A 56,640-nucleotide genomic window follows, 5' to 3' on the forward strand; every position below is an offset into this window, starting at 1 on the left:
TTGAGTTCCCAGAACAGACCACCACCAGCCTCATTAAAGCTTATTTATGTTACTTTCATGCATGAATAAAAAAGCTCCCATTCACTGCTGATTTTATTTAGTTAGATTCTGTGCCTTGTGGTAGACATTGAATTGGAGTGACATTTTTGGCACCAAAAAAGAAAAAATTGTGAGACTGCAAGGAATAGTTTGACACCTGCATCTTTTGCAGTACAAAAAGGAAGGGGTTAACCTGTTCTTGGCTATATGATATTGATTGAGGACGCAAAGAAAATACAGCTGTAAATATTTAGGAAGATTCCCTAGTAGCTGGGGTGCTTTTTAGGGGGTAGATCATAGAACAGGGACTCTGGAGGTGTAGTCTGTTTTCCCAGGGATGCCACCCGCTCCCTGCGTGATAGGAAGAGAAAGGTCACTCGTTGTTCTAGGTCTCAACTCCCAGCTGAGAATGATGCTGTCTCCCTCCTCTCCTTTTCCAGCTTGCTTGTTTATCTCACTAGCTTTTCATCAGAGTAACATCCACTCTGCCTCTGCTGAGCACAGTGGGTCCTGCTCTTGGCTGGGGCTTCTAGACACCACCACAAGTTACAGGCATGATTCTCTCTGTACGCTTGTCTCCACCTTCTCCGTCCATGCTCCAGTGCTGGTGAGGTAAGATTAACAGCTAAAAAACCCCAAACTAACAATAAAATCAGTGTAAATGAAGAAGGAGGAAGGAAAGATCCAGTATCTGTGATAAGTTGTGCAATAGTTTGGAGTAGTGTTTTTCTCCAGCCCTGCTGACTGATGATCTCTCTCATGTAAAGGTACTGCATTTTGGGACAAGGATCTGAGCCTGTTCTTTAAGTCAGAGGGGTGAACAAAAAGCAGCTTTGCCTCTTTCCTTTGCACTAAGCACATTGTGAATATTCTTAAGCATTGCCACAAGGATTAACATCCCTGAATTTTAATGTGCCTGGTGCTGGAATGTAGCTGGAAAGCAGAGCAGGCAGGAATGGTCTCTCTGGGCTGTGGGCTCTGCTAGGTGACTCTTTGAAGTTCTATTCAATAGCTTTCTGTTAGTCTTTACATTTTTTTTCCCCTTTTCTGCTTTTTTTCCTCCTCCTTCATCCACTTCTTGAACAAGTACTGATACATTTCATGTTTCTCAAATTTACTGGACTCTATTGTTTTATCTCCACATACTTTTGCATGGAAGTAGTATTAAAATAAAAAATAATATAGAAAAAAAAAAAGCATGGGGACAGAAGTACAGAGTTTGGTGTTTACTTTGGATCATTAACCTGGTCTGTAAATTTGATTTGATCGCTCCTTTTTTTTTTTTTTTTTTCTTTTTTGTGCCTCCCCTGCTCTCTCTGTGTAATTTCAGAGCCTGCAACGAGACGCTGTCTTCTGTGGCTTCAGGATCCCAGCAAGAATGGGAGTCTGATGGATTGTAAATGCACCTGCTTTGTTTAAAACCCAGCCAAACAGATAAGTGCACTTTTAATTCTCTCTGGATGGTGCTTTAGACAGCTCTGCACAACATCTCTCTTCAGTTTGGTGAGGCTCTGTGTTTCACTCCTGCAAATGAATGCTGTGTGGGTCTCACTTCAGCTGAGAAATACCAGACAATATTGGTATTTCACACTAAGGTAATTAATTGGTGTCTGAGGAAACTGCAGCTGAGAGGCTGGGAGGCTCCCAGGGGTCTATCCCGGCTCTTCCAGAGCCACTGTCTCCAGCAGCCCTGTGAGGTTTTGGGACTCTGAGGAGCAGCTCTCTGGGACCAGATGAGGCTGATGTGACCCATCTGAGCCTTAAAGAGTCCTATGGGACTCATTAGATGTTTAATAACTAAACTTGGCTGGTTTGAGAGGATGCTTGTGCAGGCTTGGCGCAATCTCAGAGAAACCAGCTCATGCTGCTGGCTTCTCTGAGATTCTCTGCACATTCTTCTGCATGTGCTTGTCATATGTGTGCAGAGAAAGTGATAACCCTGCTTCCTCCCACCAGCTTGCAGGTGGGGAAAGAGCTGGGGAGGGGGGAGAAAAGACCTTGGTTACACTGAGTTTACCCAGGGCATGCAGAGAAGTATAGTGGGTGAGTGGTAACAAGAATTGTCCCCTCAAAGTTAGGGGAACATTTTTATCTCTCTACCAAGAAAGCAATTTCTGGCTGCTTAGGTCTGCTTCTAGAGGTGACAACTGTCTCCTTATGGACACCCCACTGCAATTATTAAATTATTCACGAAACCCATAAAATAGGGTCTCATGTAAAGTGGAACTTTGCAATAATATACAGCCATGGGGCTGGGGCAAATGTTCACCATAATACAATTTACTGTGTTAGAATAATGAAAAGAAAAGCACTGAAGCTGAGTGTGTGAGCATTGTTGGGGATGTGTGGCAGGAGGCTGGACAAGAGCCAAATTATCTACTCCAGTCTTGTCTTGCCTGCTCTTCCAGGGATAATTACTAATATAAAATATCTACCTTGCTATTAGGAAAACTACAACTAGGTTTGCAACAGCAAATTAGGCAGTAGTAACTGACCTGAATTCATCTCACCTCCCTAAGCAGAAGGTGGGTTTCCTGGTGAAGTTGCCAATTTAGGGGTGATAGAGAGAGACAGTAGAGACGAGGAGGGGAAGTGGGAGGTTGCTGCAGTTTGTGAGAACTAAATCTGGATCAACTCGTGATCCCTGAAGTGTCTGAAGTTCCTTCTTTTCCAGGAAAAACTTCACTGCTCTGTTATTACCAAGGAATTTTTTATATTAATAGAAGAAATGGCACGTCTGTTAGCAATGACTAAGCTCTGTCTTACAACTGTAAACAGTATTTATTCCTGACTCTGCAGTACTTTGAAAGCAAAAAAGCCTGACACTGTATTAAGAAACGCTGATTAAATGGAGCTCTAGTGAGAAATCAGGGCTAGTTCATTCAGCAAGGGTGGATAGGAAGTTTAAAAAGCTTAAATCCTCTCTGTGCACCAACTAAAGCAGCTTAATGTTTTTCTCATCTCATATATTCTTTCTCAAGGTGTTGATTGTTAGGTTTGCAACTTTAAATCTCTTTTCTGCCAGTGAGCTGAAATCAATGTATTCCCTATTAGATCCCATTAAATTAACCCCAAACTGGCCAGTTCCAGTCTGGGCAATCTGACATTACTCAAAGTCAAATCTGGGAATCATCCTGAGGTGTGGCTGGCATACAACATGTAACACTCAGTGCTGCCAGAAGAAGCAGAAAACACTTGAAGTGTCTCTTGGGAGCTGTACTGATGAGATATATGATACCAAGGGTGTTCTACTCACCTGTGGTTTGGCTGGTACTTCCTGCAGCTGAGGAGAACAGATTCAACAGCTCTTGTCCAGTTACTGAAAAAAATTTTGTCCCGAAAAGAAGATCCTTGAATCCCTAACTCCTTGTCTTACAGGTGAACCTTGAGGACACTTGGGAGACTGTAGCTCCTGAATGTGTGACCTTCCCCTGTGATTAGAAGAAAGCCATGGGGAAAGACAAGAAAGAAGAGGCCATCTTCCTGAGGAAAAAGATCACTTTGCTGTGGGCTTTCTCGCTGCTCATCGGCAGCATGGTTGGCAGCGGCATCTTCATCTCCCCCAAAGGAGTCCTGAAAAACTCCGGCAGTGTGGGATTCTCCCTGCTTGTCTGGTTTTCCTGTGGGCTCCTCTCCATGTTTGGTGAGTGCTGAGCTTTGGCAGCCCTTGCTGAAGCACCTGGGAGGTGAGGGGAGCCGGTACATTTTTATGTTTAGAAAGCTGGGAGATGAATAAACCCAAAATTTCTGATTCCTGCTGCAACAAAGGTTTAAGAAGTCAGGGGACGGTCACTAGGAGTTTTTAGTTAAAATTATTTCCCTGGGGTAATGGACATAGTTCCAGCACTTATGGTCTGCAATATCAATTCACGTACAAGTCCAGGGCAGGGGAGGGACAGTGACTGTGAATGGGGACAGCATAGTTTCTGCCAGGAAAGCTGGGAGAGAATGAGGGGACTCCTTCTGTAAGGTAGAAAGGAGATGTGGGCACCTAAAAGGGAATCTGAGGGCTGTGCTGTGCTTTTCCCAGACACTGTGAAGAGAGTAGGAAGGGAGAGTCCCAATAAGTCCCATGGGACCCCCTTTCTGTAAGGGAGAATGGCTGGAGCAGAATGCCTGGGGAGCTGCAGGGGATGCACCAGCCAGGGTGGGTGTAAGAAATGGTGTGGGGATGTCTGATGCTGCCTGCTTTCTGTGTGTTACTATTGGCTTGATTTCTGTCATTTAGTACCAGTCTTTTCTCACAAAGGTTGTCTTTTTGATGACAGCTTCATTATAGTTCTTTTGAAATAATGTAGCTCTTCTAAATTACAGTGGATAAAACCCATGGCTTTTAGTTTCTTTCATTAACTGTAAAAAATCACCATCTCAGAAACTCTCCAAAGGTGCTATTAGAACACCTGAAAGTTCTCCCCCAGCCCAGGAGAGAAATCTGATCCTTATTATGGTGGGTGACTTTAATATTCTTCTTCTGTTGTAACTAAAAAAAAAAAAAAAAAAAAAAAAAAAAAATCCACCAAAAGAAAAAAAACAAGACAAGGAAATACTCCATGTGAGAAAAAAAAAAAAAAAGCAAAGTGAGTGTCACAGTGTCACTCACTTTGACACTCTGGCATGTACATGCAAGTTTAGAAATTGAGACATTCAATTGTTAATAGGGCAAAAGTTGTTCTTGCTCTTAGCATATGTGTACCAATATTTCACATTGCAACCTGTGAGTGGTTGTTTGGTGAATTATACCCTTTTGCTTAAAGAAAAGCTGACAATATAATATGGGCATGGTGTTTCTTTTAACCAAGCAGAGCAGTAAATGGTAATGTGTGTGTAATGTATGTGTAATCACATAGCCAAGCTCTGCACTTGTAAAGGCTTTTCTCTGTACAGCATCCTTTGATACACTCTCCTGGAAGGGCCTTGGAAGCCTCTTTACCAAAGTGATTGCATTTTGTAGCTGGATTTGTCAGTTTGTTCTTCTCTTTTATCAGATTGATGACCTCCCCTGATAATTTCTCTGACATATTTTGGCAGTATATTTAAAAGGCCTGCTTTCTTTTGTGCAATTTTTTTCTTTCAAGTAGGGTACATATACAAGTCCCATTCCATGAGTTCAGCAACATACTTAAATGCGTGCTTGAAGCATTTAAAGGGACCCACTGGAACAAACGAGATGAGCTGTCTGCCTATATTTGATGCTTTGGACAGGAGTTCTGCACAAAATTTCCAACAGGGAGGCAGGAAATGTTGAGGTTGTCACCATCCTACATGACCTGAATATGGCATGATTGCCTTGGGACTTGGAGGCATGGCCATGTCACCACTGGATTCAAAGGAGGGAAGGGGAAGATGCAAGATAAGGACACAAGAATGTGGCCTGGGATCAAAAACATGATTGAAATGACCAGTTCAGCCATGGCTTGTGGCTGAGCTGCTGTAGTTGCTTTGTAAGCACCATTTCATCAGCCTAACAGTGAGTAGAAGCAAGAATCCAGGGTATCTTTCAAAGGAAACCTCTTGTAGCTCTGTGCAGCATTTCTAACCCACACCCTTCTTCAGAGCTTCCATGGAGATGTTGTAGCATTAACCACAAAACAGAGAATTTCTTTCCACCTGACAGGTAAGCCAATTCAAAACTTACTTCAAACCACAGTAGTGCACAAAAAATAGGGAAATGTGGTTCTGTTAAACCTCTTTTTCTTCCTATCATTCACTACTTATTTTAAATGGATTTGTTCAATCCCTGAAAAATCACAGAGAAAAGGGAAAACCCCTGGGATTATTTACTTGGTACATTTTTACTGGAACTTTTCCAGGTGCATTGTGTTATGCAGAGCTTGGAACAAGAATCACCAAGTCTGGAGGACACTATATCTACATTTTGGAGACACTAGGGCCTCTGCCAAGTTTCTTATTCCTGTGGGCAGAGTTTTTTGCTATCAGGTAAGAGATTTTATTTACTTGCCTCTTCCTGGATGCAGTGATAATTTAAAATACCAAAAGTTATGGCGCCAGGTAATAGTCCAGGCAGTTTGTAAAGGAAAGAGTTGAATGATTTTTAAAGATTTTTCAGTGATAAAAGGAAGAAGACACAATGTGGAAATAGTTACAAATGTTGAATGTGTTCTGTACTTGAAGAATATCTCTCTTCTCCCCTGGCAGCTTGTATCCCCAAGAGCTGTGGTATATTTCAGAAACTGACAATAGATGCCAGATTTATTTCAGATCTTCTGTTTTCAGTGTGAAACTTTTTTGGTTTCTTCAGACTCAAAGAGTGGAGACAATTTCCTGGCTTAGCCCCAAGTTAAATAATTTATAAAATTGTGAACTGCTTCTTTTTTTAACATTAAAAAGGAAGTCCTCACCTCTCAATAACCTGTATCCTTCATGTAAGCTTAGATGAGGCAGAACATATGAACTACACTTGCATTGCTCAGTATGATTAATCTCAACTTCTGCTTTGAAGTTGGAAATTAATCATTTTGCAGCATGTGATTTTTAACCCATTTACTGAGAAAAACCTATGAGAAAAACTCGATGGGAATTCACCATCTGCATGGGTGAGAGGATTAAGCCAGGTGGGGAAACTTGCTCCCCTTCCCAGGTTTTGTGCAGTTTTACCTCATGCCATTTTTCAAGCATCCTCAGAGCAGTTTGTGCTTGGTCCCCCCCACACTCCCCACTGCAGGCCTGCCAACAGTGCTGTGGTTTCCCTGGCATTTGGGCGCTACATGCTGGAGCCATTCTTCGCCCCCTGTGCTGCCCCTGTCCCCGCGGTGAAGCTCGTGTCTCTCCTGGGCTACTGTAAGTACTGACATTTATGGCATTGTCCATCCTGGCCCCTCTGCCCCGGACTAGGAGCACTTAGGGCTGTTATTTCCTGGACAGCTGTGGGATGAGACAGCTGTCTTACTGCCTCAGCTAACCAAAATGTTCTGATTCAAGGTGATGGTGTTGGGCCACTGTATTCTCTAGGAAGTGGAATGGGCCTCCCTGTTGACCAGCTGGAGCCCTAGGTAGGGGGATTTTGACAGGTGCAGGAGAAGAAACTCTCCATGTGTAATTGTGCAAAAGCCATATGAACTGTGGGTGTAAGGCTTGAGGTTTTGGACTCCTCTCCTGGTGCATCCAGCCCATGAAGCTGTCCTGCCTGCTCCAGACTGGTGTGGACTGGCACAGGGAATGCTGTGAAGTGGGCTGCTGAGATGTCCCACACCTTTCCCCCATGCAGGTGTGGATCACCTAGCAGGAACCAGGTTCCTGCTCTCTTTTAGGAGTGTAAGTCAGCTCCCTCTTTAAACACTGTATGCTGGATCAATGTTTCCTGACATCTCTCATCCCAGGCGTCCTCTCTAATGCATAAAGATGCAGCCTTCCCCCAGCATCCCTAGGGCAGGGAGAGCTGCTGTATTTTTCCTGTGTGTGTTGAGCCCAGGCTGCAGCTGTAGCAGTGGTGTTTCCTCTCCAGACACGGTCCTGACCCTCAATTCCTGGAGTGTCACCTGGAGCGCGCGGCTGCAGACGGCTCTCTCCGTCGTCAAACTCCTGGCCCTTGCACTCATCATTGTGCCAGGGATGATGCTGCTGGCCCAGGGTAGGTGTTGCTGCATGGCTGAGGAGGGTGCTTGATGTCCCCCCTGTCATGGCTTTTATCAGTGCCAAGTGACAAGTGTGGTGCTAACTCAGCTGGCAGGAGCTTTCTCTGTCCATGTGCCAGATGTGAGTTAGCTGGGAGCTGCGACCGGCATAGGTGGCACAAGCTGCATCATTGCACTGGGCTGATGCACCTGGCTGGGTGATGCTTTCTCCAAAATTTAGTGGGTCTTAGTGCCAGAGGATGTGTGAGCCTACCCAGGGTCACCCTAACCTTCCTCTGCAGATGGTCTTTCTTTGGAGTCAGACTTGCCTATTTCCAGTGTAGCTCAAAATCTTTCCAAAGCAGCACATATTCGATGGACATTTAGGATATGTGACAGCACCTCCTGTTCCAGTCACAGCTGTGTAATGAGTTACCAGCCCTCAGTTGAGCCCTGGTAATGGTATCTCAAACCCTTCTGTGGCATAAGCAAATGTTTTTTACCTCCAGATCGAGATGGATGGTAATTCAGTGAATTTACAATGAACTTGGTACAGGATTTCATGCTTGTATGCAGAGTGGGGGAGAAAAACCCTACCAGTAGGATCTTCTGCGAACCATACAAGAGTATTGGCTTTAATCCAAGCCTCAGTTTATAGAAAAGCCCAAGGCATTCCCACTCAAGGGATGAAGTCTGCTCCCTCTTCATGCTATTACCTTCTTCTGCAGAGAAAACACCACAGGCAATGGGCTCTGTGTTCATGTTTCTTTCTGATGTCTGGAGCTGGCTCCTTTGAACATGCAAAGCTCCCCTTGGGCTGGCAGTGCTTCTGAACCAAAGGACTGCCCTGCAGCTAGGAATCCCCAGCCATTATTGTTAGGAACGCCTTCAAATGACAATCTGTAGCCCTGGCACCTGTCCTCTGGTGGGGGGGATAAATGCAGGTGACATCTGGAGGGAGAATTCACCAAGAGACTCCAGTATGACCGATTGTATTTAATGTGACTCACAGGGGACTGTAAATTGCTCATTAATGCATTGCAGGCAATAAATCCTTTTCATGCACCATCACTTACCAGCCATCATTTTGGAAATAAAAAAAGTACCCCAATAGACCCACTCCTATATTTTAGATTAGTTTTCTTCAAACCTACTTTCAAATTGACTTCTTTTTTATTTTTTTGGTGCTTAAAAATTAGTTTTGTGTTTTAAAATAATTTTGCCTGATTCCTCTGCCTTGTGCTGCCTTTTTTTTTTTATTGAAGTTCTGTCCTTTCCTTTGCCATTACCTTCTCTTTGGCTCAGGCTTATATTACAGACTTGTGGGCCAGCGTTTCAAGCCCATGTGCCCAAATCTCATCACTGAACTTCTTGCAGAAGCACCTCCATAGAAGTGGCCTGACTTTCTCCATGTGCTCTGTGCCATGTCACACCTTGCCTGGTAAAGCCCAACTAGGAAAGCTTCTCACCTCTTAAAGAGAGTTTGTTATGGAAAATTGAACATAGATGTGGTACCAAACCTTGGGTTACCCGGATTTGAAAATGTTGGGAATGCAATTCTTTTTGACTGCGTTTGAATGAGAGGCCATTCAGAACTGCTCTCTTCCCTAAATCTTTTTGTTTTGATTTAGAGAAAATCTTGACTTTGTTTTTTTTTTTTGTTAAGTTTTGTTTTGCTGTTTCAAGAAGAGAATTTGAAGGAAAATTAGGGGAGTTGGTAAATATCTGAGACACCTCTACTTTGAACATGTTATTTGCTTTGCACTCTGTGTCCTTTCCTGTGGGTGGGTGGTGGTGGGTCAGACTGGCAGGCCTTGCTCCCATCCCCTCCTCCAGCCTGGTTCCCATGCTCTGGCCAGCACAGGGCCGGGGTCAGTGCTCCAGCAGCAGGAACAGGAGAGAGCACAGTGAGAGCTGAGTTAGCTGCCTCACTGGCTGCACCACATCAAAGGGCAGTGTGTCTCCAGCTGCTGAGGGGGCTGGGGACCGAACATGGGGGTCAATCCAACAACTTTATTTTGGACCTAAAGGAAGAAAAGGACAGCATGGATCCACTTGTCTCCACGATCTCCTGCTCCCACATCAGGGTCTGTTGAAAACAACTAGCTATTGTTGTTGCCCTTCCTGAAATGTCTACCCTAGCTAGATAAGGGATAGATTTTTTTTGGTTTTTAATGTCACTGTAGGAAAGTAAACATATCAGCAACAGCACTGAAGTTAAAGCAATGAAATGAATTTGAATACTCTTCTCCAAGGAAATCACAAACACTCTTCCCAGGTCTGGGCAAGAGGTACAAGGGATGCTGTCCTACAGGGAAGGAAGCCTGTCTCTGACGTTTTCCTGCTCTGTGTCCATTGTTTTATCTCCTCTGCAGGCCACACCGAGAACTTCCAGGATGCTTTTGACAGACAGTCGCTGGTTCTGGATAAGCTCCCCCTGGCTTTCTATGCAGGCATGTTCGCATACTCCGGCTGGTAGGTGCGATGGGAGGGCACTTCCCGGGCAGCAGACAGGTGCCCTCAGCATGACTCAGACTCTCACCCTGTCTCTTCCCATCGTGCAGGTTTCAGACTGGCTTTGTGCGTGAAGAGTTGGTCAAACCTGAACGGTAAGGCTGGGAGGAAACCACACTGGGTTACCAGCCTTGGTGATCCCACGGCTTTCCCAAGTGCAGTACAGGAGGAATAAGTTTGTGGGTTCACCTGACTGCAATCGTGCTGACAGATAAAATCTGCTGTAATACTGTGCATAACAAGGGACAGCAGCTTGTTCTTTGTGAGTGTGTGTGTGTGTTCCCTTTCCTTGCAGAAATATCCCCCTGGCTGTCATCGTGTCTGTGATCACGGTAATTGTGGGATACATGCTCACCAACGTCTCCTATTACACAGTCCTGGGAACAGAAGATGTTCTGGCTTCTCCTGCTGTGGCTGTGGTGAGTTGTCATTGCTATTGTTATCTCCTCAGTGTGGCCAGCTTGTGCTGTGGTCATGGCAAGTCCTTCAGAGATGGTTTTCCTATAAAATGCTTTATTGCTTTGTAATTTTTCTGGAATACTGGGCAACAGTAAATTCTTCTTGTTGTGGTGCCTAAAAGATAATGAAAAGTAACCTGCAAATGACAATAGAAAAGGTGAGATTTATGACTTCTATATTACTCCTCCAATGGAAGAAGTTTTCTTTTTTTGACCCTGACGTCACCTAGAGATCACCACATGCTCCCTAAAGTCATGTTTGCTCTTCCTCCAGAGCTTTGTGCAGCGAGCCTTCAAAAGCTTGATCTCCGTGGTCCCTGTCCTTGTCGCACTGTCCTGCTTTGGAACCATGAATGGAGGAATCTTCACGTTTTCAAGGTCACATCCCTAAGGGTCTATTATGCTTTTGGCTCACTGAATCAGAGGGAAGCGTCACCAACCTCTGCAACTACCCAACCACACAGTGGCATTTTAGCCACTCTTTTGGAAAAAATAAGGATTTTGACTCCCAGGTTGTCAGCTACAGGATGGTCCCGTTTGGCTAAGAGTCTACTTTTTCTGTTTCTGACCAGATCCAGACTTTGGTACCCAGGACTGGTCACAAAGATTTTTATCTTCTCCCCTACCCTTCAGTTTAAATCCCCAGTTAAAGTGAAATGTCAATGTTTCTGGTGAACTAAAGGCTTTGTTGATGTTGGCAGCTGCTCAGTGAGACTGAGTCTTCTTCCACTGGGTTCACCCAGCTGTGCTGCTGGAGGGCATGGGGTCCCTCTGTTGTGAGGCTCTCTAGGCAAACTCTCCCTTGAGAACTTTGCTTTGAAGTCAGTTAAATGTCATTGGGATGGGCTATTCCTAAAGCAAAAGTCAAGGTTCAAGAAGTCTTGTTACAGCAATAAGAACAGCTTTGTCCCATGGAAAATAAACTTGCCAGCTTCACTGTCTGCCACACTCCGTGTCCTTATGGGAGCCTTGAAATTGGAGAGGAGGGCAGGCCTTATGAACAACATACTTATGTTGTGCTGGTCCTGTGGAGCTGAGCAAACTCTGCGGTGGGTTTTGCTTCACAGCTTTGATTGCAAAGAGAAAAATCGGTTGATCTGAAAGGAATGTCTCACAGCCTGAAAGTGAATGAGTTATCTGATCCACTACTCTGAAGTCCTGTATTAAATACAGGTGTGGATGATCCTTCCCATTAGCTGCTCCAGATAATGGTTTTCTTTGAGGATGAGAAGTCTCTGGACAGCACAGAGGTCCTTAGTGTCCCCTACTGACCTTCTCTCCGCATCCTGGCATCATTAACATAATCACTGTAGAAAGTCCATATAAACACTGATGGGGCCTCCCTGGCTGCCTGCCAGCCACACCCCTGCAAAGCCACAGAGACAGCAATAAAACCAGTTGTACACTTGTGCCCCAGCTGCTTGGGGCCCTGCTTCAAACCAGCTGATGCTCTGGCATGGTTTGTTTGAGGATATTAAATTTCTAAAATTGGATGTGATTGTCTTCTCCCTAATTGTTCTTTCACGAGTCAAAGGAGGGATGCAAGCAAGGAACTCTCTGCTCTCATTTTGTAGCTGTTTTTGTGTGTAGCTGGTCTCTTGGCAGTATGACAAACTGTATTTTCCAACAGCTGACAAGAGAATTGGAAATCATCTGTCATTTGAGGTGATTGCTCTTTATTTTTTCTATATATGTACATACAAGAATATAGGCTTCAAAGCTGACAATCCCCTTTCATAAACGTACCAGTTTCTCTTACAAAGGATTGAAGTTTGTGATCCCTCAACTTCCTTTGCACTGGAAAGATTAATTCCTTTTTTGATGGCAAGAGACTTTCTTACTCCTGTTTCCAGTTTGAGTTCATTCTTGGTCACTTTGGACTTGCCCAAAGATCTTTGCTAATGAGGCACCCAAGGAGACACTGCCAGTGGTTCTGATGGTGGGCTCTGAACTGCACTGAACTGGTGCAGAGCTGTGGGAACTCAGCCTTGGTTTTCTTCCAGATATCCCCAAAGTGGAGCTCTGAGCAACTTGGTCTAGTGGAAACTGTCCCTGCCCATGGCAGGGGGGGTGAGTTCCAACCCAAACAAAACTTTCTATGAAAGTGCAGCTAAAGGCAAAACTGTGGCCTAGAACAGCAGCAGACTTGTGCTGGGGAAGGGAGTGGGTGCCTTGATGTCTCAAGTCAGTCCAGTGACTCATCTCATTTCTAATGTGGCTGTAGAATGTTAATGTACAGGGCTCCCTGTCTTTTCCTAGGACTCTGTTTGTGGCTTCCAGGGAAGGGCAGTGGCCTCCTCTCTTCTCCATGATCCACATTCGAAGGCATACACCCCTTCCTGCTGTCATGTTAATGGTAAGGAGATCTGACTGTGTGTGACATGCTCTGTTCTTTTGCTGTCTTGGCTTTCTTGCAAGGACTGGATAAACTGAGGAGTTTTAGAGGGTGTTGGAACATTAAATTTCTCCCTGAAAAACAAAGAAGGCAGGATACAGGAAATGGCTGCAAAGTATTAAATCCCCTTGAGCCAGCAGTGGTATCCAAATGTACAGTCTTGAAGTCCCTGCCTTATAACATTAGACACCTTTTTAAAAGTACAGTTCCTACCATCTGCCACAGGTGCTGCTTGATATTGCCTTATGAAAATAGCTCTGCCAGGCTTTGGCTATCTGGAAATTTAAAATTCCCAGGTGTGGTGGAAATGCAGGGAATGAGCATTTGTAGAGATGGTCTGGTCTCATGTTTTGGTTTGTTCAGGGTTTTTTTTGTGGCAATGGTCCAGCTCCATTCCAACTGTGCTGCAGTGCCTGTTGCAGCTTGGCTGACCTGCTAAAAACTTTGCAGATGTCATTGAAGATAGCCTGTGTGCCAGCAGTGCAGGCTTTTGGATCATGCATGTTTTAATTGTCCTGGCTTGGACATGAAGCATCGAAGATGCTGCTGATCTTGGAATGATCACTCTTTTCTGTAGCACTACAGATGTGTATCTTTAGTCTTTTGCCTTCAGTCTGTGACACTATTTTGTAAAGCTCTCTGACCTCCAAAATGCCGGGGGTGTGAAGTGGTTGCAGGGGGGTTGGAGGAAGTGATCCATGGCTGTAATGACTGTATTTCATGTTCAAAATGCTCAGTTCCCTTTGGTCACTGCCATGGTGTGCATTGGAGACATCTACCATCTACTGAACTTCTTCAGCTTTTCCCGATGGCTCTTCATAGGACTGGCCACCCTGGGGCTCATTGTCCATCGCCACCGTCACCCGGAGCTGCAAAGCCCCTTCAAGGTGAATGCACAGCACATACCTGGCAGCCAGGAACCTGCAGGCCTGCCATCCCTCTCTTTGATTTGCTCACAATTACAGCATCGCATGGCCATGGTTGCCTTTAGGCTCTAAGGGGTTTCAATCTCTGATGCTTAGTAATGTCTGTGGGGAGCTCCTGAAACTGGTTGGTGTGCCCAAACAGCCAGATGTGATAAATCCTATAAAGCCAGTTTTTCATGGGCTCACCAGACGCATCTGTTAGAAGACTGCTTGGTACAAGGGACAAAGTTTCAGGCTTGGAACTGGGAGATGTACAGAGAGAAGTTCTCTGGCTCATCTCTTGTGGCCTACAAGAAGGGACTCTTGCCTGGATGTTATTTCAGTGGCAGGTAAGTCTCAGCTCTAGCTGAGAAGCAGGAAGGCGTCAGGCTTGGGGGGAAAGGAGCATGGGTGGAGGGGTCCTGGAAGCAAACCTGACTTGGGAGGAATCATCTGCTGGTATGGAAATATTGTCTCATGTAAAGCAGTGGGCGCTCTTGTGGCCTTTCTCACCCGCTGGATGCTGGGATCCCTCCTCATGTCAGCAGGGGATGCTGGAGCAGCTTTCCTGTGCGTGGGCACCTTTCCCACTGCCAGATAATATACAGAAGGCATTAATTAGGTTGGGGCGGTGCTTGAGGCAGGTGCAGTTTGCTCCTGTCGCCCCTCCGTGGTGCCCCCAGGAAGCAGCTCCCGGGAAGAGAGAGGCCCTCCCGGGCTGTGGGCACTGGACAACCAGGAGCTCGGGGGACAGAAACGCTTCCTGCAGCTCACAGGTGTCCTCTATGAGCTGGGTGCATCCTCCTGCAAAGTTTGGAGTAATTTTTCTTCTCGGTCTTTGCATTTAGCAGAGACCTTGAGGCTTCCCAGTTTGGTGGTTGGCTGCACTTGCATACTCTCCCAGAACCAAACTGAATAAGTTTAGTTTAGTTTTTCTTTCAAACCAATCTTCTCAGGGGAGATGTATTAGTGGGTGGCACTGCTGATGGTTTCAGATGCTGAGATTTTGCCCTGGTTTTCAGACTTCCAGCAGCTCCTAAATGTTGATTAAACGAGGGAGGGAAACACTGACCCTTTGGTCAGTTCGTCTGATTTCCCCCCGCCTTTTCCCTGTTTTTTTTTCAGTTGTGTGCAAGAGGCAAGGGCCGCGCGCAGGTGGCGCGGGCCCGTGCTGCGCTCTAGTGGCCGCACGGGGCCGTCGCCTGCCGCTGCCCGGGGGAGAGCAAAGCGTGGCACACGTGTGACAGCGCTGGTACTTTCTCTCTAGCATTCTGAGTTAAAAACGGTGAGAAAACACCCGAAAGAGGAGGGAGCAGTCTGCTCGCACACCTCTCAAGCAGATGTGCAGCGTGAGTGTGTGCATGTAGGAGCGGCTGGCAGAGGATGCTCTGGCTGGAAAGACAAGAGTACCTAAGTTTGATGGCTGGATGGCTGCCATACCTAGAGCAACTGATCTCTTCCAACTTGGCATGCTGAGTATCCAAAATACAATCTTTATTACTGGTAAAGATTGTCACCTTATATGAGAGCAGCTCCTTCATTCCATCAGCCATGGCAAAAAGTTACTTGGCAGAGTTTGGATCCAGAGAGAGAGGGAATGTTTCACAGTTTTATTATTTATTGCAGTCTTCCTATTTGCTCTCCAAAAAACCCAGGTGAATTGGCTTATCCAATAGGGTATGGCTCAAGTGCTGAGTGCTGCTTTGATTTTCACCATGGTGTCACTGAAGCTGAAATTCTTGGTGCAGGTACTACAGAGATAGGAAGTCTGGTTTGTCTTGGTTTAGTCACTATAAGTCTCAGGCAAGTTGGAGGCAGGTCAACATGAGTTATGAATTTTATAAGCAAAGAACAGTTTGATTCAAAGTGTCAGTTCTTTCTTGACTTCAGATTTTCCCTCAGCAGTTGTCTTAGGAGGCACGTAGGTATGTGTGCCTGGGCATGCACAGGTGCAGGACAGTCACAGAGCCATGGGCTGTAGGCGGCTTCTCCCCCTGCTTCACTTCCAGTTGCAAGTTAGGTTTCGATTTTGGTGTACATGAATATAGGAGGCATGCACCTCACAGAGCACACTGGGCTCTGAAGCTGGTGCAGTTTGCAGCCTGATTGTACAGAAGCATTCTGCAGGATTGGATATGATTATTCTCATTTTCATTAGGTGGAGAAATGAATACAGCATGTGCTGGCACATGCAGAGTGTGATCAGCTACAGCCACCAGTTTTCCCTGATTGTCTCCTGTGCTCTTTTCCTCAGGTTCCCCTCTTTGTTCCTGTCTCTTTTACCATCATCTGCCTCTTCACAGTGGCAATGTCTTTCTACTCAGACCCTGTAAACATCAGCATTGGATGCACCATAGTTTTGAGTGGTTTTCCAGTCTACTACCTCATCATTCACAGGCAGATGTCAGACCGCTGCCGCAACCTGTTTTGTAAGTATGCATTTCACTTTCAGTATTGTGGACCTAAACATACCCAAGGGTCAGGCTGCTGGTTTGTTGTCAGGGCTCACCTCTGATGCAAATTGCTCCTTGACCAACAGATGTCATGAATCCTAAATCATGACTGCTGGCACCACTCTGCTGTCTTTCTCAAGGCACAGCCTCCACAGCTAAATTTGTTTTAACAAAGACAAGGCTGAAGTCTACCAACAGGGGGAACAGAGAGGGTCTATTTCCCATCCCAGCCCTATTACCTACTAAACTTTATCATGTCTTTGGGATCACAAGCTCTGGGTGAAATTTGTCTAGAGCAGAAAGACAAAAGGTTAGGATAGAGAGACTACAGGCATGTAACCCCATGCACAAACTTGTTTGCTGAAAGGCTGGGGAGAGGACAGCTAGGAGAAGAGTACTGCCAGAGGTCTGTGAGCTTGGTGAAGAAGCCAGGATGGTTTGGGTACAAATGTAGCCATGGAAATGAAGTACATCTCCACTCCAGGCAGTGTGTAGTGCAGATTTCCTTTGGTTGTAGGCATGGTGGCACAAGGGTTTTTCAGAAATGAGAGCCCGGGTTTGAGTTTAATTTGTTGTTTCTGTTCCAAGTCTTGTTTTTTTTGATTTGATGTTGGATGGAGGTGCATCACTAAACCACTCAATATAAGAAAACATATAGCAAGAAAGGAAACAGATACAGTGATCTGCCAACATAAAGTGCTCCAGCCATCAGTGCTGATGCTCTGATTTTCAGCCATGTCTTAGGATTTCCTCTGGACTAAGATTCCTTCCTTTTTTTCCACCTTTTCAGATTATCTTACACACAAACTACAGTTACTGCTGGAAGTTGTCCAACAAGAAATCAAGACTTACTGAAAAAACCATGAAAACTCACAGAAGACAATAAAAATCTACTTACGCCATTTTTGACATCTTTGATCCTACTAAAAGCAGGCCATGCTTTTATTGTTTTTAGTCTGAGGATGACTGAGCCAAAACCTTGCTGCAAGTTCCTAAGCTTGCCAGCTGGGATCTGTTCCTGCCCTTTTATTTTTTTCAGAAGAGCAAACTAGTTCTCTGAATTGAGTTTGCTTTGCCTGCAGAGTGCCTTTGAAACCAAGATCCTAATTTTGCAGCCTAGCCCACTCCTGAGAAAAATGTTGTGTGTGTGTGTGTGTGTGTGCGCGTGTACAGAGACAGTATTTTGTTTTCCTGGCTTGGCAAATAGAGGAAGTGGGCATGTTGCAAAACTTAGAATCCAATAAATGGAAGCCAAATGCAAGTTCCAAACAGAATCATTATAGGAGCCTTGTTATGGACAAGGGGAAGGGCTGGGGAGAGCTAATTAGAGATAAGGCAGATGAATTGGAAAGGGGAATACAGGGGGATAAAATTTTATTCACCAGAAACTGCAGATTGAGCTAATGAGAAGATATTTGAAATTCAAGTATTAACAAAGTAAAGTCAGAATGTTTTGCTTTGTTTTGCTTTGATTTTTGTAGAAGCAGAATGAGATTTTTAGCCTTGAAATGATCTTTCAACTTTGAATTTTCCTTTTCTGAAATTACATTTTTAAATGTACAAGTGCATTTTTAAAACAATCAGTTAAATATCAACTAGAATATGACAGGAGAGATCCTAGTCCCTCCCCTAGCTTCCCAGACCCACTCCTCACCAGTGAAGTTGTAAACTCAGAATTTGGCCTAGCTCCAGTGAAATACAATTCCTCTTTTAATTAGACAGGACCACTGATGAGACTTGGGCAGATTCCTGAATAAATGCATCTTCTGGTGCTGTAAGAAGACATGATGAGTGACTTCACATCCAAGCTTTAACTTGCCAATTGCTGATTTAATCCATAAATGCTCATTTGAACTAATGGCATAAGAAAGGTTTCCATTATTGGATTACTTTGGTTTACATTATTACATTATTAATGTGGCAATGTTATGTCCAGATCGTATAGCAATTACCTATTTACAATCACGTAATTGTTAATTGGTTCCTAAAAGATGGGAAGTAGCATGCTGAGACTCCTCTAATGACTGCTGGAAAGAGGAACAGCAGAATGTAGAGCACTTTTAAATTCTTTGTATCAAACATTTATGTACGTAAAATAAAAAAAAAAGGCACCATTTACAAATCCAATGTAATCTAATGAAACATGTAAAATTTTGGAACTAAAGTTGGGTTATTTTCAAAGCAATTGAGAATTATTATTCTTGTAGTGATTGCTTCCTGTTCCTGTGCTAAATTAAGCTGGGACAGCAGCAGGGTGGTTGCACCACTACCCTCCCACAATTTAATTTACAAGCCACTGGACCTTGTCCAACAGGAAATACTGTCTCACTGGGAAAATCCTCACAGCAGAAACCATCACAGCGTACAGGAGAAGATACTGGCTTTAAATGATGGAATGGATTCAAGTGAGATCTGGAAATGCTTCCAGGATCCCAGACAGGAGCCCATCCCTCCTTATGCCAGGCTTTCCTGAGGCTGAACCACCTGGCACACCTTCCCATATCACCCCAGTGGTGGACCAGGACCCACTGTGGGTGGCTGGGGGACCAACCTGCAGAAGACCTTGCAGAACCAGGTAAGCTCAATCACCCCAACATTTCCTGGGTCCACCCACTTTGGTTTGGGGGATTTTACACACCTTAAGGTAAAAGCATGAGGTACTGCCAGCCTGGTCCCAGGCAATACCCATGTGAGCACTGTACACATGTTGTAGCATCAGGACTTCCACACTGAACCTTGGACCAGTCTGAAATTGCAACAGCACTGCTGCGTGTCACAGAGGCACAGACAAAGGGTGAAAAGTCCCTTCTTTATCTATTTTCTCTGAAGAGAAAAAGCGAGCAAGAATTGAAATTCCCGGGAGGAACTAAGTAATGCTACCTGCTGGACCATGATTTCTTTATAAAGGATAAGTCATTTGACATATGCAGGAAAACCACACTTGGGTGCCTCTGCTGACTGGGCAGGAATATGATCTCGCAGGGCTATACTTAGGAAATCTGCTCTAAGACCTGTCCCATTCCTAGATACTGTACCATGGTTGAGAAATCAGATGTTCAACAGCTCCATGGACGACATTGCAATTAAAAGGGATAAAAATAAAAAATACGATGTCCAGAAGATATCAGTTTACAGTGAGCTCAAGTTTCCGGTTTATTTTTAGAGAGGATGGTGTGCTGCTCCCAGCAAATATATGTTGACATTTTCTGCCATGCCAGAATGCTCTTCCTAAAGCTCCTGTCTCATGTCTACTGAAGCACTTAGGCCTCAGTGTGTCTAAGAGCTTCAAGAACAGCCAGAAGCAAAAGAAAGTGAGTTCATAATCACATTTGTGGTGCTGGTTTTTTGTTTTGTTTTAGGTTTTTTGTGTGTGTGCTAGGGGTTTTGTTGTTGTTGGGTGGTTTGTTTGTTTGTTTTAATGCTATGTCTATAGAATGCACTCAGAGTGTATCCTTTCTGGAAACTCAGAGTTGTGTTTGAGCCACTACTGATCTGGTGTGACTGGATCACCAGGAAAGAAAAATGTTCTGGGCAGTTCAAATGAACACAATCTGAGATTAAAAAGAAGTCAAATAAATGCTTTTGATTTAACAAGTTTGCATCTTAAGACTACTTGACGTGTTAAGCTTTATGCCTCAGAGCTCTGCTGGGAAATGTTGTCAGCTTCTGAAAGCTGGAGGTCAGACTGGAAAGCTCCTAAGCCTTGTCTGATTAGTGTGGGGAAGAGCAGAGGGCAGGATCAGACTTCAAGGTGCAGGAACAAGAACACCTGGGATGGTGCAGAACTCCTAGGGCTGAGTGAGCCTGTCTCACAGGGCTGTGCTTGGCACACACAGGTTTGTGTGGCTCAGTGTGGCTCTGCTTGCTGCAAACCCCCCAGCAGTGCACACACAACCCTGGGGAGAGTGGGATGGACAACACCCACTTCCTGCACTGAGATTTGGGGGGACACTTTGCAAGACAACGTCAGCAGTTGACTTTCCAAGAATGATGTTCAACAGAAGCTGCTTCTTATAGAAAGGAGCAAGTCCTGAATATCCCCAACCATTGGAAGGCTGAGAGGAATTGGCTCTAGGTAGGTACAATAACAGGAACCCAGAAGCAGGGGTAAACTCTCCTGGTTTGCAGTGACACTGATTTTGCAGCTGTATCTGCCAAAGCCCTGGGCTGTGCCTGGCCTGCTCATGCTTGGCAGATGCACATGCGTCTGTCGCAACCAGCAGGAGGAAATGTTACTCAGCCCCACTTCCTTAAGGGTCAGTGGCAGAGAGGCACCCGTGCTCCACGGAGAGACTGCGAGGGAGACAGCAAGGTACTGATGTGCTGTGGACAGCTCACAGGGAGCTCTCACAGGGAGCTCTCACAGCTCTGCTCACTCTCACAGCCAGGTCTGGCTCACTTTCGAAGGTATTGCTGCACATAGGGCACCTTTGCCATGCAGAGCAAGGGTTGAGCAGGCTCATCCAGACTGGCAACAACAAGGCTGATGCCCTCAGCTCCTGAGGGTGGTGACTGGGCAGCCCAAGGACAGAACTGTGCCAGGGAAGTGGCACATGCTGGGCTCTGACAGCCTTCCCAGGGTGCAGCTGAGAGGGGAGGGCTGGACACACAGGAAGTTCAGGTTTTCATAGCTTGTGGGCTTGGCATTCAGTTCTGCTGGAGGGTTACCTGCTTGCACTTTGTCATACTGTAAGTTGTGTTTGTATCTTCATTCATTCATCTTTTTTTTCTTGTGTAAGGGAAAAGGTAGCATGAGGCTTCTTTTTAAGTATAAAATTTTCTCTGTATAAAGTTACTCCTGTTAAGATATAAAAAGCAAATATAGAGTTGCACAAGACCATGTAGCGAGGTCTTCAGCAAAATGTGAAGGACACTACCTGTCTTGCTGGCAAAACATTTCTGTCTGCTTTTGAAGTGTTTCACCTCTGTTTATTTCTAGCTGGGGTTAGTTAATCCGTGGAGAATCCCAGCATGGAGCAGAAATGCTGGAAAGTGAAAAGGAAAGAAGGTCACAAGCGGACAGATTTCCAAGCTCATGTGATTAGGGCAGACTGGGAGCCCCAGGTCTTGGCAGGGGAGCCGGCCCTGGTTTCCTTTCCATTTCCCCTCTCCTCACCTCCTTCCTCAAATTCCTCCTTTCAAATCTGCCAACTTCAAATTCTTCAGCCATGCCCACAGCAGCAGCATCATGGTGCTGTGCAGAGGGAAAAAAAAGGGACAGCCATGTCCAAAAAATCTCCTGGTAGTGCTGGATCTCTTGAATGCCCTGCAATGGGAGAGAAGAATAGTTTGGAGCATTTTTCTAGGAACAGGCCTGGCTGGTGTTACTACGTACACAGGCAGTGCTGGAACGAGGTCTGCCTGAAGGAGAGCTGGGCTCTTCCTTGCTCTTTGCTCTGGCAGTGTGGGGCTGCCACGCCTTTGTTTTGGGGACCTTTGCACTGTAAACAGCTCTATGAGGGAGCTGCTTCTGTAATGATTTCCCCTCATTGGCCGGCTCTGAATACCCTTGATCCCTGCCAAAGTACAAAGGGCATCAGAGCTGGATACATGATCATTTCCAGTTTCTGTTTCAATATTGTGTTCAGATTCTTCAGGCAGCTCACAGTAGCTCTGTCACAGACCCTTGGAAGATCAACAGCTGGCAGCTTCTGGCTATGAATATGTGATCCACGATAGGCAATGTTGTAGGGGCAGTAAGTTGGTGAGTTACATTAAAAAAGTGTTGTCTGGTTCCGAAACTGGGAGATTAAATTAAGGGTGAAGCACAGCAGGCAGCAAAGTAAAATCCCATGGGTTGGAATTATTGGTGGCTGTTTCATTTTCTTCTCTTTGTAGGTGCTGTGTCTAGAATAGAGTACTGAGTGGAGACTTTGCTGGTAAGTAATGATATCCCCTCCTGCAAGTGAGAGCTGGTTTCTCACTCCCTGTCCTCAACAGGACTCTCCTTTAGCAGGGAGAAAATAAGATTCATGAGCTGAGATAAAGCCAAGGTGACCATTGGGCAAGACAGACTTCACTTGGGGAAAGTTAATTTATTGCCAATTAAAATAGATTTAAATTGTGAGAATAGAAAATTAGATCACTTATTCCCCCCTGCATGGATTCCCAGGTTCAACTTCCCTCCTTCATTCCTGACTTTTCTACCCCCTCCTACCAAAGCAACGCAGAGGGGAAGGGAAATGGATGTTGTCCTCAGTCTGTAAGACTTGCCATCTGCTCCTCCATCATTCTCAACAATTTCCTGTGCTTCAGCAGGGTTCATTTCCCATGGGCTGCAGTCCTTCAGGATAAACATGCTCTAGCATGGGTTCTTCTCCATGGACTGCAGCTTCCCTTAGGGCCAGTCCACATGCTGCAGCATGGCCTTCTCCATGGGCTGCTGTGTGGATCTCTGCTCCATGGACCTTCACAGGCTGCAGGGGCACAGCTGTCTCACCATGGCCTTCTCTATGGGCTGCAGGGGAATCTTGGTGTCAAGAGTATTTTCTTAAAATGTGTTTTTTAGGAAGATACTTTTTGGAGAAAATCAGTGGCACAGGTCCAAGTCAGAGAGGTCAAGGGAATTTCTGAGGTGCTTACCATGCCCCGTAAACATCCAAACACCAATTCCTCAGTTCTGGGGCAAACCTGCACTTTCCAGCTGAAGGGGGTCTCCTTTTTCAAGAAGCGAATAGATTTCTGATCAGACCAGGGATACTGCATAATTTGACAATTTTGGAAAAGACCCCTACTTTGATCTGGATTTCTTTTCCAATGCAGGGCAGAACAAGCAGCCAGGTGCCCATCAGCTCTTCTGCACTTGTGTTGTCTCCTGACTCATCTGTCTGCTCCTGAAAATGGAGTATGTCTGGTATTGGCTCGATGATTCCAACCAGTGGATTGAGTATGGGAAAGAGGTGAAATTCATCTGCTGTTCATGCCAGAAGCTTTTGTTAAGCCATCTTTGGAGAGTTCTTTAGAGCATGTTGTTCTGCAGCTGGTGTATTCTACACACACTGATGGGTGCCCCTGCAGTGCTGCCTGGGTGGAATTGTCTCCTTAATTATCCCTCAAAGCAGGACTGGAACTCTGTGAAAGCTTTCAAGGGACTGGCTTGGGAAGCGGGTGCATTTTCCAGAGCTGACAAACATCATTTTGCTGGAGCTGACCACACAGGCTGTGGGGTTCTTTGTTGCTGCTGTTAGAAGCAGCTGTGCTCGGTGGGGTACCCCCCCCCCCCCCCCCCCCCCCACTCCATCTCTGTAGAACAAAATGCTTGAAGCCACAGAGACTTCAAAACATTCTCCTGCCATAGGGGTCTGGGGAAACATTGATATTTCCCCACAGTGGCACCTAAACCAAAGGGTGGTTTCTAATACATATAATTTCCTTGCTCTTTCTGCAGCATCCAGATCACAACACTGCTACTGTAACATCTTCATTTCTGGAGAATGAATATCAAGCTGACAAGAATGGTGTTATTTTCTTCAGGGCTGGTTCTCAGCAGTATAAGTTAGACTTTGCAGGTGAAGTATCTCCTTGTTTTAATTTCTTTTCATAGCACAGCTGGCTTGAAGGTTTTCACACTATGTCTGCATCTCTTTGAACAACTCTTCCTCCTCCTGCAAATTTTCTCCAAGCAGAAATTGAGCAGTAGGTAAATTTCTCTAAACTTTTGACATGCCCCACTTGAGATTCTACACTTGGGCATCTGTAGTCAAAAAAACATACCTGACAATATTGTACATTCAGAAGAAGAGTTGAGAGTAAATGCTTCATGGCAACTTGGCTTATACATTTGTGTTTATATACCTGAAAAAGAAGAATAAGAAATCAGGGGGGGGAAAAGGCACTGAAAAGTCAAAAGGTGAAGAAGTGAGCCTATACTGAACATCTTGGAAGCTTCTTAAGGCAGAGAAAGCACAGTGCAGCAAAGAAAAATTTAGGGCTGGTTGCATAGAGAGAGAAATGGGAAAATTAAAAATGCTTTTCTGTTTTTAATTTATTTACCCATCTTAAAACTCCTGTTAGCTTTCCAAACTTTAAATGTTTCCTGGCATGAGTAAAGAGTGGTGTTTAAAGGAGGAAACAATGGATAATTAGCCATGTCACACAGCATGTGCTCTGTGATATTGTTACAGGACCAAGAAGGGAGGGCAGCCTTTGCTTTTAGCACCATGGAGCAGCCCTGTGCTGCCAGGAAAGCCAGGTTTGTGGCCCCCATTGCACTGAAAACTCTTTCCTGCTGCAGGCCTGCCATCAGATGCGGTTTTCTCTGGCCAGCAGCCTGGATGTGAATACCAGTGCAGGTGCAGTTGGTGCTTGATTGCCTTCAAGTTTCACAGCCTATGCTAGCTGGTGGTGGACCTTGCTAATCTCTAAGTAGGAGCAGTGCAAGTGGGAATGAAGTTTGCACTGGGGTGGGTGGGATAGAGAGAGCACCACAATGCAGTGTTCAGGGTTACTTCCTCTTTTATTTTTACTTAACATGGAAGAGCCTGTCCCTAGACAATCTCATTATTGAGTTATTGTGTTTTTCTTTCAAGACATGGTCCAAACAAATGTGCTCTTTAAAACTCAAAGAATTGTTATTCGACTGCCTAAACAGTCCGAAGATGGACAAGATGGAAGGTAATCCACATTCATTGTTTAACAATGTCTCTAGAAGACAGCACCTTTCTGCTAAAAAGTTCCTCCTACCTGCCTAAAATGCAATTTTATATTTCTTAAATTAATTTTTAGATACCTTTTCCTGGCTGGTTTAACAGTACATTTTGCAGTGACAGTATTTGTAAATTATGCAACGCTTCTGTAAAACTCTCTGGAGGGATGTTTGCTGGCAGTCTCTGGCAGCTGTGACAGACCACTAGAGCAGATCTGCTCTCTCTGTGAGAGGCAAGGCCACATAGGGCTGACATAACTGTGCCAGGAATTTTTATTCCTTGATTTATGCCCCAACACTAATAAATAAACTGTGCAGTGATTAGGAGTGAGAGACTGCCAATCCCAAGAGCTGTGGTGCATGTGGATGTCATCTCTTGGAAAGCTGAGAATAGGCTAAAACTCAGAACAGGCAAATCCACTGAAATGAAGTGAATTAGAGGCACTTACTTGAGATACCCTATCTTATGGCTATTTCTAAAAGAAGTTCAGTTTAATTTGAACATATCTGCTATAAATGTTATTTGTGCTGATTTATTTTAGTAAGAGCTGTCTCTGTTTTAGCAACTCACGAACAGACAGTGCATGTGAAGCTGAGGGTTCAGTTAAAGTATTGGTTCAACCTAAGGTGTGTTCATTCAAAAAGAAAACAAACTATAGCTTGTGAACGGACGCCTGAAGGCTGCTTTAGAGCCCGTGGTTAGATTCACCAGAAGGGGGATTTGGTTAGGAGTATCACCAGCTGACTGGCTCCTTTTTCTGTTCTGTAGCCAAAACATGACTCTGTCACATCCTGCCTATCCTCCACAGTGGGACCAAACTGCACTACCTGATATTGGGTACAAGGTAGGACTTTCCAGCTCTCCAGTGGGTAGGGAGAACTCTCTCCTGCACTGATTTTTCCAAGACCATAATTCAAGGCGATTGAGATGTTACCAGCTTTTAAATGTGTCTTGTAAAATAAGCAGCTATGATGTGAAACAAGACTGACAGTTTCATATTCAGAACAGACGTGCATTTCCTGGGAGGCTCTCTGAGAATGATGTGGTATCATCTCCCCCATAATACCACACAGGGTAAGAAAGGCCATTGCTGCTCATACCTGTGCTTTGCACTCTCCCAAAGCACTTCATCCCCTGATAAACCAGATTAATTGTATCTTAAGGTGATATTTCCTCTGTCAGTTTGGGGCAGGGTGTTATTTGCTGTGGTAAAACTGCAGCTTAGCCCTGTAGGGCAGAGTAGAGTAGAGCACCAGATCAAGGGGAAACTTTCACTCTGCTTCAGTCTGAATGCTGCTGTGCATTTCAACTTTAGGTTACTCTGAGCTAAAAATAGTCCAGATGTGGAGGTGCACCCTCAAAGGGAAGCTCGTCTGGGATTTCACTGGTTTCCCTCAGTTGGTGCCTGTGCTTCCACATGGCGAGTGATGGTAAAGGCAGGTTGATAGGAAAAGCAGAAGCAGCTTGTGATTTTTGTGGTAGGGCTTTTCATCAGATGTGAGAAGGTTGATGAGTCCTTTGAAAGGACTTGGGAGTTGTTACTCTCAGTAATACATTATTTTTAATGCTTTAAAAATTTTCAGTTGATACAGCTCAGCAATGATTCCAAAGAATATACAAAAATCAAGAGGCTGTTTGAGAAGACAATGAAAGATTACTGCATCAACCAACTACAGAGGATTCAGAACCCAACACTTTGGGACATTTTTCAGTGGTTTGTATCTATTTTATTTCATTATCCTTACTGTATGAGAAGGCTGGTATTTTCTGATCTCTTGTCCTCTGTAGTCTACATTTGGAGCTGCCAAATTCAGAGGTCCAACAGAAGTGAGGCTGTCACACATCTCTCTGCCCAGGTCTGGCTGGTGGCCCAGACTTATGACTGCCCCAAAACCTGGCTCTCTGAGGCTGAGGCTTCCCTGAGGCAGTCCTCAGTCCTGGAAGCGGACTGGGGCTCCTCTATCTGTGACCGAGTTGTTAGCATTGCATCCGTATTCTTTTGTGTGTGCAGAAGTGAGCCTTTTATCCCTAGCAAGATATGTGTGTGATTCTTGCTAGTGTTATTCAAAAAGTAAATTCTTTTCCTTCATCATAACTGAGCTTTGGTGTTTCAGGTTTATTCTTTTGGTTTTAGCCTCTTCCACATAGGAGTTAGGAAAAAAAAAAAAGAGGAGACTTTTTTTGGTGATAAAGATAAGGGCAGAGATTATACAGTCTTCACTGTAGCTTCACACAGCTCTGTTTTATAAACATATTTATGTATTCAGGATTTATATAACATGGGAACTGACCAATTCCTGGTCAGAGATGTTTCTCTCTTTACTCTTTCATGTGGTATGAAGTCGTGGGTGACACAGTGCATAGTGCTGCTGAGAACTTTTTGTTTTGCTGGCAGGAGCCAGCTGTGTGGCAGGGTACCAGCAGAAGTGCAAAGCAGGCAGTAACCCCATCGAGAGTGGTTTGCATCAATGTTCCACCATGACCCAGTAGTAGGGAGGAGTTGAATTGGGAAATTTTCCTTGTTTGAACCAGGAAAACAAGTAGGGGTTGCTTGTTTGTTTGTTTGTTTGTTTGTTTGTTTGTTTTTTGTTATGTTGGTTTGGGTTTGGTTTTTGGTGGGTTTTTTATTTGGTTTGGTTTGGTTTTGATTGTTTATTTTTGTTTGTTTGGGTTTTTTGTTATTGTTGTCTCTAGGCAAAAAGAAAAGATGAAGAAGATCCATCAACTGAAAGGGGTGAACGAGAGGCTCCTGTTCCATGGCACAAGTCCATCCCATGTGTCTGCCATCTGTGAGCAGAACTTTGACTGGAGACTCTGTGGGACTCATGGGACAATGTATGGAAAAGGTACAATGCAGAAGGGTGTAGGGGATGTAGCAGCAGGGACTGCAGACCCCAACCAGCCTGGGAGATGTGGGTTTGAAATGACTGATGGTTCCTGACCCACATACTCCTGCCTTTAGGGCACGGTCACCTGTGTACATCTGCATTGCTTTAGGCAGCACCCAATGCAGCAATCCCATTCCAGGAAGGACTAAAACCACTTCTCTTTGCCTCAGGTACCTGCTCTTGAATAGGTGGGACTGGGTGGCAGATGGTGAAATGTGGACTGGAGTTGGTCGATACTTTACAATAAGCCAGTGTGGCAACACCTGGCAAGAATGTTCCCCCATATTGTAGGGCTAGCTGGCTTGTTGGATTGCTGGCTGCCAAGGAGCTGGTAGCACGTGCTTGTCCCTTGGCTGGTGTATTGTCTGACCTGTGGTTTGTTCTGCTCCCTAGGAAGCTACTTTGCCAGAGATGCCAGCTACTCCCATGAGTACTGCACCTCTCTCGGTGGGCGCTACAGCATGTTCGTAGCTCAGGTTCTTGTAGGAGACTTTGTGCGGGGGAACCCGGAGTACTGCCGCCCTCCACCCAGAGACAAAAACTCAAACAGACTTTATGACAGCTGTGTGGATGACCCGACAGACCCTTCCATCTTTGTCATCTTTGAGAAGCAGCAAATTTACCCTGCCTATATCTTGGAGTACAGCCTTGAGACCAGCTGTGCTGTCCTGTAATGAATGGTGGAATGTCTTTTGAATTCACACTGAATAAATTACTCTTCAGTACATTTTTTTAAAAATGTTTGTTCAATTTTAGTTGTAGCTTTAGAATTCTTTGTAGTGCAGTGAACCAGTATCAATACCCTGATTGTTTGGGGAGGCATAGTTTTTTGTTAGGGGCTATTCTTTCCCCAGAAGCAGTGCCAAGCTTTAGCATTCAGCATATCTCTAGCCTGGAATGGGGACGTACCTGCCTTGCATACCAACATGCAGTGACACCTGCTGAGTTTAAATGACCTTGATCCACTGATATGGTCACCTCGGGTTGATTCCTCCCAGTGATGGTGTTGATATGCCAAAGGGAGGCTGGGCAGGGAATGTGGAAGAAGGAAAAGTCAAAGTACCTACACCATGGTGCTCCAGAGAGGAATCATGGCCTGTCTTTGAAGTAAATGGCAGGAAGCTCCTCATCCTGAAGGCTTTGTAAGTAATGCTGGCAAAGAATTTTGCTTTGTTTCCTGGTCACATTGCTGAGATTTCTTCTTACCTTGTTCTGCTATATCAAGTCTGCATGTCTCTGTGACACCCTGTCCTTCCTCTGTTCCCACTGGATTTAGGTCAAGAAAAGCAGGGATATGGCAGCTGCTCAAGTCAGATCCCCTCCATACCATGACACCAGCAGTGAGGAAGTCTGTGGTGAGCTGAATAATGGCACACAGCAGTGTCCCACCAGGGCTGTGGAGCCAGTTCCTGCAGCAGTGAGCAGTGAGACACAAGGGCTTTGTGAGGGCTGGCTGCTGGCATGGCCACCTCCTTGCCACCCTGCAGGATGGCACTGGTGGTGGCTGTTCTGGATTACCCTGCTGCTGCCTGGCATTTCTGGTGATGGAAAAGTGCCTCAGTGGTGTGTGTTCCAGCTAGGATGGATGGTGGGGAAAGCTTGAATTGTGGTCATAGTACTTGAAACTTGATGGATAATGGGATAACATTTGGGATGAGTGACAGCATGGAAACAAAATGAATAGTTTATTTTAAAACAGTCGTGAGGTGTAAGTTGTAATTCAGCAGAGGAGTCACAAGTAGTTCACTTGTGTGTGCCATACCTGGGAGGAACCAAGAGGAAGGCTGTGAGTAGAATCTCATCAGCTTTCCTAAAGCTGCAATCTTCAGGCACAATCAGTGCCTTTAGAGAATTTTGAAAGATAGGAGACTGCAGTAAGTCCCTAAGCTGCACTAATTCATGCAATTCCACGTCTCACTGCTTTTGTAGAAGCCTAAAGGTTGTTCTTTTGCAATTAGTGATCTAGTCTTGTCAGTCACAGGTGAGCAGAGAACTTTCCACACAGTCAGGAAGTAAAAATGAAAGTCACTTGAAGTGACTTAAAGTGGATGGGAAGGGACTGAACAGTGACCATTTTCAGCTGTCACCCTACACTGGTCCTTGCAACATTCCATAGATTTTTTCCATGGCTTCATCAGCTTAAGGGGGCTTGGACATGCAGCCTTTGGGCAGGACAGGGGCTGGGAGATGGAGGGTTTGGGAAGAGTTTTGCTATTATACAAAATACTCTGTGAAATGATGTCTGTGTATAAATCATCTTCCCCCATTCTTCTCCTCCATGACAGAAGAAACCACCCATCATGTGGGAGAAAGTTATTTCCAGCAAGGTGGGCTTCAGAGTATGATTGCCAAATTCATCAGAGGCAGGAGAAGGTAAGGAAAAGCCTGCTGAGAAGCAGGCCAGCCACAGGAAAAGGGGGGGGGGTTGTTGATCTGAAAAAGAGGAAAACAGACAGAGAACAGAGGACAGGCACAAACGTGCACAGTTTGGAAGAAAAATAAGATTTTCCAGTAAGTCAAAAATATTTCTGACTACAGGGAGAATTTCATAAAGCCTCCAGCTGCCTCCAGAATTAGGTGCCGGCTGTTATATCAAGAAGATCAGGCAGGATCTGGTATGAGCTGCTGTAACAGTGTGCAGTGGTGTGGCACTGCTGGGGCTCTGCAGGTGCTGGAGTACCAGATCTGACGTGGAAGTTCTCCTTGAGGAGCCTGTGCTCTTTCAGGGTCACCCTCTGCAACTCTCCCTTTGTGCTACTGCTCGAAGGAGCACTCCTGACTCCAGGTGGGTGCTGCTGCTCTTTCTCCCATGCCACTGCTGGATGGGGAGGAGCAGATGCAGGGAATTCACCTGCTTGAAAACTGACCTAGCCAAAACCCCCACAAAACCCAAACCCAAAAAATGGTATTCAGCATGAGTAGTTTCCAATTCTGCTAGTGTTGACACAGAGAACTGAACAGGCTGCAGCATGATTTTTAACTGGCATAAGATGATCCTGAACTTCTAGCCCAAACAGATCTGGGAATCTAAAGCTAAAAGACTCAGGAATATTTCAGCCAGTGAGGCACTGAGAGCAGAAACTGCCAGTAAAAGTGAAAGGCAACTTAATCTATGAATACTTTTTCATGGGACTTTTGTTCAGGATCATAAATTTGCTAAATCTTCTTCCCAACCTAAACCTCTGGCTGCCTCTGGAGTACCCGGGTGCCTTCGAAGTACTAAGCAGAAAGCATTCCTCAGCACCCTTTTAGATGAGAAATGCTTGCATGCCATTAGCCATGTGTGTGCTAGTTGGGAGGCACCAAGCATGGATCTATTGGCTTTTCATTCATTTTTTTTTCCCCCTGAAAAAAATTAAGATCTGTTGAGAAAGGGTTAAATTGTTTCTGACTCATGCATGTGATTGACAGTTTCACAGTCAGCAAGATGGTGATGGGACAGGTCTGGCCTGAGGAACACTGATTTCTGAGGGATTTGCTTCTTCCTACCTCAGCCAGACTGACACAGGATGGGCAGTGTTGCAGTGGGTTTGTTCTGCAGCAGCAGCCTCTCTTTGTCATCTCCTGGACAGGCTGTTGTGGGCATCAGCAGCTTCTCCAGTCATTTCTTTAGCGATTGCTTTTCAGGAACCAGCAACTATTCATAAGGATCAATGGATGCATTTTGTATTCATATAAATAATGTATTTTTACTATGTGTTCAAATATACTGTCTTTGCCTGTAAGGATGTTAGCTCAAGTGATCTTTTCATCACAATGTATTTCTAATTGATTTTATTGTGGTTCTCTTAGGGCTTCACAGCATGCCTAGCTTTAACACAGTTGGTTACATATTCATGCAACTGGTGTAGGCTTTCTATTAAATAACACCTCAGCAAGTTTTCAGGCTTTCTTTTCATTTACTGGTGCCGAGTTTGACTTCTCAGTATTTTTAAGAAACCTTTTAACAATTTTGACAGAATTTATTACAGGATGATTAAACTGCAGAAACCTAATGCTTGATTGAATGTGCTGAATGACATATTATTTTCCAAAACATTCAAACTGTTAAAAATCAACCTGAGCCCCATAACCTGGCATGACCACTGTATGGGTGCCAGGTGAAGGAAACACAGATATTGTTCTTGGCATGGCATGTTCAACAATTACATTATTTAACAAAGCTGTTTCTAGACTGAGGGAATAATGAACCCAGATCACTGTGGTAATGATGGGGGCTGAGGGTTTGGGGAAGGGCAGGAGTTTTTAGTTAGGGGCCTGTAGGAGACAGATCTCAGCCAACAGCTTTTTCTGGTTGTTCCTGTTCTTTTTCAGTGCCTGTTGTCTGGCATGTTGAGACCTAGGCATGATTTCCCAGAGCAACTCAAACTGTTTATACAAGGTTACTTTTACATCTAGCTTACAAATAGGAGCAATAGGGAAGACTGACCTGGTTCTTATCCATCTGTTCTTAATAAGCTTAGATTTCCCTTCCAGATGGTTTCCAGCGATGTCAGAGGGCCCATTAATTGGTGTGCCAGTGTTCAACTTAGAAATGCTTGGGAAATGTCTACATGTGATATCCCCACCACTGGAGGAAGCTTTGCCTTTACTCACTCCCAAGGAGAAATTTTATTTCAGTGTGTGTTCTGTAAATAATTTTTCTTGGTCTGTATCTTCGGCTTTGGTCTCCTTAACTGAATTTTATTTTCAATATTGTTTTCCATTTACTAAGTCCAAAGCAGGTGTTGGAAGTCACATTGGTCTCTGCTTAAACAATTTGTGCACCCTTCATTCTTGCTTCTTGCAGACTCTTTCTGACTGAATTTTGCAGATAGACCCTTGCAACTTCCAGTTTGCTTTTCCGTTAAAAATTCCTGCAGGTTTATGGGGCTTTTTTACTATGTTCTGTAGCATCCATCTCAAGCTGTGATCCATTCTGCTGTCCTGAAAGCCAGCTGACCTTTGTTTTGTCTCTCAATTCAAGCAAGTTCTTCTAAGAGTCTTTTTTCATATCCTTTTTCCTCTTTGATTGTCTTAAAATATGACCTCATTTTAGCAGTGACACGACCTCTGCCTTCACATAACTGATTTGACTGAAGGCCCTCACATCAACCCTAATATCTAAAAAAAAAATCCTTTTTTGTTTGTTTGTTTGTTTTGTGGGATTTTCTGGTCATTGGTTGGTTTGGTTGGGTTTTTTTCACTGAGCAAGTCAAATTCCTTACTAACAGACTGTCCTCTGTACATTTCCTTAGTCAGAAATGTGATTAGTTTCACTGTAGGCTACTAACTAAACCTAAACTTTGAGAGAGTGCTACCAAAATACAGTTTTCCTATCAGGATCTTCTCCATCTGCTGCTATGACTGAACAGTCTGAATAACTCAATGACATGTCTTGATTACTGGCTTTTCTTTTCCTTCCCAGACTGACCTTTGGATTGTTTTTCTTTTCTTCCCCTCAACTTTCAATTCTGTTAACATGTGGCATCTAGAAACTGCCTAGATGCAGTTTCCTGAGCTGAAACATAATTAATGACACTCATAAGTAAACAAGCTGCATTACATAACTGGGAAGACAACTTGCAGGACTCTATCTAAATGCCATCAACCAACATAAAAATTAACATAATCCTCTAATGACTGTTAATTCCAGATGATTGTGAAAGTTGTTGTTCATCAAGAGAAGCAGCTCTTTGCAGTGGCAGAAGCTACATGGACTGGACAGCCAGGTGATCTATTCCCTCTGTTGTGGAGGTTTTATTGGGGAACTTATAAACAAAAACTTGCCTTTTCATTAGGCAAATTCAGAGGTATTGACTTCTACAGGTAAAACATGGGTAACAATCAAATAATACTATTGTTAACTAACCAAGCTCAGGTGTCTGCTCAGTGCCTGTTCTGTGGGCTGGCACACTCAGAGGGCAGAAAATGGCATGCCTGGGTTTGAGCACAGGCAAAAAGAAAATCCAAACCTTTTAGGACTTGTTTTCTTCCCTGAGGATTTGGAGGCTGGACAGAGTTTGGGTTTCCCTCTCAAGACTACCATTAAGCAAATTGCCAGAAGTTGACAAGTTTTTTCTTCTCACTCCTTGTCTGTGTGCTCTCTGCATGTCTTGTGCCTTGCATCAGAGTCTTCCCACATGCATTTTGATGTATTCTGCATCATCTCATAACTTTACTTATATCACTCATGAGGGGACCTTCAGAGGCTGAGGCCTGGATGTTGTTTATTTTCTTAAGCAAACCAGAGCCTCCCAACATTTATTATTTTTTTAATAAGTTGTCTGTGCATCTATGAGGAGAGTGCTCTTTCCTTTTGCAAATCCTAACTTACAGCAGAAAACAGTGCCAGAAAGCTCTCCTATGTGCTGACAATTGGATCATTTGGAGACCATTTTGAGAGCTGTGGTGATGTTCTCTAATCTTTTCCAGAAGGGCTGAGGAGAAGGCAGCAAGCAGCACAGACTGCAGAGATGGATGGGACTCTGGGGAGGCACCACCCCACCAGTCCCCAACCATGTGTGCTGTGATGGGAGGTGGGGTTCAGCTGGAATGCACTGGGAAACTCCAAGTTGTAGGCAATTACATCTGGTTAGCAAATAAAATGCTGTTCTGCAGGTCCTTTAAGCCAATTGTTTTTCTAATGGATAAGTCCTTTTTTTTTTTTTCTGTAAGTCTCCAAACTACTGTGCTTCTGCTTTAACCTCTACACAGTCAGAGAAGGCAATTCAGGCTGACCAGACTGGCACTCTCCAGTTTCAAGCAAATTATTGGAAGTATGAAATCAGCTTCAAAGGTGAAGCATCTGTCTGCTTGATCTCTAATGCAGGTGGGATGTGACTGGTGCTGCAACATAGCATGTCCTGAACAGGCAAGGCTTGCAGGCCAGGACCCAGGAGGAGTGAAAAGCTCTTCACTGATTTTAAGCAGTCAGTGCTACAGCAGCATGGAGGGGAGTGTGGAAAGAAGGAAATTCTCTACTAAGCAGGCACAAGGATAAGCGCAAATGTTGGCGCAAGGAAGGACACAGCCCAAGCAGAGGGAGGATGGGAGCTGAGGGTGGTTTTGGGAAGCCCTTGAACATGGCTGCAGGACTGACTGGGCCGGGTCCCACGATCTTTTGGTCTGGGTATCTCCAAGAGGCAAACTGCTCCTTGAAGCAGGGCAAAACAAGGTGACGATCTGTTCTTCGGCTGTCAGACAGGTCTTGATGTGTGCGTTCAGAGTCATCGCGATTGATACTGAAAGTGGAGATGGCACACGACAAAAGGAGAATACAAATTAAGCGCGTCCCAAAAAGGTGAGCCGAATTTCCCTGCGTTTCCGCCGGTGCCGGGCAGAGAAGGAGTCCCCGGAGCGCTGTCGGGACGCTTCCCGGCGCCGCCAGCCCCTGCCAGAGCCCTGTCCCTGTCCCTAGGTGGCGGTGCCCGCCCAGCCCGGAGCCGCCGCCGGGCGGCCAGGCCGGAGGAGCCGGCCCAGCTCCGGCGCCCTGCGGCGGGCCCGGCTGAGGGCGAACTGACAGCAGCGCAGGGTTTTCAGGGTCCCGTCCCTCATAGGCATCTGCAAGGCAGGCAGGTCGGTGCCCCCTCCCCGGAAAGTCCCGGTTGAATCACTGCTGCTGAGCACGTGGTGCGGATTAGTGCGAGCGGGGCCCTCAGCGGGCAGAGCTGCGGGAGGGTCTGTGAGGCAGGGCGCGCTGCAGAGCAGAGCGCACCGGAGGGCTGCAGGACTACTGCCAATGCTATTGGCACTGCCAGAACATCATCTGCCTCTGCCATTGCCCGTGCCCATCGTTCTGCACGATCTGGCCATCACTGACGGCCCTCCATGTGGGCAGGATGGAAAGCTGCCTGATGGGCACAACCACTGGGTTGAATACAGAGAGCAAGTGAACATCTTCCCCTCACGCCCAGCAGCACCCAGTGCCAGTCACTCCCTGCTCTCCTTACCCCACAATGTAGGAAAGACTATCATATGGGGACAAGAGGTGTACCACAGCCTGTCCCTAGCACTGCATGATAGAGGTGCCCAAACAAAATTAGAAGCTCAAGGCAGACTTGTAGCAATACTTTTCCAAACTGCTCTGCCTGCCTGCCTGCAGCAAACTTTGGCTTGGAGATCTCCTGCACCAGAGTCGGTATCTATATATGTAATAACCCTGGATGTGTCTTTCTTTCAGTAATTATTCCATCACTTTTTAAATTGGTATAAAATTTTATCTTCCACAGCATCTTGTAGCAAATATTCCCACAGCTGAATGGGATATTGCTTGAGGGAGCCTTTCCTTTGTCTTGCTTTGAACTTAGCACCTGCCAGCTTTGTTTAATAAAAGGGGTGCAGATATTCTCCCAGTGTTTTCTTCATCACATCACACATTTTTGCCTTTTTTTTATTTTCCTCAATGCTCCCAGGAAACACAGCTCTGAAAACAGGCTGCCTTTACAGATGGCTTGGGAATTTGTTGAAAACTCATTTTAATTTGAAAATTCTGGTGTGTGAGAAGAGCTCACTTTCTGCATACTTCTGCTGAAAAACAAATCCCAGAAAATCACCTGCTTTTCCCATAAAAACTATCAAAACAGGAGCCATCACCATCTATAAGCTCATTTGGAAATAGCTCCAGAGCCAGGATTTGCAATTTCTTCTTCTGGGGAGCCTCTATTCTACCTCTGAGAGCAGTCAGAGGAGGGTGAAGGGCTTCAGGGAGCAAGGAGAGTGGCACTGCAGGGGTGAAAGGAGGCGACATGCACAAGTAATCAGATGGCACTGCAGCCACCAGGGGTCCTTGGCTGGGGGACACAGAGAGAAGAGATGGACATGAGAGAGACCCTCCAACCTGCTTTAAACTGAAAGAGGGTAAGCTAAAATTGGATATTAGGAAGAGATTCTTTACTGAGACGGTGGGGAAGCACTGGCACAGGTTGCCCAGAGAAACTGTGGATGCCCCATCCCTGGAAGTGTTCAAGGCCAGATTGAACAGAGCTTTGAGCAGTCTGTGGAAGGTGTTTCTGCTCATGGCAGGCAGACTGGAACTAGATGATCTTTATGGTCCCTTCCAACCCAAACTATTCTAAAATAGTTTCTAAAATTCTGTTCTATGCTAAATATTTCTAAAATTCCATGAAACACATCAGAGGAACCCTGACACAGCTCAGAGACAAGGCCATGATCTGCCTGGTTTAAATCACTGGCTTCTCCCCATAACTTGTATAGATGCTAAATACAAGATTCTGCCTGTGACACCTCTGTGGCCTAAAGCTAATTGCTAACAAATATCTCTCTGTCCAGAACAAGATGCTGCCCCTATAACTTCTGCAGTTGTGGTGCTATGGTTTCAGATTCATCTCCACATTTTGAATTTCAAGTGGATTCACAGAAATACAAGAGAGACTTCAAAGGTAAAAAAAATTTGTGTACTTACCTCTTGACATACTTATGGGAGAACTAACTTTTATGCAGCTTCTTTCCCAAAATGCCATTGAAAGTCTTTTTGTGCTTGAATGTGAAAGCAATGAGGGAACATTTCATGGGGTACAGGCAGCATCTATTAACGCTGGAAGAAGGAAAGGGGAAGGAAGTGAAGCATAAAATAAAGAGAATGGAAGCAGTTTTTGTGAACTAATCAAAACTGGTGGCTCTGGTCTAAGTAGAGACTTTTTATAGTAATGTCTCTGTGTCCTTGATATTATAACATGCTGAGCTAAGATTGTAAATATGGGACCTTCCTTATATGTTCATAATCAGGAAATAAAGGGCTGAAATTAGGATACAAGTATGTTGAAGGGAATGAAGCTGGATAATTCAAGATGGATATGGTGTCCCTCTTGTGCACACACGTTGTAGGTGGTTGTTGGGTCCACTGTAATTTGACTTTCTATATGAATTCATTTTATCCTGGTGCACAGTGAGCGTGACGGGCTGGTGACTCTGCTTTCCCTTGCGTGTGACTGTACCATGCAGATAGGCCTTTTCCAAGCAGAAACCTTCTCTCCTTCTCCCCCCACCCCAAACTTCTGTGAGCATTGCCTCCAGGGAGAGGAATAGGGAAGGAAAAAGTCAGGGGCATAGTAGCTTAAGCCAATTATGAGTTGTATTTGAGTTTCTATGGTACATACACATCCTGTGCAGAGCTTAAAAAGAAGTTGTGTGCAGTGAGGGTTGCTCATGGTATGTTGTATTTGAAGGAGGCTGTAAGCTGTGGAAGGCAGCCCTGATTAAAACATTAAAAAGTGTGTATGTCATTCACGTCTAGAGGAGATGGTGTGCATTGCCCTATAGTATTTTCCAAAACTAGTCCAAGGGAGCAAGGGGTAGGTAGAATGTCTCCTCCTCAGGTCTGGAGTTGGAAGAAGCCCATAGCTTCTCTGGTGGCCTTGTTCAGGAGCTGGAAATAAAGAGTTTATTACAGCAAGTGAGCTGTAAGCAGACCAGGGATCAATGCTCAGACAGTGACCAAGCACTACCTCAGCAGCCCCTTCTGGCTTTTATCTTCTCATCTGTTCCATCACTGTGCTCTCGTATGTGAGTGTGTGGAGTTCTTATCCTTACATCTTCCCTGGTGATAAAGCTGAGCCTGAGTCATCCAGCATAATCTGGGCACGTCATTGCAGGGGAGCTGGTGAATCTGGCATTCACCAGAGAGACTGCCAGGCTCTTGAGGCCTCTGCAGGCTCTGGGCTTTCCCAACCCCTGAAGCATCATCTGGTGCTGCTGTCTGGTGGGCAGCACCAGCTGCCAGGTTATGAGGAGAAGCAGGAATTTTCCTGAGCATCTTTGGCAAGCAGCAAAACTGAGAGCACCTGGGATGGGGATTGAAATACGAGGTGCTATGTCACATCAGTGGAAAACAAAAAAGATGTAGTGTGAGTAAGGCAGAGTCTAGAGGCCTGGAGAAGGATTCTGCAGCTCAAAGAGGTCTGGTTTTGTCATAGACATTTACACCACTATAAAGGGATCCAAATGTTTGCTCTGTATCACCACTTGGAGAGAGGCACAGTTAAAAAGATGCCCACAATCTTCCCTGAAACTTTCACAGGCAGCACTTCAGGCAGCCAGTGAGTGTTTTTCCTGTGTTATCACCACAAGATCACAGAGGAGAGGGTCTCTTCTTTTACACCACAAGAAGAGCTTGTGCTGGTTGGAAGTCAGGTCAGCAACCCTCTAAGGCTTGGTGGCTTTGGAGACAGATTCTATGTGAAGGGAAGAAAACATGAAGCTGGGATAATCAGCTTCTCAAGCAATCACCACAGCAGGAAAAGACTGCACAGATACCTCCTCACTGACTGAAACAGGAGCAGCAGGGAACAGAGGAGGGGCTGGATGTAGGAACAGCACAGGAGGCTAATTCCCCTGTGTTTCACAATGACATCTGCTCTCCTGGGAAGCATTCCCAGGTACAAAAACCTCCTTTCTCGTTCATAGTGCATTTATCTTCTCTTTCAAAAAATGGTCCAGAGACACCTGAATCTTCATTCTGTGATAAAAATCTGCAGAAGTCCTAGCACTGCAGTAAGTGGCAGTAGGAAAAAGAACAAGAAAAGGTATGGGGTGTTATGCTCATTATTTTCCTGACTGTGGAAAATAATGTCTGTTTATTGAGTCCTCTCCTGCTTCAGAGTGACTCATTGATCTGCTGATGTAGACTGGGTGCAGGTAGGCTGGGTGGTGGGTTTGACAGCGTTGGCAGGCTGTCACTGTGGCAGGCATACTGCGAGGGGAGTGCACTGAGGAGACATCCCAGCGGCCTGGGGACTGCCAGGGCAGCTTCCCACTTTCTGCTGATGCCAAGTTACGTGGCTGGGGTTGTTCAAAAAAGTCAGCTGGAGATGGAAAAACACCATAATGGCATTTCTAGAGTTGTGTTCTATATTCTTCTGTTAAGGCTGGTACTGGTGACAAGGTGGAAGGCTTGCAGGTCCAGCTGAGGCAGCCTGCTGGTGAGCTGGAAAGATCAGGGAAAATAAGGCTGACATCATGTTTTTTAAATGCTGTAGCCTAGAGCAAGCAGAAGAGTGGGACTGGAAAAGCAGACGTATCAGTAAGGGGGAATTTGTGCAGTGGTGTTGGAACAGGCACAGTCAAGAAAAGTAAAAGAGAAGAAAATTAGTCTTCCAGTGGGAGCAAAAGCAGATGTTGATAATCTGTTGTGGTTTAGGTGATCTTTTCCTTCTCTAATTCCTCTCCCAGTTCAGGAAAGGGATAGTTTTAATAATTTCTTAGGGTTTCAGCGGGCATTGTGTGAACAATTTGTGCCACGACATTTTCTTTTTAATTTTTTGGCCTGAAGAGGCCAGTATGGCCTGGCCGTGGTAAGGGGAGGTAATGCAGGGATCATGCTTGAAGAGCTGTTGGTAATTTCTTTAGATAGGTCTAGGTTATGATATTGTTAGGCATGTTTAAAAGCACATAGCCAAGGAAGAAAGGAAAAGCTGACATTTAGCTGAAAACCCAATGTGATGCCTCTTGCTGCAGAGCTGCACTGTAACAATGGACATTTACTTGTAGCTTGTAAAAGAGAACAGTTTATACAGAATATAAAGACAGAAGTTTTCTGAGGCAGTCCCTGAAACATGACCAGGAGTCTCTCTTGTGAAAATCCCTTGAGTTTGTTAGTCTTAGTCAAACTTGTTTCAAACAGTCAATCAGATGCTCCTTCACACATGTGTTCCCTTCAGACTGGGACCATCCAGCACTGCTTGAAACAGGATATGAGGTACATAAATATCTCTTCACATCTGCACACTAGGTTGGGAAAAGTTGTAGTCTGTAACAGCTTGCATCAAGTGAATTTAAAGAACATGCCTGAGTCCAGGAACTGGTTTTGTTACTTTGCAAACCTGTTACTCCAAAATATGCAGCTATAAGAGGGACAGGGATGGTTGATCAGGGGAGCTTTGTACGGGACACAGTTTTGTCCATTCACACCATGGTACTGTGTATCTAAATGGCCAGTGCACAGAAATGTTTGTTTATCCATTGTACCTTTAGTTTCACCTAAATGACAGCTGATGATCTGATCTGGAGGTTGAGCATCAGTGCTCACTATTCACAGGACTGTTTCTCCTTTGAAACTGTCATGCTCTTGAATTTCAAATCAAAGCATGAGCTTTGGGAGACCATCAACTCAGTTGGTATTGCTATAATAAGGTTCAGGTCTTGTGTGTTTTTGAAACATCAGGCAGAGTGATTATAAATAAAGTTGCTTTGATGACTCACTGCAGTACCACCAGGGCTTGTCTATGAGGATGAGTCAGTGCACAAGAAAGATAAATGTGCACTTGATAAAGAACAACAATCTCACCTCTTTTCCAGCTGGACACTTGTTCTTAAATCCTAGTGTCATACTGCAGCTTTGCTTCAGCTTGCTTAGGATTGTAGATGTTCTCTGGGCAGAAGAAATGTGCTCCTCAGAATCCAATAGCTCCTTTGTATTAATGGACAAGCTTTCAGAGGAGTTTAGAGTATGCTGAGACAGGAGGGAAGGACCATGAAAAAGTGAGAGAGGGCTCTGAAAAATCCCAGGCCACAATTGCACCCCCAGTTGGTGTTGGCCAGGTCCTTCGGGCGTGACCAGGGAGGTATAACCAGAAGGGTTGTAACACCTTGGTCTGTGTTCCATCCAGTTTTTTTTCGAGCCAGTAGCAAATAGAGGCAAATTGAAACCCTGCTTCAGCAGACAAGGATTACAGAATCTTCAGGCTCTGGAGGACTCGAAGCCTGATACTTGGGCAACATTTCCAGCTGTTTGTGTCCACTTTACTTCATTCCCCTGGGTGGCAGCGGAGCCATTCAGATGCTGGCTGGGCCCCCATGCCGTTCTTGCAGCGTGTGGGTGGTTCTCCCTTGGCAGAAGGCAAACCCTCTTCGGCGCAGCCCCGATCCCAGGCGCATTCCTCGGGAGCCGGTCGCTCCGATTCCCTGATTTACGATGGAAAGAAAAATAACCAAATCCAAAAGTGGGAGGGGACATGAAGTAAAAGGGTTGGGGCCCTGTGGAATTAGATCTCGGTTTATAGAAAATTTATGTTTTAATTAGGAAAACCTAGCAACTGGGAAGATTTTTATTATAATGATGGCTGTTATAAACCCAAGGTTTATACTTGGGGTGCATTCAAATTTTGTTTTGTAAGTCTGGTTTTATATAAGCCGTTTTTAAAACTATCAGATTCTGTGACCTTTTTTAGGAAAAAAACAGCAAACCATTTTAAGTTTATGTTGTACATACGCTCTTTGTTGGTAGAACAACATGAGTTGGGGGAATGTTTACTGTTTGGCTTCTTGTAGCTGTAATGTTCTCATTCACAATGGTGAAGGCCAATTTTTTTTTTTTTTCCATGACATCTGAAAGGTTGATTAACCACAGCCAGAGGGAGTGAGTGGACTGTTTCCCTAGGGTATGGAAGACCTACATTTAATCCTGTCCTTGAACTGAACCTAAAGCTGCTTGTTTTGGGTACCTACCACTATCATTTCACAAATGGAGAGAGAACAGGACAGGATCACTTGGGCTCAAGGGAAGTAACCAGAGATGCCAGTCCAGATCTGAAGTTTTCCAAGGAACAAAACAGCACCAAAACAGAATGTTCCTGGAAAAAAATAAGTGGTTCCAGTTGGCATGAGCATTTTCTACAAATTCAGAAAAAGCATTTAGTCAAAACCCTGGTGGGTTAGCTTTTGTTTTGAAGGTGTAATGTGTAGTTTATTTCCTTGTGTCTAACTTGGTCACAATTGAACAGAGCATGAGAAATTAGTAGATAGGTTTGATTTAAAGGCCAGTGATGGGATGGGTATAACTGGTTAAATTAATTTTACCCCTCTGAAAATGTTTCAATACATCTAAACAAGTGACCCCTTCAGTTCTTCTCTGAAAACAGATATACTGCATTTGTAGAAAATGTGGTCTGCTTGCTGGCCAGTGTTTTGTCAGAAAAACTGCAGTTTGAAACCAAACCTTAGTGTTATTGCTAATGAGACTTAGAGTTCAGGGCTGCAGAAGAGCATGAGAGAGCAATATTTGGCCTGTGATCTATTTTCTTTATCCCTGGATGAGATGTGACTAGCATCTGGAGTATTCTTTTAATTCTCTTCTTCCACATCAAGACAATCTTGTATTTCTGCATTAGGTCCTGTTGTACTAGCAAAGTTTCTTTTAAATATATTTGAAGCACAGTGTTTTCATGTGGGTAGAAAGAGCACATGGCAAAGGGAAGCCTGGGCAGGAGGTGAATAAGTGGTTCCTGTTCCACAGTATGAATTGATCTGATATTCCTGCTGTCTGTAAGTAGAATTTCGACTGAAGGATCTCTGTGAGACTCATGGGAGACTATGGAAAAGTTACAAGGGTGTAGGATGTGTCTGCATCACAATTCCTGGGGGGTTTCCAGAGTGCAGGGAAAATGCTGTGCTTTCTGCTGTGTGGGTCTGATCCTAGATCTTTTGTAAGCAATAAAGCAACAAAAAACAATGATGAAAGCTGCTAGATCAGCTCCATGTGTTGATGCCTTAAAACAAGCTCAAGCAGAAACACCTGGCAAGGATGGTTTTGGAGCTACCTGGGAAGGAAAGAGAAGAAGGTGCTTGTGGAGGAGTTGGCTGCCGAAAGGCTGATAATGGATATTTGTTGCTTTAGTTGGGTGCTTTCTTACCCATGTTTTTAAATGATTCTTAGGAAGCTGCTTTGCTAGAGATGCCACTTGTTCACATCAATGCTGTCCATCTAGCACAGACTACCATAACACGTTTGCAAGTGAAGTTCTTGTTGGAGATTTTGTTCAGGGAAACCATGACTACTATTGCCTTCCAACCAGACCTGAAATTTTAGGCTTTTGAACAGCTGTGTAGATAATGAAAGAAATCCTTCCATCTTTGTCATTTTTGAGAAGCACCAGATTTACCTGGCATATATCTTGGAGGATACACATTCATCCTGATAAAGATGATGTTAGAGGTAACAATGTCTTGCCTGAAAATAACACTTCAAGGTTCACTGTTTTTGAGCTCTGTGTTGCATATAAGAACCTCACATCTGATATTCAGCTATACTGCAGCTGTTTCACTTAGAGGAAGGAAGCTAAAGGATAACTTATGGAATGGCTGGGTCCACTGTGAGCGTTGTTTTCCTTCTAAACAGGCTGGTAGCAGTTAAATCATAATAAATAATATAACCACCACAACATGGTGATGATTTGGATACAAGTGCAATATAGATTTAAATGTGCCTTGTGGTTAATTTCTAAAACTAATTGCTTCCATGTAAGGTATGGTACATAAGTAGATGTTTTTTAGGACATACTTGGGGAAATTAATATAGAAATAGGGTAAATAGAGTACAAAAAGCATGTTTGAGGGGTGACTCTCTGGGCTTGTTTTTCCACGGAGAGATGATCATCAGCATCTTGTCCGTGTAAGAAAAGTAGACAATAGGCTCTAAGCTGTTTTTGTCCTGTGGTTTGGCTGCTTTGAATTTTGTGGCAAGCAAAGGCTTTTGGATCATATCCTAAAGGACTGTTACATCATGTTCCCTAATTTCTCTGCTGGTCCCATTTGGTTATCTTGCAATAAGAATCATAAGGGCTTCAATTCAGATGGGAAAAAAAAATTATTCCTGGATAACAAAGAAGCAAATGACTCGTTGATCTTTCTCAGTTTGCCTTGGCTATTGGTCATGTTCTGAAGCCAGAATGATGAGACCCATCTTCACATAACATGTCTGAGAGAAACAGGGAGATACCACAGCCTGTACTGCAGTCCAGTCATGCCACAAATCAAAACAACAGTAATCTCCCACTCTTCTAGGAAAGAGTGAAGTTGTTCTTTTGAGTTGTCAGTGCCCTCCTGCTCTGCAGGCTGGGCTGGGATCTTACCTTAAGGTGCTTAGACAACCTCCGTCTCAAAATTTGAAGGATGAGTGCAAAACCTTCCTTGGATTTACAGCAGGATATTCTAGTGGAGTTCTCTCTGGTGTTGACACAGAGGTGCAGCAGCCTGCTGTGTGTCTGGCCCTCCCATGTAGTGGGCAGTGTTGGGATGTTAAATTGGATCTGTTCGGGAGCAGGGGGGTGCCATTGCAGGCAACTGTTGCTCAGCTTTTGCTCATGGTGAGGGAAGAGGAAATCATTTAGGACTGAGGTAACAGGGAGTTCTCCTGTAGCTGCCTGAGGGTTGGTCAGGGACCAGTTGGAAGCAGCTCCCTAAAGCTCTGCCCTGGTGCCAGTTTGTTCACTCAGCCATCCTCCATCGGCAGCCCTGGCCCCCATGGGTGTAGGAGCACTTCAGCAGGGCACCACAGCTGCTTTGAGTCATGTTCACTCTGCTGGGAATGAGGTCTCCCACTCTTGCCCAGAGCTGAGTTTGGGGTCATAATGTTGGAAACTCCTGAGTGTTGGTGGCCCCATCGTGGCTGGCCACTGGGAAACACTGAGGAGTTCTGCAGCCTCTGCCAGTGGGAAACCCTGGGAATATAGGAAATTGATACTAGAAGACATCATGGGAAGCCCATAACTAATGCTGGGGATGGAGTTTGCTTTGTTTCCTGATTGCTCTCAGGACTTCTCACCCTTTTTTTCTGTATGAAGTCTGCCTTGTTCCACTGGTGACACTCAGTCCCAGACCAGAGCTTCCCTGAATTTAGGTCAAGAAAGCAGGGATAGGGCAGCTGCTCAAGTCAGATCCCCCCCATGCCATTTGGGAGGTCCATGGTGAGCTGAATAATGGCACACAGCAGTGTCCCACTAGGGCTGTGGAGCCAATTCCTGTAGCAGTGAGAAGTGAGACACAAGGGCTTTGTGAGGGCTGGCTGCTGGCATGGCCACCTCCTTGCCACCCTGCAGGCTGGCACTAGTGGTGGCTGTTCTGGATTACCCTGCTGCTGCTGCCTAGAACTTCTCTGGGGGGTGGAGAAGTGCCCCAGTGGTGTGTGCTCCAGCTAGGATGGATGAGAGGTTTTTCTGCCATCTGAACTTTCAGCTCTTTTCATGTTTTCTGTAGGAAATCCCCAAAGTCAGTTAGCCCCTGGACTGCATTGTTGCATTTGGTTTAATTCCACTGTCTTGTATTTTTGAGGAGAGTTGGGGGATTTGAGCAGAAACTGAAGGTTTTTCTCATGCAAACTTGTGAACTCATCAGGAGCTTTGTGGACATAATGGACATGGATCTTGTTTGCCATGTTTAAGGACAGGGCTTTTCTGAAGTCAGTTGGTAAAGATGCGTTGGAAGAGGTGATAATTTATTAGACAACTCTTCCAGTTGTTGGTAAGATTGTTCTTTTAACTTTCCAATAGTCATCATGCCAAATCCAAATCTCTTGTTTTCCTCTAGCCCACCTGTCTTGCTTGATGATGTTGGTGTTTGCTGGGGTGTAGGTGCTTTATGTTGCACTGTTATCAAACCTCCTGTTCCTCCCCATGAAGTGCTCCTGTCTGTTTGGCTAGCCAAGATTTCAGTTCTGTGCAGTGACATCCTGAGGACCCCATTTCACTGGTTGAGTAGTTTCTGACCGAGGGCTGGAGCTGCATGTGTGGGTGTCTGAGATGGACTCATGCCATTACTGGGTACAAATATTTTCTCTGCAACACAGAACACCCCTAAGGGTTTTTAGTTAACTGCTTCCTGTCACTGTCTGTGCACGCACACACACGGGAGTCTGCTGGTAAGTTTTTTATGGAAGTCACTTTTTGGATTCCCATTTTAACAAAAACAACCTGCTTTGACAGGCTTGTAACAGAGCAGACACTGTTAGTGAAAGCATGTATGCAAACAACTTCCTTCCTTCCTGCTCTGTTGTTAAACCTGGTAACTCAAAATCCAGCCACCTCATTTCATGCTTTTCTGAAGGTGAGGAGGGAGGTGACTGTACTTTAATTTCCCAAAATGCTATTGTGTAGAGTATTTTGCATCTTTTAATGTTTGAACACTTCTTTGCTAATGAAGTGCTGGAGGACTGAATGTAATATCTTGCTGTTTGCATCTTCCTTGCTGTCTGACAAGCTTTCACATGAGGTTATCACACATTAGAGCGCACTGTCCCTTCACATGGTCAAGTCCCAAAGGCACTATTATAAATTCACTGTTACGTATTAATTCAGTTATTGTGTGACAAAGGTAAGAAGTGACTTCTGTTCTTTGTGGTGGAGAAGGAAGTGAAGGAGGTAGACATGGACCATTACAGGGGAATGAATACATGCTGGGCATGCATAAATGGCACAGCTGGCTGCAGTGTATTTACTGAGTGAGGATTTGGTGTCTGACAAGTAGGTAAGATGTTGTTTAACTACCAGGAAAGCTATATGTGTCCTACAATGATTCCTTATTTACCCACCCCACAAATAACTCACTGTGTCCCTATATACAAGGAAATTACTGCGATAAAGTTCCTGTAGGTCTAGGTAAGCTTTCTGCAGGTTTAGGTAAGGTTCATAGAAAATGCTCCAGTTTAGTATTGGGGTGTCATATCATGATGCCCCTTTTCTGGCACTAACTATGGGTTGGAAATTCAAAAAACACCTTCAAACAATTAAAATTTCCCTTGAAATATTTCTGGGGAAAAAAAAAAAAAAAAAGAGAAGAAAAGAAAGATACTTAAAGAACCAGAAAACAAAGCAGAAAGAGAAAGAAAGCCAGTGGCCTTTTTCTGGATTTCAGAATCCCCTTTTCACTCTTTAAATTGTCTTCATTTTTTTTTCGTAAAGCATGCTTCGATCTCAAAGCCACACAATCAGTAGTCCTCCAGTCATCTTTTATAGTGAAGTGTCAGTCATAGCAAGATTAGGTAGTTTATATTATCCCTTTTTAATTTCATTACTATTCATTATCAAATATTCTGTTGTTTAAAACAGAATGGCAGCTCTGATCCATATTTTTCTCTCGAATGGGGAAATTCAGCTCCACCAGTTAAGTTTTGTACTTTACATTACAACAGGAAAGAGCAACACTAAATCCCCTCAAACTTTTGCCCTCTCAAAATTGCTATCAGGTTAGAAAGCTGACTCAAATGTTGAGTTTGATCCAGAAAGCTGACTCAGGTGGAGTTGCTGAAGGTCAAAGCCTTTGCCAGGATGCCACCTGCATGAACAGCACCAATTAGATGTTCTGTCTTGTGTGAATTACTCAACTCATTTGCTGGTATTAAAATGTAGGTGTGGAGATGGCTATTACTGATACCACCAGTGTGGGAAGTTCTTTGAATATAAAGGCTGGATCTGCAAAATTGAAATTTACAGCAGCAAATTTTAGGTTTCCAACAATCCTCCCTAGTTTTCAGGAAACAAGGAATCAAGTTTTTTAAGCTGTAATTGAATAGGAAAAAAGTTCTCATGAAGCAGCCAGAAGCATTTATTTGTGTGGCTCCTTGACACTTATTATTTACAGCTGGTCCCCTCCAAAGCAGCTTGGAGACCGCAGATACCTAAATGTGAGCTGAACTCTGAGGTACATCAAGCACATTCATAATTATGTCATTGTGGCTGTTCCATATGAGTTTGCTTTGCCATCAGGTACTGTAATATGATCACAAAACACCACTGATTTTCAGAAGGTACAGTGTGTGTAAAGGCAAGCACCTAAGATAAGCAAGACAATCTAAATGTCAATATTTAGAAAATACATCTCCATCAAATACACCAACATAATATTGTTATTTAAAGTACACCCCTCAGTCTCTACTGTTGTTCAGGTTGGTTCATTGTTCAGAAATCCTTGAATATTCCATAGACCAGAGGCTGAGATTCAACTGACCATTGCACAGAAAAGAGTGCAGGGTCTAAATAAATCTCAAATGCTTTTGATATAGCAATGATCTAATCATGCTTTGTTTCCTTTAGTACATACTGGAATTTTTTTTTTCCCATCCCACTGGTTCCAGTAATCCTCTCTGTTCTTGGTGTGAATATTCTCTGTACCCTGTTTATTTCTTGTACAGGTTACAAATGTGCTGTCTTTACACAACTTTTACTGCATCAAAGTTATTATGAGAAGGAAAGGGAAGGATATTTCAACACACACTAAAATAAGTGTTGGGGTTTTTTTCAAATTTGAACATATTACAAAGACACTGCAATTTACTAAATTACTATGAGTTAATTCTAAAAAAAATTTATTTGAAAAAATTCTGGAACTACTTTAGTTTTATAGTAGCATACTATGAACACTAAGTACAAAAGCATGTGAAATTCTTCAGCCCTGACAGGACAACCCTTTTAGCTGAAGAAATTGATCATTCAATTTTTAATTTTTTTCCCTATTCTTCTCACTAAGCATTTAACAACATACAGACATTAATAATTGACAGAGACAAACATCTGTCCTTAAATAGCAGCAATTTCTTCTGCCAATAAAATTGGTTTTCTTCCCCTGCACTGAGCCATGAGTTGGCAACACAAGGGCTGGGCAAGCAGAAGACAGCACACAGAGAGACCCCCATTTATTGAGGCTGGGGATTACCATCTGTTTTTTTGCTCCTGCTACAAAATAAGTCCTAATAATAGTAGGGGTGGGGTGGGGGGTGTGCTCAAAACATGGAAAGAACACAACGTCCTTTCTCTAGCTGATCAGGTCTTGTATTTTTTTTTAAATAGTATTTTAAAATACTCAATCACTTTTTAGGAGGATGTATGTTCTATGCCTCTTTAATTGTTCTTATTTTGCAAATTTGAGTGAGAGCAAGTCCTGTGGCCTAGGTCACACTCATCTGATATTGTTTCCTAATGCTTCTGACAGAAAAATTAGTGAGTGCCCCCCTAGTGAAAGAATTAATGAGGATTCCTAGTTTACTATGCATTCATTGAATTAATGGCTAGGTTTGGTTTGGGTTTCTTTGTTTGGACAAGGCCTTCTAAAGTGATACTACTGATCTGAATTCTGTGTGCCATTGAAATGATGGCTCTGGCCACTTCACTTGCCAGTTGTTTCAGCTGCTTAGCAACAGTGACCATGGTCCATTAGATCCTTGGTGTCTCTGAAGGGTTTTGAAACCTTAGTGGTTCATGCCTGTTGGCCATATCAGACATGCTTTAGTTGCAATATCCTTTAAAAGAAAACAAGAGGTTATCTTTGTGTTTCCGAAAGACTAGCCTGTAGTGCACTTTGTCTTCCATAGGCATGTTTTGGATTTTAGCATCTTAGCACAGAACTCTTCCTTTTAATTTAGCTCCTCTCTAATCTCTAGAATGGGGCACTTTCTTACCTCTTGTCCTCCCTCCCTTCCACTTACCACGGTTTTATTTTATTTATATTCTGACCATTAAAAATGTCAGTTTTATTAGATTAATTCTAAGACTTTGTATGAAATGATAGGTACTTTTCTTTCTGAACAGTTTTGAGTAAACTTGTATTAGGTAAGTACACATATGATGTGAATGTTAGTATATATTAACACAAACTTTTCTCCAAATGAAGCCTGATCATTTTGATTTGCAGTTTTATTCGTGAAAAATACATTTACTGATAGACTGTTAGGATTTTACCTTTCCATGTGAAGGAACCTGAGAGTACATTAGAACTTAGGATAAATCTTGAGATACAGGCATAAGTCAGAGCATATTTCCTTAAAAGCCTAGAAGGGGTGGATGAATATCCTAACATGAGTAAGGGGACTGTGACATACTTGGCCTGGTTTGGGAAACAAAAGGTTTTTGCTTATAGGTCAGGATCATCAAAAACATATTTTCCACCCAAGCCTTCCTTGTCCTTCATCATCTTTCCCAGAAAATGGTGAGGAAAGAAATTTGCATTTTTAACTGTGGAACAGCTCCCCCAGTGCAGCTACATCATTTAATTTTCTTGATCAGAGCCAGAGCCAAACCTATTGCTCTCTTTCTCCGTGGGGCAGGAACTCTGTTTGCTGCCATCCCTATCCTTAGCAGTCTGGTAGTAGCAACGTTTTTCTGGGGAAAACACTGTGGTGCAAGCAGGGCTGTCCTAGTGGAAACAAGGCTGCCCAGCTGTGAGGTGTGGTGTTGGCTGCAGGGAACCAACCCTTCAGGCCTGGGAGCTGTAGTAATGAAATAGCCAAGGAGGGCATATAGAAAACACCTTCCTCACTGCTTCTTTCTGTACAGGCCCCGCCACTACCTCCCCGGGGTTGACATCCTGGAAGCAGCAGAAAAGAGTACACCAAGGGGTTGTACTGCTGTAGTGTGTTTTGTAGGAAAAGAAGGATAAGACAAAACAGAGTACAATAATTGCAAAATATCCTTGCTCTGAAATGAGGCAAACAGCCAGAGAGCTCTCATTAAAAAAAAAAAAAAAAAAAAAAAAAAAAAAAAATTCTGGAGATTCAGCTCTCCCACATAAACAGCTTCCTTTCAAAGTCAGAGTCCAGGGTGAACAGGCACACAATTCATATACATTCTGCTTCCTGCTGCTCTTGCCCACCAAGCTTTAGAAATCAAGTATGTGCCACTCAATCAGTGTCAACATAATTTCTGTCATAGCCACCAAACAGCGCAGGCTTGAAATTTAGCAGAATTCAGCACAATCTGTTTAGTTTGAGTAATTAGTTACTCTTCCCTGGTTCTGTCTTCCCATGCAGGAGGAAAGGAATTGTTATCAAAAGGTGATGCTTGCCAGAACACAGAGTGCCCTCTGACAAGCAGGACTTCAGCTCCATTAAACATCCCCACGCCCTCTGAACAGAAGACTCAGTGTTCTGTATTCTTATGGCTTGGAACAAGCAAATATTTCCTCACAAGCAAATATTTCCTCCTGTACATTTCTGAAGTGATCTCTCTTGCACAACAGCAGTATGCATTCAGGCAGTTCACTCTAATTATCACTTTGTAACATTTTGCATCTGCTTCTGTTAAGTCACTGAAGTTCCTAGTATGTTTTCTTGAGTTTTTTTATTTTTAAACAACTTGTTTCTGTGTCTGTCAACAGCTGCACTCTTCATTTTATGCACTTTGAATGCATTCATTTTCTACAGTGTGTCTTGATACTGCAGCTCAGCTCCAAGCTGGAACCCACAGCAATCCTTTGACAGGCTGTCTGTTAGGCTTTCAGGTCATCCCTAATTTCAGGTTTTCTTCCAGACTCATAGATTTTGTTGTTGAATGACAAATAATACAATTTAAGCTCTCACAGAAGTGTAAGAACTGCTAGTTCTGTTCTCTTCAGCTGCAGCCAGAAGCAGGCTGGAACACGTGGGTGAGATGTTTGGATCCTTGGAGTTAGCTGGTGTCACCCACTCCATCAAGGTGGGTGTCAGTCTCCTCTCCCAGGTAAAAAGCAATAGCACAAAGAGGAAAGGACCACAAGTTGTACCAGGGGAGGTTTAAATTGGATGTTAGGAAAAATGTCTTCACTGAAAGGGGGGTCAAGCACTGCAACAGGCTGCCTGGGGAAGTGGAGGCATTTAAGAGTTGCGTAGATGTGGCACTTAGGGATATGGTTTAGCAGTAGACTTAGTACTGCTGCTTTAACAGTTGGACTCAGTGGTCTCAGAAGTTGTTTCCAACCTTAATGATTCTATTGTGGATTCCAACCCATTTGTAGTAAAGTAATGGAATTCCAAAAAACCCGCAGAATAAAAGTGTAGTACTTTAAAAAGTGTATTTTAAGTTTGTTTTTATAGTTCCAAATTAAATGCATTTTCTATGAAATGTTTCAGTCACTTTTAAAAATAACAGTTCTGTATGCAATGGAAAAAATGTTGTTTAATAAAACTCTGAGGCAATCTCTCTTGGAAACAGTCTACTGCAAAATTTTGGATGTTCCTGTTTATAGATCTTGTCCCTATTTCTTTCTTTCTGTGGTTCATCAGTGTATTTTCTTAAATGTGAATTTGTTAGATTTAGTGGGTTCTTTCCTTTCTAAGTTGTACCAGTAATAATCTCAGATGGTGCTACACTGCCACAAACCCAGGCAGACCGGCATGCAGTAACAGTGGCGTGCTGAGACTGATTGAGGTGCTTAAATGGATGAGGACACCTGTATGCTCCATTATTCTTCTGTTGGTGTTTGAGAACATTCAAGTCACCAATTAAGCAATTAGATGCATATCAGTGTTTGCTTGGCCTTATCTTCCTGATAAAATACCTGGGCAGTACCAGTTTGGACAGAACTCAGGGATTGAGTAGCTCAGGTGAAAAAGCTGAAGTTGGTATAACTGAGGCAGTGACATTCTTTCAGGTTGCTCTGTGTGACTGTGTTATTGCTCATGGCAGCAGCCAGCACTGTTACTGTGCTCTAAGCAGTAAGGCACACTAAACAAAACTCCAGTGATGTTACTGTGCTTTATAATTTTCAGCCACAAGCAGGACACACCTTAATTTTAAGATTGAGCTTTGGTAAAGTATGACTTTGAGACTGCCCAGCAGCAAAAGTGTGAGTTGCCATGTATTGGTGGGATTCTATACTCTTCATGACCAGGGAGTGACAAAGCCTGTCCTCTCCCTGACAGGTGGTGTGTCCAGGCTGTGTTTCTGGGGCAGAGAGGGTTAAACCACTTTGAACAAAGGCTTGATTCATGTTTTTTCTTCCTCGAAGGGAATGAGAGAAAGAAACAAAAGTAAGATACAGAAAAAGCTGTTGTGAAACAAGCCCATTGCTGTTCTCTGAAAAACAAGTATGTGAGGATTCATTTTTAGAGGCGTGCTGAAACAGCGGGGCACCGGAGGGTGGCCACAGCCACTCTTCCTCCAGGGGCTGTCACTGCCCTGCCAGTGCCAAGGACTAAAATTGTCTGGCTTCTTAGAAGAGGACATGGTCCTGACTGTGTGCCACAAAAAATGTCTGCTGTACAAAACCACAAGCTATTTCCCACTCCAAAGCAAAATCTTTAATCGTAGCTGTTGCTGCTGTAATTGGGGCATGGCTGCTGAGTGAAGAGGACTCCTTTCTCTCAGCATATCAAGGGGCTGGGAGGTGTCTGCCACCTCAGGTTTGTCTGTGTAAATGAACATTCTTTTCATGGCTAACTGAAAGGTCAATTTTCAGTTGACAATTGAAAAGTTAAAATAAGCGAATGCATCTAAGGAAAACAGCTAATTCTATGGTTCATAGCAGTGTTGGCAAATTTTACCACAAAAAGTGAGTCTATTGATTCTGCACTCCTTGACCATCAAGAAAGTAGTTATTATAGAATTTTTTTGGCAGTGATTTATTAAGGGATGGTTATTTAGTATTTGGACATCCAGAAAAGCAAGGGACTGCACTTCCTGAAGCTGGAGGAATGGTATGAAACTGCAGTATATTGCTCTCACATGGTTGCCAGTGTGTGCATCTTAGCATACAGCTCCAGCTGTTTATTGCAAGTGCACCAGAATGTGCTGCTAAATGGAAGTCTAGAAATAGTAATTACAGATTTCAAATAGTCCCAGGTGAGACCACTAAAAAGAATTTGGAACATAGGGAGCTGTGGACTTTTATGTTTCCTTGTATGTAGATATATATATGTATTTTGAAAACTATTAAATGAAATCACACTCCATTAGGCAAATCCTCTGAGAATACAGAGGAATATATATGCCTTTGAAAAAATGTGTTTGTGAGCTTGCTACATCACAGCTTTTTAAATTACTTTTATTCTGAAAGTGCTAAACCCCATAAACTTTAAATGAGACTTTTCAAAACAGGATTCAACCTTTTCAATCCAATTGCAACATGTTTTACTTGAATACACAAACTGAAACATAAAATGATGACAACAATTATTCCTGGAAGGTATTAAAAAGTTGATCTGTATGCATAAATTGAATTATGGCTCTGGCAAATAGGCTCTATAAGCAAACAGACACAGTATAAACACTTCATACTCCTTTAACATCTACTGCCAAGGTCCTCTAATAATTTTAAATCAGTTCAGACTGTTGCTGTGAGATAGCCTGCCTGTACTCGATTACATATGCACAAAAATAGGAAGGTTAAAGAAACTATCGAGGGGACAAAAGAAATTTCTTGAAAAACTTAGTGGGGGAAGGCCAGAAGTGAAGGTAGTGAAGATGGCACCAGCTGCAGTCTCAAGAACTGGCTGTTCAAATTCCTGAGTGACACAGAGAAACCATAGGGGAGCCCAGCTGCCAAGAACTCTAAAGGCATTTCAACAGCACATTTGTGAAGTGCAATTTTGCAAAAGACTTATTAACTGACCACACTGGGCAGGTTTTCCTGGGATTAGGAAAAGACATGGTCTTGCCGTGAAAACCACTGCTCTGCCAGACCTGATGTTCTGCTACAAAGTGTAGTTTTCCTCATGGAATTGAAGTTAGAGTTTTCCTTGGATATTAGTGTTGTTAAATAACAACAATAACCACAAGGAAGCAGCTCTCCAACATGGAAAATTTCAATATTTGCACAGAGAAAGGCTTGCTGCAGTGAAAATCAATGTTAGAATAGCAGGGATGAAGCAACCCAGCAATAGTGTGCGTTGTGTCCTCCAGCCACCCCAGGGACAGAGGAGTATGTGTTTTGTTGCTATGCCAGCTGCAAGTCAGCACTGACAACTCATTGTCCATCCACAACTGTGTGCTTCTAGTAAGTAACAACAATTAAAAAAACTAATGGGAAGGTGTATCATAAAGTGGGGTTGCTGTTTTGACCCAGATGAATGTTCTGGGGATAACTGCATTCAAGACTTGGAGATGCATCCATCTTGTAGTAATAAAGAACCACCCAACCTAGTGGCCTGGACCGTTAAAGCCTCTTTGCTTCTGTAAAAGTTACTGTTGATCTTGTTACTGGACCCCAGGACTTGATCAGAAAATAGGGAATATTTCCCAGACATTGAATTTTAATAGCTTGATAGTCAGTTTGTTAAGAATAAGGCAAATGACCTAACACATCTTTTCACCTTCAGTTTGTATGATGTTTACCCAGGGTCCATGTGTTGGCAGCAAATATAGGATGCACTGCGAAGGTCCTGAGCTGGGGAAGAGGTTTTAACTCCATTTTCTCCGAATTCTTTGGAGGCTTTCTCTCTAGGGCATCTTCCACCAACCCTGTCCAGAGTGCCTGCTATATGAAAAAGACGGGAGATCCTTGAAAACCATATGCAGATGGCCTGAACCAAGCTAAAAGTGCAGAGAAAGAACAGACAGCCTAGGCAGGTGATGAAGCATATGTTCTACAAATCCAGACTGCCTTAAGCTAAAGCAAACAAAGCAAGCTGGGGAAAGTTGCAATGGTTTAGATTTCCTAAGTACAACAATTTTTATTTTATTTTGAAACAATTTTCCCTTAAGGAATGTCCTTTCATTCTAAGTTGGAGAAGGCTGACAACTCATCCTATGAAAATTTTTTCCTTTTGCTGGAAAGAATTAATTTTTTTGGCTAATCCAAAACATTATTTTCCCCTCTCATGTTCATCACCCACCTTTCAGTATGACTCCCTCACAATTTCAGCCCAGTACTTGCTGTTTTTTTAGAAAAAAAAGTAGATTTTCCATAATTGTTCTCTTATTATTTTTGCTAAATACCCTGATCTGATGTGGCAGTTTGTATGCTTTAGAATTACATCTTTCTTGAGTGCTCAGATGACACAAAATGGAAATGATGCCTTACTCAAGCTGCTTAGTGCCAAAAAACAGTGCTGGAAGGAAAATGGACATCTCCTTGAGACCTGTCACCCCTGTGCTAGTAAGCTGTAAATGTCCAATTCAAAAATCTGCACTCCAACAGCTCAGAAAGCTTCCCAATTGCTCCAAGAAAATCTGGAGGTCTGTGGTAAAAGACCTGGCACCTTTGTGTGTTATTTGATGGGAAGAGGAGAGAGTGAGTGCATCCTGACTCAGAGGGTCGTGTCCCTGTTGGTCAGAACAAGAGGCAGAGACTGTGATGGGCAGTAAAAGAAGATTTGCTTT

General features: G+C 44.0%; 2 protein-coding genes across 11 annotated transcripts; both read left to right on the top strand.

Annotated features, from left to right (window-relative positions):
- The first annotated feature begins 504 nt into the window (after positions 1-504).
- Positions 505-18,520, top strand: LOC132327140 (cystine/glutamate transporter-like). The gene is made up of 13 exons (XM_059845969.1): positions 505-651; positions 1,370-3,682; positions 5,850-5,976; positions 6,722-6,837; positions 7,502-7,627; positions 9,986-10,085; positions 10,175-10,219; positions 10,420-10,543; positions 10,857-10,960; positions 12,842-12,938; positions 13,715-13,864; positions 16,137-16,311; positions 17,126-18,520. Exons 2-13 carry the CDS (start codon positions 3,490-3,492, stop codon positions 17,188-17,190), a joined length of 1,422 nt encoding a protein of 473 aa, XP_059701952.1. The 5' UTR covers positions 505-651; positions 1,370-3,489; the 3' UTR covers positions 17,191-18,520.
- A 443-nt stretch (positions 18,521-18,963) lies between these two features.
- LOC132327142 (protein mono-ADP-ribosyltransferase PARP12-like) lies at positions 18,964-28,607 on the top strand. 10 transcript variants are annotated; one of them, XM_059845979.1, is made up of 10 exons: positions 20,573-20,647; positions 22,174-22,214; positions 23,098-23,115; positions 23,723-23,843; positions 24,569-24,626; positions 24,864-24,948; positions 25,749-25,824; positions 26,564-26,694; positions 27,675-27,826; positions 28,262-28,607. In XM_059845979.1, the coding sequence occupies exons 5-10, from the start codon at positions 24,581-24,583 to the stop codon at positions 28,540-28,542; spliced, it is 771 nt and encodes a 256-aa protein (XP_059701962.1). In that variant the 5' UTR covers positions 20,573-20,647; positions 22,174-22,214; positions 23,098-23,115; positions 23,723-23,843; positions 24,569-24,580; the 3' UTR covers positions 28,543-28,607. The 10 variants fall into 10 exon arrangements, with proteins under 10 accessions (XP_059701956.1, XP_059701954.1, XP_059701962.1 ...); XM_059845978.1 differs by having other exon boundaries at positions 20,602-20,742; XM_059845976.1 differs by lacking the exon at positions 20,573-20,647 and adding an exon at positions 21,087-22,039 and having other exon boundaries at positions 23,098-23,179.
- Positions 28,608-56,640: the final 28,033 nt, after the last annotated feature.

The sequence above is a fragment of the Haemorhous mexicanus genome, chromosome 5, assembly GCF_027477595.1.
Source record: "Haemorhous mexicanus isolate bHaeMex1 chromosome 5, bHaeMex1.pri, whole genome shotgun sequence".
NCBI lineage: Eukaryota > Metazoa > Chordata > Aves > Passeriformes > Fringillidae > Haemorhous > Haemorhous mexicanus.

Excerpts from the sequence above, each read along its gene's own strand:
- LOC132327140 (XM_059845969.1), top strand. The coding sequence starts at position 3,490 with ATGGGGAAAGACAAGAAAGAAGAGGCCATCTTCCTGAGGAAAAAGATC. Across the intron at positions 7,628-9,985 it reads GATGATGCTGCTGGCCCAGG|GCCACACCGAGAACTTCCAG; the intron begins GTAGGTGTTGCT and ends TCTCCTCTGCAG. Across the intron at positions 16,312-17,125 it reads CCGCTGCCGCAACCTGTTTT|ATTATCTTACACACAAACTA; the intron begins GTAAGTATGCAT and ends CCACCTTTTCAG.
- LOC132327142 (XM_059845973.1), top strand. The coding sequence starts at position 23,175 with ATGGAGTATGTCTGGTATTGGCTCGATGATTCCAACCAGTGGATTGAG. Across the intron at positions 23,844-24,863 it reads GTATAAGTTAGACTTTGCAG|ACATGGTCCAAACAAATGTG; the intron begins GTGAAGTATCTC and ends TTTTCTTTCAAG. Across the intron at positions 24,949-25,748 it reads GAAGATGGACAAGATGGAAG|CCAAAACATGACTCTGTCAC; the intron begins GTAATCCACATT and ends TCTGTTCTGTAG.